This window comes from Ceratosolen solmsi, unplaced genomic scaffold (assembly GCF_000503995.2).
Source record: "Ceratosolen solmsi marchali unplaced genomic scaffold, CerSol_1.0 scaffold3, whole genome shotgun sequence".
Lineage (NCBI taxonomy): Eukaryota > Metazoa > Arthropoda > Insecta > Hymenoptera > Agaonidae > Ceratosolen > Ceratosolen solmsi.
The window spans coordinates 2,987,017-3,051,331 of record NW_011948428.1 but is presented as its reverse complement, the minus strand read 5'-3'; the positions used below and the strand labels follow the sequence as shown (position 1 = coordinate 3,051,331).

General features: G+C 31.9%; 4 protein-coding genes across 4 annotated transcripts; 2 read left to right on the top strand and 2 right to left on the bottom strand.

The window, feature by feature from the left end:
* Window positions 1–4,595: 4,595 nt before the first annotated feature.
* Window positions 4,596–10,914, bottom strand: LOC105363617 (TLR4 interactor with leucine rich repeats). The gene is made up of 6 exons (XM_011501362.1): window positions 10,702–10,914; window positions 9,596–9,867; window positions 8,274–8,533; window positions 7,220–7,511; window positions 5,744–5,905; window positions 4,596–5,240 (listed from the first exon to the last, which is right to left on the bottom strand). The coding sequence occupies exons 1-6, from the start codon at window positions 10,841–10,843 to the stop codon at window positions 4,908–4,910; spliced, it is 1,461 nt and encodes a 486-aa protein (XP_011499664.1). The 5' UTR covers window positions 10,844–10,914; the 3' UTR covers window positions 4,596–4,907.
* Window positions 10,915–14,116: 3,202 nt separating this feature from the next.
* LOC105363618 (homeobox protein PKNOX2) lies at window positions 14,117–44,125 on the top strand. The gene is made up of 9 exons (XM_011501363.1): window positions 14,117–14,410; window positions 30,591–30,823; window positions 30,855–31,035; window positions 33,591–33,800; window positions 38,802–39,282; window positions 41,197–41,334; window positions 42,495–42,673; window positions 43,230–43,578; window positions 43,740–44,125. The coding sequence occupies exons 2-9, from the start codon at window positions 30,681–30,683 to the stop codon at window positions 43,835–43,837; spliced, it is 1,779 nt and encodes a 592-aa protein (XP_011499665.1). The 5' UTR covers window positions 14,117–14,410; window positions 30,591–30,680; the 3' UTR covers window positions 43,838–44,125.
* A 7,413-nt stretch (window positions 44,126–51,538) lies between these two features.
* Nct (Nicastrin) lies at window positions 51,539–55,721 on the bottom strand. The gene is made up of 7 exons (XM_011501361.1): window positions 55,533–55,721; window positions 55,285–55,383; window positions 54,861–55,195; window positions 54,355–54,742; window positions 53,753–54,152; window positions 52,994–53,436; window positions 51,539–51,735 (listed from the first exon to the last, which is right to left on the bottom strand). The coding sequence occupies exons 1-7, from the start codon at window positions 55,588–55,590 to the stop codon at window positions 51,539–51,541; spliced, it is 1,920 nt and encodes a 639-aa protein (XP_011499663.1). The 5' UTR covers window positions 55,591–55,721.
* A 1,340-nt stretch (window positions 55,722–57,061) lies between these two features.
* On the top strand, window positions 57,062–59,452 carry LOC105363696 (uncharacterized). The gene is made up of 3 exons (XM_011501447.1): window positions 57,062–57,856; window positions 58,216–58,489; window positions 58,878–59,452. The coding sequence occupies exons 1-3, from the start codon at window positions 57,632–57,634 to the stop codon at window positions 59,450–59,452; spliced, it is 1,074 nt and encodes a 357-aa protein (XP_011499749.1). The 5' UTR covers window positions 57,062–57,631.
* The last annotated feature ends 4,863 nt before the right edge of the window (window positions 59,453–64,315 follow it).

The following is a 64,315-nucleotide window of genomic DNA, read 5'->3' as shown; positions in this document are numbered from 1 at the left end:
TAATTTAAAAAATTTATTCAATTTTTTTTCATACCCACAGCCATCAAATTCCCAAAAATTAGACCACTATTTTTATATTTATTCTGATATTGTAAAAATGTTTTTACTAAATGTGTCAAATTCTACATATTTTATATCAAAATTTCCCATCTATTACTTATAACATGATTATTCGTACATTATTATAATTATTAATAATTCATTATTAATTATTTTTATTATTATTATATTTATACATATATAAATATATATAATTATAATTAATTATTAATAATTCATAATGAAAATAATTTTTAAAGTTGACATTACGATTAGTGAAAATTATAAGATTCTCTTTGTTTTTTAAACTAGAATGAACATTGTGTTAACGAGGTGGAAATGCCACGCTATGTGCATTCATAAATCTAGTTAAATCAGTATTAAGATCATTTGAATGAATTAATCAATACGATAACATATTAGGATTTATGCTTGCTATTACCACACAATTGTTACAAAAATCATAGTTTTATGACTCGTCGTCGCTCAAACATATCTAAATAAATACTCGATAAGTATTGAAAGTTGAAGGGACTTGAACGATCGGATCTAGCGATATCATCCTTTGGGAGATTGATCCTAAAGTCGCTTGTACACAACGTCAGCCATGGAAGCTTCCGTAACTATTATACGGGTGAACTCGGGCAACCGGAGCGAGGAATTAGGGCTGCTACACGATCATTAAATAAATTAACGTCAAGACTAATTACGTTACGGTAGGTCATCACCGCAATCTAGGAAGCCTCCGATCCCTTGTTACGTACAACTAACTAAGAGGATTACAAAGTCTTCGCGTATAGACAGAAGATAGATGATATTTACTCGTCTGAAAAGGAAACCCAGTGAAAATTTGTGTATTACAAGTTAAAAAGTTGTGAGAAAAGTTTTTTTTTTATAAATGATTGCTTAAATTACCGGCAATCGTTATATTCGACATCACGATGCTGCTTTTTGTGCGCAATTACACTGTACAATCATAATCGATACTCAATACCTTAATAATGTCGTTAAAAGTACCCACTTAGGACAAATATGGAAGACTGCCAGTTTACAATATATATATATATATATATATATAACAGACAATACAAGTCTTTTGAAAGTACTCGATTAGATTGACGGTAAACAGTGGTAAACAGTGGTAAACAGTGGTAAACAGTGGTAAACAGTGATAAACAGTGGTAAACAGTGGTATATAGTGGTATATAGTGGTATACAGTGGTAAACAGTGGTATATAGTGGTATACAGTGGTAGTATCATGCGACAGTAACTGAAATGCATGGATAGAGCTGCCATCTCTGTGAGTAACTGGGAACATCTACAATATCTCCAAATAATTTCAATTATTGGTATTTGAATATAATTATTTGTCGTACTTTGTTTAAACTGGTAATCTAATTAAAGTGTATCGTTTATTTGTTTAAGCGTAAGCTTAACAAAAGCCGATTCAGAAATGTATAAAATATTAACAACAATACTAACAAAGTATTATCTCACTGGGATGTAATCTTGATTTTTCTAATAAATAAATAGGCATAGATTATAAAAATTTAAATTGATTCAAATAAATAAAATGACAGGTTATAGATATTCAAAAACTAATTTATAAGTGGACTAAATAGAGAAATTACTTTAAATGATTGAATAATACTGTCATTATAAATTATAGATTCGAAATTATAATAATATTATAAAGACTATAATTTCAATTGTTATGTCATGAAAGAAAACATTAAATTTTCATAGTAGTTGAATAGATAAAATTGTTTAACAGTAAATATTGATAACATCTAAGCGGATTGTTTTATGTGAATATAAAATAGCGTAAAAATAAATAACTTAATACAAAATAAATACCCAAGGAAGATATATTTAAAATTATTTTTTATAAATCCAATTTTTACATGTCAAGGACAAAATTTATCTTGTGTTTTCATTTTTTTTTTTTTTTTTTTTTTTTTTTTTTTTTTTTTTAATATTGAAATAACCTTCATACATAAGCTTACTTCTGTTATTAAATATTTTATATTAAATCTAGCATTACAAATGCTATATTTAGAATTATATAATTAAAGACACCAACGAACGAAATAATATATTGTTGAATTTCTTTTAATTAATTTTACTACGAGAATATATTTAATCTAATATCTAAAAATAATTAATATTCATGATTATAATGTAGTTGAGTGACCATTATATATTTGTCATTATTACCTTATCTTGAAATCATTACATAAAAGTTTGGATAGATTTTTAATAAAACATTATCATTTCGTTTGTTAGAAGATAGAAATAAAATGAAATTAAACACATATTATAAAATTAAAAATATTTATTTAATTAATATTTATGTTGTGGTAATTGTTTCACATGAAAATATATGGATATAAATAATAAAGTATATGAGTTATATAAATAAATTTTTCCGAAAGCTATTGTATTCATTAATTTAGCACAACTACATAAGATTAACTACATAATATTATTCTTCGTCATAATATTTATATTCTAATTTTATGACATGGTTACACAAAAATTTTGTTTACTTTTGTCAATCTCATAGTACAATATATCTCATATACTCAGAATTCCAATAATTTTATTGTACCATTGCTTCATTTTCTCCCACTCCCTTAATTTTCAACTACATCTATCGTCATTGATCTTAATTTTTTTTATAATTGTATACTTTGATAATGAATGTTATATTAATAAAGGAAAAATAATTTAACAGAAATTTAAGTGTTGCTTCCTTGCGTCTAATAGCTTCAATAAATTAGAAATTATAAATATCTATCATCCTTTTTATTTTACGAATGTTTTAAAAATATATTATTGTTGTAAAAATATAGTTTACAAAGAAAGTCGATTATAAGTTGTAATAAGCCGCTTTTTAACAATTCTACTAAGATTCTGTCACTAGTTTTTCAAGTAAATTTCTTCGGTCATCAAATTTTATATTACAGAATGCTTACGACGAGTCCCAAGCACTGTTCTAACTTCTAAGTTCAATGTCATTAGGACTTAGTTCAAATACTCTCAATAAATAAAAAATATGTAAATAATTAAAAATGAAAAATATAATGTAAAATATAATACAGCATTGACTGAATGATTTCAAAAGTTTTCATATCTACTATTTTCCAGTTAACTGCAGGTAGACAATAAATAATATCAAATATATTAAATTTCATATACTGTATAAAATATAAATAAAACTTACTTATGACGGTAATATTAAATAAACAATTCCTACATCGATTTTAATTAATGAAAGCAATGAACAAGTTCGTCCGAATTTATGAAATGAATTAATATCTGTTGTTGTATTTCAAATATACCGCTGCGTCCGCTTTCAATTTGTTCTATTTTAAATTTATTTTGATGTTGTTACGTAATATTTTCGTTAAATTTTTAGAATAATAAAATTAATTTTATTTACATATTATACTGTTCTGTAAAAATGTTATAATATGAAAGCGTCAGTTTCACTTAGTTTTGAGCAGTTACTTAATTGTGATTTATCATATATTAACGGCTTTAATTACTAGCATTTATATTAAAATTTTTTCATTGTTAACAAATTTAATTTGTAAAAAAAGGTGGTTAATATAAAAAAATGAAAAAACATTTCTGTTAATCTTAACTGTATTACAAGAAGTAGCATACAATAATATAAATTCTATAAATACCTTCTATAAATTACCTTCTGGCTATAGTTACAATTTACTATTTAACATCAGGAACAGTAATTATTCACGAAAATTATAACTAAAAAATTCTAATTATTAATATGATTATTAATTTGAACGTCTCGAAAGATAATTTATATTACCCTAATGAAACATTAACATCATTCAGATTAAACAAAAATTTAAAGAAGAGAAAAATGAACTCTTATTTAAAAACCTTATGAAATATCTGACATACGGTAACTAACAATTTTAATGACAGAAAGTAAATGAATCACAGAACTAAATCGGACTAAATACTAATTACGATTATTAATTGTAAATATGATGTCACTTATACAAATTGTTAGCTTTAGATAATCGATATTTATTCTTCATTGATTACTAACTCAAGTTTTAGTAAATACGTAAGTAAATAAATAAAAAAAACTCAAACTTCTGGATAGGAACTTATATAGGAAACAGTCATATCGAAAGACTTGTAATAAATAAAATTTTATAAAACAGAAGGAGATATTTATGTACTGAACTTATACATATATATATATATATATATATATATATATATATATATATATTTTTAAACTAAATATATATCTTTGAATATTAGAAATTAAGAATTTATTAGGATTAGAATAAAATTATACATTTTTAATTAATTGTAAATGTAATTAAAATTGATTGTTTTATTTAAACGAAATTTAAATAATTCTTAAAACATTGTTGTAAAATATGGGTTAATCTTATTCTGTAATGGAAATGAATAATTTTAATGAGACTTTTGGTTTGTACTTTGTCAATTGGGAATTAAAAAATTTTTTTATTAAAATTCTTATATACATAAGGTTGAATCCTTATTAATAATGAAATGTAAAATATTAAAAATGGCATTGAAACAAATTAGTTGGACTTCGGCAATTATAGACAATTCTTGTACATTTAAATATCAAATGAATTTATAAAATTATGAAATTGATGATGGAGAATTAAAATGCATTTCCGAACAGACTTTTGGAATATCGCAATATCGAGGCAATTTCAGTTTAACTAATTATCAATACCTACGTCATCTACCACTTAAAAGCTATCGAATTATCTCGTACAATGAATATTTAACCGCTAAACTCTTAAATATAAATTTTCGATGGGACGAGAAGTTGAGGCAATCGGGCTCACGTATCCTCGTTGTCGTAAGGTGAAGTGCGTTTGTAAAAGGCGCGCGAAAAAGTGGCCGGTCCTTGGGGACCGCAAAAGATAAATCCTCGTCTCCAAAGGACGAAGATGAGAAGGAGCAGGGGCAGGGCCAAAAGGAGACCCACGAGGATGCCGAGGAGGATAGCGGCGTCGCGCTCGGGTCTTGCCCCATACGCGTCCAGGCAGCGAAGTTTTCGACTCCCTAATGAAGCCAAGCTTCTACCTGCAAGCTCAGGCGGCCCCGAACATCGGAGCTTACCAATTTCCTCTCCCATCAACCTCTTTCCATGGTTTGACAATAGGGTGCCGATCTGAAAGCATCAATGTCCAAAGTCACATGGATTCCAATGCTTTGGAAATCTGTGCTGGTGGGTGTGGGGGAGAGGAAGAGAAAGCTTAAGTTCTTCATTATCTGATTGCGTAAGGCCTAACAATCGAGATTTCTTGTAACTTGCTCAACTTTAGAGCAAGAATAAATGTTAGATTTTTTTTTTAATTAGAGACGCATCTAGGAAAGCTAAAATTAACCTGCACTGTCATAATTCATAGTCTACAACATTATCTCTATTATAATTATAGTAAGACATTCGCCATCAAAATTGAAATTAAATGAAAATTTTAGAAAAATATTCATATGTAAATTACATGAATCATGTTTCATTTATTTTTACATTAAAGCTACGTCAAATGAAAATTCCTTTTTCATTAAAAAATTTTAATTAAAAAAATTTCTACATATGAATTTCTAGCTCAACTTCACTTATGAATCGACATCTTTATTAGCTTATGCATTTAAAAATTTCATTTAACTTACGAGATATTGATTATCGCAATCACAGTTCCAATTGTTGCTCATAATATGCAATTCTTGCAGTTTGTCCCATCGAGCGACTAAAGTAGCTGATAAATAATGAAGTGCATTATTGGATATATTGAGCACCTTTAATGGTGGCCACGTCGCTCCACCTCCTTTCCCCTGCGTTTTATTATATTTTTAATTTACGTAATTATAGCGCAAATTATTTTGAAACATATTCATACATTCTTATGAGAATTAGTGCATGCTCAATCATTCGCAATTTATAATTATACGATAATATCAAAGATCTTGTTTGACAAATGTTTCTTTTATTTTTTATTCAAAATAATTTATAATAAAAGATAAGGGTAAGATATTATAATCAATAATTACAATAAAAAATTGAATTTCTTCGTTAATTTGTATTTATAATAGCTTTCTTCTTATAAAAGTATTACATAGTTCTTTAAGTATTTAATAATTTAATTGAATAATAGATTTTAAAATAATTATTTATCAAGAAATATGTGACTCAATGTGAAAAGAGCACAGAATGTTTATAAAAAATATATCTATAAAAATGAATGTCGTCAGAAATTTTAAAGAAAATAATTAAATATATAGTCATTTATTTACATTTGTAATTTACTTATTTCAAATATTCTATAAAACATAACTATGTAATGATAAGAATCGCTATAATAAAAACTGCTCAAACTGATATTCTATAATTATGATTAAATATGAAGTTCTTTGATAATTAAAAATTCATTTAAATAATCACAAGTCGTTGAGAATTTTTTTTTAGCTATATTACTAAACAAAAAAATACCTAATCAGTTTCTATTTTCATAATATACTATTGATGTAATATTTAAAAAATTTTCAATCAATAAATATTCATTTATTTATAATAACTTTGCTACACATCTGTCGTCTAATCAAACAATTACCAAATTTTTTTGTAAATTGTTGCTGTAATTTTCCGTTAACTTTTTTTTACAAACTATTCTATATAAGTATTATATAATATAGAATTTGTAAATAAAAAAATCAAAAAGTAAAATAACAAATAATAACAAATTTTTTTAAATCAAGACATTATGAACAGATGAATGTACATGAATAATTATTGCGAATTCGCATTATATTTGATATGCTACAATTATTCCAATATAAACGTGTATTAAATATTAAATAATAATTCTAAATCGACTTAAGGAATAAAATATACATATGTATAATTTGAAGAAAAAAAATTTATATTTATCATACTTTTATTTAATAGAGGTTAATTTAATTTTCTGAAAATATCCTAATATAAAAACAGATTGACAACGTGTATTAAGGTTTTTTTTGAATTTGATTAACAAAATTTGATAGATCATAACAAAGACTTAATAAAGTAGAAATTATAAAACACTAGTATTTCCTAATTATATACAAATGTTATAATTTACGTAAACCTTAACGATGTATAATTATACTAACCTCTTTGGCGAGAGCATCATCGTTAATTTCCGATAATAATGTACAATTTTCAATCTTTAGAGTTTCCAGACCTTCTAAACTTGAAAGTGCACCTTTGCCAATTAGCAATAATTTTGGCATCTTACACATACTTAACATCCGTACATTTAATAATGGTGGAAATCCGTTATTATCGTTTAAAAACTCAATTGGATTTCCATCTAAAATAAGAATTTCTACAGATTTGGATTCCTGCAGTGCATCGGGTAAATTTGAAAATTCATTCCAGCTGAGATCTAATTTTTTTAAAAATCTGAAAATAATTTCATCTGGTTTTATAAGATAATTTACTTTATATTTCAGAATTTCTTGTATAATTATATGTTTTTTTTTTATTATTAAAAATACAATTATTAATCTTTAATTACTCTGCTTATAATGTGAATTTCTTTTATTGATTCGTAAATTACAAAAGGATTCATCAGTTAAAATTAGTTTAATATAACAATGATTGTGTCGATATAATTCTTAAATTATTTATTTGTAAGAAAACTGTGTCACTAAGTTTATCAAAATATTAATGCTATTTTTTTTATTATATAAAATAATTAGAGTTTACTGCTTATTTTTTCAAAGACACTAAAATCCGAAAATAGAACACCAAAATCATAAAATCTTAAACGCACTGTTAATAAGATCACATAATCATATTAATATAACACATTAATATCAATTTAGATAATAAATTCTAAGGCCACAAATAATTATAATTTGTTATTTTAATAAATGAAGGATATAATCTTGATGACACACAAGTTTCTGTTCTGTCAGATTTCTGTAGGCAAATACAAGTGATTAATTTTCTATAAATATTTTTATAAAATATTACATATATTAACATATAGGCTTATCAATATCTTTTATTTGCAGTGGTTTCTCGTAAATATATAATATAAAATCTTGGATTAAAAATAAAAGAAAAAAAAGATGATTTGTCTGGCAATAATATTTAAATAAAAGATATTACATATTCCTAATTGTTCTTAATTTCGGTTTCGTAAGGAAAAATAGTTACCTCAATGATTGGAATGACACTTTATCTAATTTTTTCAATTGACAATGACTCAAATCCAATTTCTCAAGATAGGGAATACTACTGATTGCAAGAATCGATGACTTATCGAGCTCTACAAACGGATTATCTGATAAAATTAGTGTTTTTAAGTATTGTACATGTTCAAAAAGATCGTGATTCAATGTATTAAATTTGTTTCCAGATAAATTTAATAGCTTCAATTTATCCAAAGGTTCATATGCTTCAGGTAGAAACTGCCCCTATTTATATGTATACGTATATATATATATATATATATATATATATATATATATATATATATATATATATATAAAATAATCGTATACATTTATAAGTTTTCAAGTCATAAAATTTGACATTAGAAACTCCCCCTATATATATGTATACGTATATATATATATATATATATATATATATATATATATATATATATATATATTTACAATAATCAATCATTTACTTAGTTTAATCATCTAAAATTAATAAGCAAAATTTTTAAATAATACAATTTCTTCAAGTGATCTTATACACAAGTTTTGAATTTACGGTTAATTGATTCAATTATAAAAATTGGATTGTATTATCAATTTAAATGTGGTATTTAAAATTTATAATTTTTTACTATTTTCTATCAGATCCAGATTAATTAATAATAGAAAATCTTAACAGAATAATATGATATTTTACAAATTTATTTTTAATCAGATATTAAATATTAATATCTACACGCATATACACCCCCCCACACACACACACACACACACACACGCGCGCGCGCGCGCGCGCGCACAGTTTTTTTGATAATAAAAAACTGATATTACAAAATCAATAAAATTAGCGGATGTATATGCAAACTATAAAATAAAATCTTACGACTAAATATTAATCGTATTGATAATATCTTAATAGTATTTAATTTATAATTATTATTTATATAATATATATTGGTGTAATACAAAACATTATAGTATACCTACAACTATTTATATATTCGTTCTTTATTGACAAATGTATTTCTCTTCTTTCTAATATTTCATTTAGTCAGTTCAACAGTTCAACATATAGATACGCGCGTTTCAATTCATACAATAAATTACTTTTATTCAAGGTACATGTATATAGATATAGATAAATACAAATAGAATCGGAAAATAGTAAAAAATAATTTCATCCAACAATCAACGTCTTAAAATAATAAGTATTACGAAATGTTAATTAAGAAACGATTAGATAATTAAACGATCGTAATAAGTAGATAGTGTAAAAGTAATAAGTGATTGAAAATAAATCAATTGTCTTACCTCCAGTGCGCCCGGCATAAAATTTTCATGAGTTAATAAATTTTCACTCAGATCTAATTCTGTTAAATTACTCAACATTTTAAAAGCCTTATTATCAATTGTTTTTATTTTATTGTTATAGAAAATCAGCTTATTAACAGTCAGATTAGGAAATGAATTTATATGTGTAATTCGGTTATTTTCGAAGGTAATCACTTTTATCGGCTGCTTTGGCCATTCATGATCGTTCAAATTATTATCAAGATTCCGGTTTGAGCAATCTATTTTATCAGCTACAAAATAAATATTATTATATTATTAATAGTATAATTACTCAATTATTATTCATTTGGAAAAGAGGTATTGTCAAAGGTTTTACAAAATATGGATTAGTAAGCCTTGGGATTACTTTATATAAGTATGTTGAATGGCGAAAGTAAATCATATTGATATATACACATTTGTACGCCGTTTACATACTTAATTCATTGTTTTAGTTTATTGTTTCAAATATATATTCGTAATATATAGAATATTAACACAATATATTATATTTTCAATTTTTATCTATAAATTTGATAAAATGCTAGCATTAAAAAAAAAAAAAACATTTTATATGTAATTTGCCCTGCTGGCGGTGTTTATGAGAAGTGAGATTATTTTCTTATAAAACGTTAACATTTTTATATATAAAATCTATGTTCTCTATCTCTCCATTTCTCTATCTTTGACAATTATACAAATATCTTAAAATAATGAAATAATAATGATAATAATTTAGAGGTTTTATAACATAAGTTTCAGGGTAAAATTGGAGAAATCGAAATATTTTCAAACCATTATGAAAAAGTTGAACTTATGAATTTGACCTTATTGAGCTAGAAATTTCGTCGCGCCTTAATTTCGAAATGAAATTGCCTTGATTAATAGTTTCATCGATTAGTTACTTATAAATCACTACTTATCCTAATACAATCCGAAGCATGCTGTATCACTTTAAAAAGCATATTCATTCACGGTGGTGTATGAGACTCCGCCCGTCGCTTCCAATCCTACGTTCGCTTCACTCTGATATTCGATTGGCTCGCTTCTCACTGGCAAGCAAATTTCCGCACGCTCTAGCTTACCTGTACACTCGCAAACATCGCACACTTTTGACACAACATTAACTGGGCCACTTGTCTTGGATATGCTGATCGTCGTAGTGTCCAGGCCCAACGCCGGAATGAGGACGCACGCGATGATGAGAGGAAGTTGACGCGGCGTCATGGCACTTCAACTTTCTTCGTACAACGAGCATTAAAGGCTGAGGCGAGAAAAAGCGTATTGTAAAACGTACGTTATCAGCAATTTGATAAGGTGTACCGATAAGATAGAGATCAGTGCGTCTGAGTGTGTGAGCGACGTCGCAACTTTTTCCGTTACTCATCGTAGAAGACGAGTTCGCAGACGAATGATGAACTATGGTAAAACTCTCTGACGAAACTAATAGTAACGAAACTATATGGATATTTCGTGCTTCTGGCTTGAGAAAATATTTGTTTATATAACGTCTGTAATTCAAATAGTTATACATTGATAGTAAAATGTATTCGAATGTCTGATATGATATTTTTTAATGAACGTTACAATTGTGAAATGAGGCTGATTTCATAAATCATATAATATACACTAAGTCACAATGATACATAAACATTATACAATTAAAATGTTTATGAATTAATTTTGTTAAAGTTTTTAATGAAATACATATTATCCTTACCTTATATGGAAGAAAAGTTTGTTTTTTAATGAAAATGTATTGTTATAGAAGCATTCCTAGATTATGACCGATATAATATTATACAATTAACGCAAACACTGAAAATTTATAAAAAATGTATATACATATACAATTGAAAAAAGTGATTAACTTGAAGAGAAGTAAAATATACAAAGACCCAATATTAGTCGTTTGTCGAAGAGAAATTTGATTCTAAAATAATTATAACTAACGGCTTTTCATCTTATCATAATATCCCCCGATTATTCAAATTTCCTTACACATTAATTCTTATCATATATATATATATATATATATATATATATATTATATGTAAAATTTATTTAATCTTCAATTTCAGATATTAATACAATTTTTCTTAAAAGAAAACTAGAAAACTAATAGGGAAAAAATTTTGATTCTAGTGAATTCATTTAAATCAAGTCTAAACAAAAGGGCTCCAGATTTTTAAATTGAACTATATTTATAATATATATATATATATATATATATAGGAAGATGATAAGAATTAATGTGTAAGGAAAGAGAGAGAGAGAGAAGAGAGAGAGAGAGGGAGAGAGAGAGAGAGAGAGAGAGAGAGAGAGAGAGAGAGAGAGAGAGAATAGGCACGAACGAACTTTAACAGAAAAATTTTCTGTATTATAATATATTAAATGTATTTATTAAATTAATTACAATCATTATGTTACATTCAAATACGAATATCTGAATTTTCTTGAACGAAATTCACAACCCAATCATATTTAATTACAGTAAAAATAGTATCACTCTTTCAATTTAGAAAAATACGAATAATAATCAAAATATCATTTAATTAATGATATTTTAGATTGAAACGAGAATAATATTTAATATGAAATAATTTTATTTAAGACGAATTGACGGAGCTTTTAAATCCTTTTTAAAAACCAAGCTCATGCTTATATTTAAAGTAGCGCGCTCTTTATAGCAACTGATAATATAAACGTGGCACCATCTACTGGCATTTTATTTCTTTTCTTCGTTACCTTACACCTGTAATTTCTGAACAATTGCAGCAGATACATAATTTGTAATCGATCGTAATTTGATTAAAATATACAATGAAAATATTAAGTAAAATAGTGTCACTGAAAGATTTTCTTTTTGAAGTAATCGATAAACGTAAATGAAACCGGTGAATTGGCTTTCGCACCTATTTGAAATTGAATAACAAAAAGTATCAAAATTAATTTGAGTCCAAAATCCACAACGAATTTTATGACATTAATATTGACATACGTGACCACTGTATAAATAAGCGCTAAAATTTAAATATATTCTTTTCCAAATTACTGCGTCAAATGCATTGGAAGATTAATATGTGATTGAGTTGAATGGATTGTAAGATTAATGAATAATTCAGTTGATTTGATTTGATTATAAGATTAATGTATAGAGTAGATGAAAATCTAACTTTTTAGTTTTTAGTTCTCGTGTTAACGCAAATTTGTACGAAACCTTATCGATATAGTTTATATTTTAAATGTAAAAATATATTATACAAAGAAAACGAGTCTATTAAGATGAAGAAAAAAACAATAAAAACATTACAATCGAAAAAATTTCAAGTCAATAATTATTAATATAATAATTGGACATGGAAAATTAATTTGGAAATTCGCTGAGTGAAAAATAGGTTAATGGTACATCCGTAGCACCCTGTTAAGACAGTTTCCATTTTTTTCTAAAAATTTGTACTAAAAACAAATTTAAGCCAAACACGGAGTTTTTTAAATGGCTTTGGAAATTCGAAGGGGATGACGGTCTCGTAACCATAAACAATCCCTATTATAAAACGAAGTAGAGCCGTCTTAACCTGCTGACAAAAAAGAAAAAGTGCTTTAAAAAAAGCGCGCCCTGGTGGTTCATCGGAGAAATTAGCCTCCGTTTATCTCTTCTCCATCTCTCTTTGTCGCTCCATCGCGAGCGCCGGTCTCTTACAGGCAAAGCGGCTCTCGATGAAAAGTATTGAATCGGTGACGTCACAAAAGGCGCCAGTTTTATATATATATATATATATATATATATATATATATATATATAGAGAGAGAGAGAGAGAGAGAGAGAGAGAGAGAGAGAGAGAGAGAGAAAGAGAGCGCGCGAGTGTGTGAGCGAGACAGGATAGACGTCCTCGCTCCTCGTCGTTGCCGAAGTTTGTCAGCACATCAAACGAACGGAGTCGGCTCGAGTCATCGAGCTGCCGATGTGACTCGCGAGTCTCTCGCCGGGATATCGAGCGCCGACAACGAGTTTCATGCGCGCGAGATTTCCGCCGATTGCGACAAGGAGTCCGACAGTCCACATTTCCTCCCCCCGCCGGCCAATTCGATAAAAGAATAAGAAGAAACACTTGGCGGTGGCTCGGTCGCCCCCTCCAGCCCCTAACCCAACCCCGACAGATCCTCCCCCTTCCATTAACCCTCCACTCGTCCGTCGTTCCCCCCACGAGTCCGACCGACGCGACTCGCGTACGCGCGCGCGCGAGCGCGCACTCATACACGGCCGAACGGCTCCTACCGCAACCCCCAACCCTCGATCACGATCCCGTGCACCCACCCACCCGCTCGTCCAGCCCCTCTCCTTGTCGGCGGTATCGGCGGCGGCGGTGGCGGAGCGAGAGAGACGATCAGTGTTTTCCAGCACGCACGCACGCGCCGCATCGCCGCATCTCCTCGTGTGTGCGCGCTTGTGTATATGTGTGCGCGCGCGCCCCCGTGTGCGTGTGCGCGCGGCGTACGACGAGTCGTCGGCGAAGTGGAGAGAAGGGACGTAGACGAGGATCGGCGACAGGTCAGGGGAGACGCGCGCTCCGGACTCTGGCTTTCACCCAGCCGTGCTTGGCCCCCGCAGTCCCCCACAGTCCGGAGACACGTGCGGCGGTGGCACTCGTCCTCGAGGGCACCTTCTGCCCCTCGTGTGGACGACCGGCCGCGCAGGTGCCGGGTGTTTTGTGCGCGGCGACGATCGCGCGCGCGTGTGTCCTGCCGAAGGAGAGCGAGAGGGAAGTTGGAGCTTGCCGGGCGACAGGAGAGGTGAGACGACAGGGCCCCCGGCACCCGCTCTTCTATCATTTCGCATCATTCCCGTTGATTTCTTCCTCCTCCTCCTATTCCTATTCCACTTCGTCATCGTCATCGTCCTCGTCCTCGTATCCGCGATAAGACCTCGTTCATCCTTATCGCAGCTCCTTCCCGGAGCCGCCACCGCTGCCGCCGCCGCCGCCGCCGTCGCCGCCGCTACCGCCGCTGCTTACCTCGAGCCCCTTGCTCATCAACTTCTTTCTACTTACCGCTGGCCCATAACCTCCAAACCAACTCCGCGCCCGCGGAGGGGCCATTCGAATCTCGTGCGCTACTTCGCTCAATCACCGACCTACGTCACACGTATATGCCTCCACCCAGTGTGCGTGACCCGTGTTTATTTGCGCGTTATCCATGAACGCAGAGGCACGGATCATCCAAGATGCCGAGCCGAATAAAGCCCGTGTGTGCTGAGCAAGGGAGCTAGGGAGTCAGAGATAAAGAAAGAATGCGTGCGTGCGTGCGTGCGTGCGTGCGTGCGTGCGTGCGTGCATGCATGCATGAGTACGCGTGTGCAAGAACGCAAGAGAGAGCAACGTAACAAAATTATTGGCATTTCTCCACTGCAACGGAATCGATACGTCCCTTTATTCCATTTTATTTCTTTGTTTCTTCCTTTTTTTTTCTTTCATTCGGGCTTGGCGCTTCGCGCCTCGTCGTACGTAAGCGCGCACGCACACGAGTGCACGCGGTGCGCGTGAGGCAAAATGAGAATTTTCGGTCGGTATGAAGAGACAAGAAGGATGAGAGAAGCCGGATAAACATCGGGTCCCTCCGAAAGTGAAAAAAAAAAGTAAAGGGACGAGGCGGCGAGAGAAAGATGGATAGACGAGCGTGTCAGCGCGTACGGGCGTATATGTATATGCGCGCGACTGTGTATACGAATAACGAACAGGAACGCGCGGCGGTCCGACGTACATTTCGAGGTTAGATCCCCTGCACCCCCGCTCCCTTTCTCGTGCAATCTCTCTCTCTCTCTCTCTCTCTCTCTCTCTCTCACACACACACACACACATGCACACATCTCCCAGATCTGTCTATCTTTTATCCGTTTGCCTGACTGCCGACTAACTCTCCAGCTATCCTTCTCTTACGTGCGCTACAACGTGCGAAAAAGTCATCGGGTACGCGCACTGTTCTCGGTTGAGCTACTCCGTGCCGGGTTAAAAGTATTGCTCGGAGGCGGCGGAGGCGGTGGTGGCAGCGGCAACAACAGCAACACCACCAGCACTAGCAGCAGCAGTAGTGAACGCCCATTTCTCGCTGGCACGGGCGTTTTGCTGCTGCTGCTGCTGCTGCTGCTGCTGCTTCTGATGCTGTGACTCTCGAAACTCATGACAGAATCGCAGATTGATGCGATCGATATTGTCACTGGCTCGCTTATTTTCTTTTCTCGGTGTTCCTGATGCACGGGACGACTACCCTCGCGAGATGTTCCAAGCGTCTCTACCGTATGGCCCCGTCGATCCATGCCTCCTTATCTAAGCTTTTCCGTTTTCGACTCTTTTCCCTTTATGACTCCGAGAGCTTCCCTCTAGCCCTACACGCTCGCACGCATTGCAAATTATTCGCTCGACCCTCACTTTTAAGATAGCAACGCGATATGAGCGATGTTCATATCGAGTCGGACATTATTGTATATTGGCGCGACCTAGGCATCGTTGTAATGTAGAGTAGTGGGAGGAGGAGGTGGTGCCTTCCCAATGCCTGCATTTCGAGATTTGCAGATTCGAATTTCAATGGACGCGGAGTATCTCGAGCTTTTTAACCATACCGTATACAAAAAGTCGGAAGGAAATTTCCATCATAAATTCTCGCGTGTGCTTTCGAAAGCACATTCGCTTTCTCCGGGGCTCTCCACACCTATTTCTTTAAAAGAGAGCAGCAACCTAACGACAAAGCTTAACGACGATCTTTCGTATTTCGCATTGCATGTTTGTTATTATCATTGTTGCTTTCCTTCATAATGCTCCTTCCCTTACTATTATTACCATTGTAATTATAAGACGTTTTATCTCGCTATGAGCCAGTTGAATTCATTAATACACTTGCAGTACCATGGCACAATGTATCCTTATAAATTATTTGCATGCTTACAGTGCAAAATGTCTAATTTATGCAAATGTATTAATAAAACATTCTTATTCTAAACTATGAAATTCTAAACTTGTGATACATATGAAATGAGTTTTGCAGTTTTCATGCTCTTTCGCGAAACATGTCGAGAATTCACATCTCCAGCCCCATCCTTTAAATCTTCGGTTTATCATTTTTTCTTCTTTACTTCTCTTTAAAATTTTAACTTTTTAATTATCCTTTGCCATCACTTATTATATAAATGCCAAATTCCCCAATTAACCAGCTTCGTAAAAGATTATAAAACGTAAATATACAAAGAGGCATATATAATGTCAGTGGGTGTGCGCGTGTGCGTGCTCTTTCAAGAATTAATATTTTTATGTCAATAAAAGTTTGAAAAGTGTTGGGCATTAATATAATTATGGCTGTATGTATATATATATATATATATATATATATATATGAATACATACTTTGGTGTATTGCTTTTTCGTGAAATAATTATTCATACGAATCTTTTAAAATATTACAAATTTTGATAATTTTAGCATTTTAAATATAAATTTGTACAAATGAAAACGTGTTTTTGTTAAAAATAAAAAAATTATATTATTTAAATTTTTACACTCCTCGTTACATAGTTTAGTTAAACAATGAGAAGTTTTAAGTACTTGGGCTAAGCATTTTACTAAGAAATTAAAACTTTCTATGGGCTTTGAAATAGCAAAAAAAGAGCACATTTCTAACTGCTTATTATATTATATATTTTATTCGTACAATTTGCACTAAATTCTTTCTTATAATATTATATATTATATTATATATATATATATATATATATATATATATATATATAAGAATTAAACAGGTAAATAATTTTGTTAAATATAGTAAAAAATTTGTGATAAAAATATCTTCGATAAAGTAAAAAATTAGAATCTTAAACGACACTCTTAAGCGATATGAATAAATATATACGGAAAATTCAAATTTTATCTCAAACTTCGGTCTCTTATATAGTTTAATTTTTTTTTAATTTTAAATATTAAAACAATTTGGAATTTATATATTTCTTTACTGATATATTACTAAGTTTTGTGAAGAAAATAATCTATTCTCTGTTCAATGTTAAAAAATCAATTTTAATTTAATAATCAGCCAATACATAGTACTTTTTCTAATTCGCTCAGTTATTTTATGTAAAAAGTATGAATGTCTACAAAATAATGTAACAAACAATATTTATTACAAAGTTATTTATAAAATTTGGACTTGTAATATCGAAATATAATATAAGTGCATTAATAATCAATCTTTGTAAAGTATTTTAAATTTGGAATGTTAATGTTTGAACATTAACTTTAAGCAATTCAACAACTTAACTAATACAAGTTTATGTAGTTCTGCAAATTTTCAAAGTAATCCTTATACGTATTTTCATATATGATTTGTTATTTTTAATTTCGAATTAAAATTTATTTCGGTATATTTCTGTTACATATTTATATATTTATTTTGACTTTTATTTATGAAAAAATAATTGGAAAATAGGAAACAAGATGGAAATAATAAGGTTGATTACATAGGCACTAATAGAAATTGCATGTGTGTATGGTCGAATGTTTTATCTCTCTTCTCTCTCCTTTTTTTTTTTTTTTTTTTTTTTTTTTTTATTATCGCACAAATCAATATTAATTTGGAATTAAACATTATGACATTGCACGACGATCGGGAACCAAATAAAGAATAAAAAATACTACAACAACAGCAACAAAATTAATCAGTCCGATGTTCTTTACTAAAGCATTCGAATGACGTAAAATTAAAACTATAACAAATTTAAATTACCTATATAAAAATTAAAAAAAAAAAAAAAAAAAACTCATAGTGCTTTATCACCAACACTTGATAATTTATTCGAGTGCGAAAGTCATAAACGTTATGAAATGACAAATCGTTATAGCAGTATTTGAAAATAATGCTTTTTCTTTCGTTTAAACTCTAGTTCTCTGCAATATATATACATGTATATACTCTTTATTGTTTTGAATCAATACTTAATTTGAAATAACAAACACCTATGTATTTAATAGCGATAAATATAATTGAATTAGATTTCAATATGAGCTATAAATCGTATTATAATTGATACTTTGAATTGTATTCAAACACGTAATACATTATATTTTTTACTGTAGACACTACATTTGATCGTATAATTATACATTCGATTATTAATATTTTCATCGTAGGTCTGAAGCTAACTACTATGTAGTAACATTGGCATTCGAATTAATATTAACAGTAAACAATTTTTACAATTTTTTAATATTTTAGATAAATGTAAACTAAAATATCTATTAATCCTAATGCCGATTTAAATTTTAGCTTAGAACTTATAACTTTTTTGTTATTTAATTGGACTTTCGCTTCTTGCTATCGTATAAAAAAACTATCCTTAATTTCTTGAAACATTAATGATTTTATGAGCATTGGTTGTTTTGTTATTTTAGAGTATTGTAAAAAAAAAAAAAAAATTAATAATTAACCTTAGAAACTTTATTGCGCTTTACAAGAAACAAAGCAATACAATCTCGTAATACGGCTTAGGATAATTATTTATTTTCTAAAGAATTATTTTTCTATTTTAGCTATGAATTGTTAAATAAATAACAAAACGTAAATATACATAAATTGTAGATTCGCGTTTTTTTTTGTTTTTTTGTTTTTTTTTTTTAACAAAAATAAGTTTATTTAGAAAACTTGAGCTCGAAACAATAGTATATTCGTACTCTATAGAAAGGCGGCATAATTGCACATTGTAAGTCTTTCATACGTACATGCAATTTTCATCTTTTCCATTTTTGTTTTACCTTTCTATATGTTCACTTCATTAGGCAATCTAATAATCGCAATTTTTGTCTTTATACATACAGTGAAAGAAATTCTATTACCATGCACGAACTGGCCATTAAATATATTACTGTGCTTGTATACAAAACATATTATGCTTGAAAGGGATTTAATTCCATCGCTAGTTTGAATTTGATAAAATATCCTTAATAACATAAAATATCAATTTAAAAATAATTTAAACACACTTTCGATTTAAATGTTATAAAGTTTTATTTCATGCAAAATTCATTGAACGATAGTAATAAATTGAAAGGGTTAAACAGATATACATTTTTATTACAGTTTAGCTTATAAATTGCTGGAATCGGAGCTTTATCGATCTCATCCTTTTTCTCTTTTTGTCTCGGGCGAAAATTTATTAAACATATAAGCAAACTAGTGTAACGGATATTCGATAATTACTTTACGTTCGAGATATGACACGTTTGTTATTAACAATCATAACTTTCCACCAAACATTGTAAAATTATTTTTACTTATAGATGTTGCACAGTCGGGTCTTAGCAGCATCGTGTCTCCAACTCCGAAATTTTCCACTCGCGGACGCGCGAAAATGCAGCGTGAAAATCGTCGGTTATTTCGCGCGCTTGAGCTCATTTATCTGCGTACATTGGGACAATAATCAGAGCATTGTACTCCCGCCATACGCTCACCATAAACTCGATTTTACGAGCGCGAGGGCAGAGAACCACGGGTTCCCTGGATCTGCAACGACCTCCCGGACCATCGTCGCTCACTTTCCCGTGAACAGCATCGAGGGCAAACGTGGCGATGGACTGTGCGTGCACGCCTACTCTTACTGCGATAAACATCACAACCACGAAATATAATTGTATTACGATAGACGGGAATTCCAATCTATATTGAAATAACTGGATTATAACGGATGGGCATTCCGCTCGATATTAAATGACACTACCTTACGTAGGGATTCCAAGAATAAAGTAATTGCGGTATAATAGGCATTCGCATTCCCTTTGATACGATTAATAATTTTCCTCCCCAAAATCGTTTCTCCGCTACGAGAGGTATCGTATCGATCTGTCTTCGCATATTTCAACGACTTTAGTGTAAAACAACATCCGTGTATGTTTATCCTAAAGATGACAAATATGAATTATCAGGGCTTGGAACTGAGCTAAAAGATTAATTTCGACAATTTATTATTACTTTAGTAATTTATCGTCAATATTATTTTCAATCGCGCGATCCATTAACAATCTATACGCTTACATCAATTGTAAAACGCTTTATAACAAAAAAAATAAATAAATAAATAAAATAAAATAAATAATAATAATTAATAACAAATTTAATGCTAATAATATTTATATAACTGCACTTTCATTAGATTCGATATAATCGATTAAGACCTAAAATAACGATGATTTTATTTGTACTTTTAATGCAAATTTATAATTGCTTAGACAAGACTGTGCATACGTTCTTGAGAAAATATAATAATATAATAAGAGAGAGTTGGTTGAAAATAGTAAAGTAAATCTATTTAATTTAAAAAGAAAAAAATATAACGACGTTGTAACACTGTAATTGACTTCTATGGAAAAAATAAAAAAATACTAATTTTTAAATGAAGAATAAAAAAAAGTGTTATCCGTAATATCAAAGATTGCTTTATTTATTAGCAAATTTCAAATGATTACATATCATGTTATATTGCAATTTTTATATGATAATATGCGAAGAGCGTAAAATTAAAAATAATTTAATTAAAAGTAATTGCTTCTTGTACTATAATAATTAAAGTTGAAAACTATATGAATCCCTATTTGTCGACGCATAATAATATATAAGTACACATATACGATATTTACACATTCGTTCCCCAACCTCTTAGCTAAGTTTATTTGCTTACGAGTTTCATTAATCGGATGAGTAACTTTATTCCACGGAAAAGTGTTAAATGCGGTCTTGAACGATAAGCTCCATACTTGTACTTATAACGTTACAAGATTGAACATTAAGCAAGACAACTAGGAATAAATCTATTTATCATTAAGCAAAAAAACACACGCACCTTTCAAAAAACATTTAAACATTATTATTGATTATGCTAATGAGGGTGAAAAAATGTGTCAATTTTTTAAGAATATAAAAAGTATTTTATGTATGTATTAAATACATGTATCTATCATGCATAAAAATATAATGCATTTTATTCAATGCTTTAAGTTTGTATAGACATAGTCGAAATTTTTAATAAAGCAATTTTATTCATTATTGCATTAATAAGTCTTGTAAAGCAGTAATAAGTCCTGTAATTAATAATAATGTATTTCTACATCAAATATTAAGTGTCTTTTAAACTGAATATATAAACTAAACGATCCTTTAAACAAAGCGTCATAATTTCAAGTACCTCGCAATAGATTATAATATTCATAAAATCAAATGGGGGAAAAACTTTTTTTCTTCTGGATTTTAATAAGCCAATAATAAATTAACGTTGTTAAGATAGAAAGAAATGAGAGCTAGCGTCAATAATTCATATCCCCTATCTTAAATAACGTTCATGGGAGTAATTAGCAAAGAGGCACGAAACAAGGTAAACAAGCGCACAAAGAAGCAAACGAAGGCAATTTCGCTAGCATCGCCCCTCTTTGCCATTAGCTCTGCACGCGGCAGCAAATCCAAAATGCAAACGCACGCTGCGCCCGCTGTTTATAACGCCCAAAAATCAACGCAAAAAGTGTAAAAAAAATAAAAATAAAAAAAATAAGGGGAGCGAAAGAAACGAAACGGCGTAAACAATATCCGCGCCGCCCCTCCTCCCCCATCCCACCACGATTTAGATGGGGAAAAAATGTCGGTAGATTACATTGTGTCCATTGGCATTCGTACATTAAGGGCAAAGTGGGACGATGGTTAATGCATGGGATATGAAGTTAATTGAACTTCAGATGCAATAATAGAGTATTTTATAGGATTAATAAAAAGAATGTCAAGAGTCTTATTTTTCGAGTTTTATTTTAATTATATTATTAGTAATAGTGAATTTCTAGCCAATATTCAAATTATATATATATCTTTTTTTTTTTTTTTTTAAATTACCATGAATCTTTAAACGAAATTACAAATTTCAGATAAATATGAAACTTTACTCCAATAATACATTTCAATTGGAATAGTGGCTTTTAATGATGTTACTTGTTTCGTAATAAGTTCATTTTATGATTACCGCTTTAAACTAAAAATAAAATGAAAATTTATATACACCCGTTTGAGATTTATCTCGCTACGTAATCACAATTTATTAACTAACTATTCGCATTCGTTGATACGCTGATAATATTTTCTTTGAATTTATCTCTGAAGAGTCGAGCACAAACGTTTTTAACATTATTCTTATATTCTTTAAGCCTCTGTTTATTTGACCTTTTAAGACATAATAAACCTTTCAAAATAATGGTGATCGTGGGTCGGACAAAAAATATGACTTATTTAAGTCGAATAGTAATTTCAAATGGAAGGTTAATTTCGCGGACGAATCGCTCAATCTATCAGTTGGACGTCGTCCACTCGGCTAGATTGGAGAACTAGTGTGCAAACATTCGGTCGAATTACCCGTTACCTCGGAGAAGTTACAGCAGGTTAATGAACGTGAATCACAAGCCAACCATTATTTTCTCGAGCTGCCTCACCGAGGATATTAATTATTATCCAAGTAACGAGCTTTCAAATTGCTCTTATTTCGAAATCAGATTAATTTATGAAGCCATAGGGTGTGGAACATTACGTTAAGGTGTCTATATGCATGGTCGCGGCAAACATCATTTCTTCGAGACGACTAATGCGCGAAATGGAGGATCGAGAATAATCTTCTGGGCTTCTTCGACCCCTGAAAAATCAATATCAGCGATCGGAATGACAAAGACAGACGGAAAAGGCTAGCGATAACAGCAGTCACTACTTTCTCTCTCCGCCCCCCTCTCACGCTCGCCGTGCGTACGTGTGTGCGCATAGAGGAGAGAGAGAGAGAGAGAGAGAGAGAGAGAGAGAGAGAGAGAATGAGTTGGACTCGGAACAATTACAAAGAAATGAAAAGCGCCGGAGAGCGGCTCGGTCGCTGGCCATCGGTGATAATACTTTTGAAATGAAAGCCCGCTGTCCTCACGGTTATCCGTGATAAATATTGTCGTAGATGTGCGCCTTGCAAGCGCCACTTGCGAGTAATGGTTCGAGTGCCTCGTTCCTCTTCCAGCCGTTGTCCGCCCTCCTAAAGAGACACACTCTCGATCGCATCCACTCCCTCCCGTCCTCGCGAACCAGTTTCAGCATCAAACTACGCAGCTGCTTACCCATCTTCTTTTTTTCCTCCTCTTCCTCGTCTTCCTCTGCTTCTTCGCGTTCGTCTTCGCGTATGCCTCGTCGTACCCGGCTCCTATGCTTCGCTCCTACCGCGCGAAGATTCTCGGATTCTCGCTTTATTGGGCCGCTTTCGTTTATTTCTCCATTCCTCTTTCTTTCCTCCTCCTCTTCCCCCTCCCCCCGTCTCACCACTCTTACGTCCTTTACCATAACTCGCCACCATCAGCACCACCACAACCCCCTCCCCCTCCCCCCGACCCTCTTAATTTCAGTGCCGCGCGTGCTTTATTGCGCGGCTTTTGATACTTATTTTTAGATAATTGATGAGGGACGATAGGCCGAGACGCGCGAGAGACTCTCTTCGCAAGCTTTGTATTGCGAGAGCTCTGAAAATGACAACCGACGCTCGCTGTTATTTAGATGTTGCTTTGATGAGAAATATTTACGTCAGATAAACCTCGAGGCAACGCTCACCATTTTACGTCACGCGTACGCGCTAACTTAACTTAACTTAACTTCGCGTCAAGTGTGGATATAATCCGCTGCACATTTATCCTTGTAACAAGTTAGATGCTCTTTTCGTCTCTTATATAGTGCTAAATAACAACGGTCTTAAAAGGAATTATTTTCAATAAATTCACGTCTCGTTACATCGCTGGCTAATGTATTGTTCAGTATCTAAGTTAACGTTTAATAAGAAAATATCCTTTTCATTCGTTAAAATGATATTATTATAATCCCGAATTTAACGAGTCTTCGATGCTCAGAATTACTCTAACGAACCTGGTTTTTTCCATAAAGGCATCCGATAAAACCTGGAACAACCGATTGACTAGTAAAATGCAGTCTATTAATAATGGAAAAGGATTTTCAAATATCGGAATATAATTTTCTCCTCCCAGTTCATTGCGCATCTTACGCCTTTTATATCGTCGCTATATCACGAATGGTATTTTAATGCCAGTACTTTAAGAATTAAACAAGCGTAAATGGTAATTAAATAAGTATGAGGAAGCAATTTTATACGATACTTGTTTTATTTTACTTTTAATCTCTGTCGTTGCAATCGACTTTTAAGCTATAAAAAAAATTTATCCTTTTCTTACGAAAAGAGCGTACGCGAAATTTCAATTAAACTAGACATAAAAATCGATGAATCCTCGTTGTCATTCATTAGGGCAATATTTATTATTATCAATTGTATAATAATAACAGTGTGATATTTATTCATATATCGTATTTCATTACCGTACGAATTACTTTAGTATTAAACTATTAATTATGGATTTTCGCTAAATGATTTTCAAATCATTTACTCATATATCCCTTATATAAATAATTATACCATTTTAATAAAACATTCAACATATTTTATCTGACATATCTTCTCGTTACTTGTACATATTATATTTTCTAACGTATTACAACTGCTGTAATCTACACGCGAGATGCTAGTTATATTTAAATAAAGCGAAACCTAGCAAATTTAAAATTCACAAAAACATGTGTATTACGCTATCATTTTAATACACTTTTACGTTTGTTTTTTTTATTTATTTTTTTATTTTATTTTTTTTTTTTTTTATCCTAGGAAAAACGTTCTTTACACATCTGGAATATTTTACTACCATATATGCAGGCTTTAACAGACGCGTGAGAAATAGATACGTAAAACGATAATATCAACTAATATTTTGCGTAGTGCGCAATTGTGACGCAGAGAGGAGACTAGTGTAACAAATTCACTTATTGATTTTATGCATAATCCTCGGAAAGTTGGCAAACAAAATCAGTCATGTAAAGATGGGACGAGTTAAGCCGTAAATGGATGCAACATTCTGCGGTGAGGGAATAAGAATTATTTTTTTTTACTGCTTAGTTTGTTAATTTTATTATTGATAGTCAGGGTAATTTACTCAACAAATTTATGCTCGATTTTCAAATATTTATTTAATTTTCACGCTAGTTTTGTGTTCATGCATCGTGGTTGTGATTTTCTAAGCTAAACTTATTACAATTATAAATACCGTTGGTAATGATAAACTATAATGAACGCTTCTATTACGTGGTGTTGCGCGATAACGGAAAACAGTGGATATTTTGCCATACAAATTTTTTCGTTAAAGTGTAATGCGACATCTGTAGGGCGCAAAAAAAGTAACATAATAATAAAATAAATCAATAATATTCAATTAATTTTTTTTTCTTCTTCAATTTATCTAATCGTAATTTTTAAATTTCGCTGAATACTTTGCTATTAAATGCTTATCGCGGTGTGTTTGATAAATTTACGATCACGCAACATGTGCATCGATAGGAGTTGACATTTGTGCGCGCTTAGGGAAATACTTGGAGAGGAGGTGCCCGATATTCGTTAAAATTAGAAACTTCCTAATCGTATCGAAGACCACGATTTCTCCTTTATATACCAAACCAATTTATGCATTTTTGAATGGAATAATTGTGCGGTGGCATAAATTTAATATAATTAATGCGGTTTAATAACTATCTACATTGCCTCAATGGCAGCAATACACAGTAATGGTATTAACACTATAAATATGCACTATAAATATGTTCGGTTATAATATATCATTCTTGAAAACGTGATGATAGCGAACGACGTTGACGACAATTTATACTTTGCCATCTTATCTACAAAGACATTCTATTAAAAAGAAAGTCCATCAAGGTAATTAATTACTCGGGATGCAATTACGAAAATGGTACGTGTAAACGGTGAACGGCCTGTTATATAAAAGCGAAATCAATTTTAACTGACAAAGTCGTCGGCGCCCCCTCCCCCCCTCCCCATCGTTAACACGCATTTACTTCGTCAGCATAAACCAAAAGAAATGACAAGTACCGATATAAATAAACCAAAACCATCCATCCCCGCGTCAAGAATGGGCCCACCTTATAATAGCGCAGTGATTCTAGTCATAAGGAAGTGCGAGCGAGACGGAACTCTAAAATTTTCCCGACGTCGTACCTGCCGCACTTATACGTGCGCCCGGGAAAACTCGAGGGGGAGAAAAGAAGCCGCGGAGGCAATGCATAAATGCCCACCGGCATCCGCGAGTTCGTCGTCGCTTTCGTCACGTGCCCCCCGCGCGTCGGCAAAGTGCCCCTGGTTTTATTTATTCACGCAGCGGAGACTCTCGGCTCGGAATTCCGCGGGCTTTGGGAGATTCGCATCGGAGACCGGGAGCTCTCCTCGCCTCCGCTCTCTCCATCTCGCTGCCGAGCAAATCCTCGCGGGGATGAAAACTCCTTGGCCCCTCGCTGCCACCACCACCCGCACGCCCCACCTCAACGACGTTGGCTCGACACTTCTTTTGCCTCACGTTTGTAAATGTGTGCACCTCACCTCGACTTAAAACATTGACGGCAGATACATGCGTATCACAAGCCAAAGGGAATAATACTTCTCCTTTCTTTTCTCGACGTGTCGGCGAGTTAAATATTTATCTCTCGTGTATACGTGCCGTGCAACAAACAGCATTGTTCCTGGGATTTTAATGTCTTTGTCGACTGTTGTCAAAAATTCGTAAATTCATTCTTTAGGCAAAGAGGACAAGCCGTTATGTTAACGAATAAGTAATTATTATTACCATGCTAATGAAAATGAGAAAATTTTTTTTCTAAGATGTAAATAAGTTGGCTCCGCTTTTTTATATTGATGCTTTTCTTTTTTAATATTGAAATGACGGCATTTTTATATGTAACTTATTGTCAGTTGGCTTACATAGCGTAATGATAAACTTACATTGTTTAAAAATTTTAACTTATAATATGGTTTATTTATATCTTTCTTCGACTTCCTCATAAATAACAATGCTTATTCTGACTTGAATGTATGAAAAAATTACTATTTAAACTCGTAAGATAAAGCAAAACGTATGATATTCTTGTAGACGTTTTGTCTTCTTTGTCCTTTTTTTTTTTTTTTTTTTTTTTTTTTTTTTTTTTTTTTTTTTTTTTTTGTAACAGCATTAAGAGATTATTGTTTAAAATAATTAAATAAGTTTAAAATGACTATCTACTATCGTATAATTGTCATTACAATTTCTATTAGAGAGCTAATAAAGGCACTATTTTATTGTTTTATTGAACGTCGTATGATGATGATACGTGCAAGCGGTAGTTAAAACGTTTTACGTAAAAATATTTTAATTGAAAACATTATGAATATGAATGTACACTTTGGTAATAATGTATGATAAAGAGGAAAATGTTGACAAAAAGTTAATTTTTAATATAAATTAATAGTAAAATAAAATACACAGTACTATGGAGTCTTTTAATTTAATATCGTGCCTTTTAATTAATGGTAAAGCTTACAACAATGCCCACCTTTCTATGAACAAAAAATAAAAAATAAAAACAAAAAAACAAACCAGACAGCCATAATAGACTGAGTTTAGCATAACTAATATTATGTAATGAATTAATAGAGAATAATGGACATAATTATAAATCTAGTACTACGTTATTTATGCAGAGGAAGTGAAATAAAATATCATGTACTCTTTAACAATAATATTACTGCCACGATGTTACATTTATTCATGGTTTTGTTAAAATATTCAAAATCCAGAAGGAATAGGGTAAAGCGTAAAAAAAGAAAAAAGAACAAAAAAAAAAAAAAAGATTCGTAAAGCACGCGCTCGAGTATCGGCTTGTTTAATTATTAAGGCATGAAAATCAAAGCACATTATCTACTTTCGAAATTTCTCTACTCTATCCTTTCAACTTCCTTTATGTATTATTAAAGCCAATGAGAAGCAACACGATTGTTCATTAAAACATAAATAGATAACGGTCCTCGAGAATTCCATAAATCACTTTTATTTTTTAAGCCACCAACAATGACAATTTTTTCTCCAGATCCCGCGCATTTAAATAACAATTTAATTAGCACAAAGGGACGCGCTCTGTTAGCGAGCAGCCAAATAATTTCTGGCCCGTCGCATCATAAAAGCCACCTGAATTTTGCTGAATCACTACATGCAATACCTTGGCTTGGCAGCTGTCAATAAAAACTAGCGCCCGCTACATTATTTTGTCCTCGCACCGAAACACATCCCTTAATATGAATTATTAAAAATTTCATAAGGGCATTTTCGCAAACGGCCTTGGAGTCTCTGTAGCTTTGTACGAAAGGAAAAAGCTAGAGGGAAAATTCGAATCTAGGAAGGAATTCCAGCGAAAGTAGAAGTTTCCTCGCCAAGTCAGGAGAGGGGGGGGGGGGGGGTGGGGGGCGTGGGGGGGGGGGGGGGGGGGTTGAGGTCGCGGGGCGAGTTGTAGAGAGTGGGAGGGAATCTGCGGCCGAGAGGAGGCTGCGCTCGTGTACAAGAGGAAGAGCGACAGCGACAGCCCCGTAATGATGACATTTAAATGCAGTGGGGCTCGTTCGACGCGTCGCCGCGGCCGCGTACGAAGGATAAAGGTGCGTTCGCGCCGCGAATCGAGATCGACGCCCTTTTTTGCAATGAATACTTAATCAAAAGTCGCCTCGTACTTTTTTCTTACGCTTTGCCCCCGGCTCCAACCAAACAAGGGGCATTATGCAAGGAAGATGGCGCGTATCGTGCGTTACTTACATCCGCGAGCGCCTTCGCGAAGATACTCGAGTTGCCATCTTGCGTGGTCGGATTTAATATTGATTTATAGTAACGCTGCCCGATATTTGTAGTACGTGATACAAATGACCCCGCCCACAGTATTTTTCACAAATCACAGCAGCAATTATAAAAGATAGATCAAGCGTTTCTATACGTATAGTATTTATCAAGGATTTGTGTCGCACGTTTGGGTTAGGCCAGTTTAAACGACAATTACGTATTTGCGAATTTTATGGAGATTCGAACCAATAAACGATGTAGATAAATTTTGTTAAGAGTAAAAAACTAGAGACCAAGGCATTTTTTTTTCTTTTTCTTTTTTTTTTTTTTTTTGTTTCTTTTTCTTAAGAGAGAATGAGCCCCGTACAATATAATAATTATTATTTAATTACTAAATATTGACAGGTAAAGAAACATGCTATAACGTTCGAAAGGCGCTTTACTCGAAATCTTTAATCGAAACTGTGTTTCGGTAATGACAATGCGATCCAGTTTAGGATATGAGTTTTGATGCTGTAGTAATATTGAAAATTACATTTTCAAATTTGATATTAGATCTTAATGCATTAATTAATAAAGCCCATATAATTAAGTAGAAAATGTTCTCAAATTCGATATTTCATTGGGCACGGTATTAAAATTTTCTATTTGTTCTTCCAAGTCGAGATATCACACAAACACGCGCGCGCATAAAAAAAAAATGCATAAAAATAATAAAACGCATGGGAAATGTTGCAAAATGGGTAACGAGTAATTAAACACGTAAGCGTGATGCGAGGTACTAAATTTACATTGTAATCCATCCGCAAATCACTCGGGCTTTATAAATACACGCTAGCGCTTACTGATAATTTCTCGCAATAAGGAAATATCAAACAACTCCGTACGAACGCTGCCTGTAATTCCCCTCCCCGCCCTTCTGTCCCACCATCAAACCAACCATCACTTAGTCAATCAAAGCTCATTTCTTACTAGGCAATTATAAAAATCGGACGTCGGAGTATAAAAAGCGCTACTCGGCAAGGAGCCGACCGGGTATTAAATTACTACGTAACCAAGCACCTAGGAAAAGGTTACTTGCCGACGGAGGCCTGCCATCGAGCCAACGGCCATTCAAGCCCATACGCGCAATGAATTTTAGCGAGCACCACGTCAACTGACCGTCTCAATTCTCATTCCAGGACGCGCGGTGCGTCGCGGTGAAGCGCTGCGGCGTCCAGTCGACCGCGCGAGCTTAGTCCCGACGATGCTGGAGGCTTCTGCCGCTCCCTATGAGGAATGATAGAATGCAAGAGGGCAGCACCGCGGTGGCGCTAGCGATGGTGACCCCTGGCTACGATCAGGACCCTGCCAGTGGGGTAGCCGATTACGCGAGTCACCAGGATCAGGCGCAGTTCGAGGCCGACAAGCGAGCAGTTTACAAGCATCCGGGCCGCAAACCAAGAAGTTTACAAGCATCCGCTCTCCCCCCTGCTGGCGCTACTCTTCGAGAGATGCGAGCAGGCGACCCAGAGCTCCGACAACTCTACCTCCGAGAGTTTCAACATGGACATACAGGCGTTCGTCCAGCACCAGGAGAGAGACCGCAAGCCCTTCCTCATCAATGACCCGGAGATTGACGGCCTGGTGGGTATGGAGATGGCGCGACCGATGATCTAACCCCACCCACCTACCCCCTCAATCTCGTTTCCCTCGATACTCGGGGTCGAAAAACCTCGTGGAGGTGGTCCGCGTTAAGACTCGCGGGATACCTCGGGATCTCATTCACGATTCGTTTAAGCATTCGACGATTGGACATACGACTGGCTTCGTGAATCGTGTGCGCTGCGACTCGCTCGAGATTTATCGCGATCAAGCCTTACCCGTAAAGAAGTAAAATTTATTTTATAACATACGCAATTAGTATCTTTGACAGATGGTATTTGAGAAGCAAAAATGTAAATGTGGAATAAAAGGCTTAAAAATGCGCATTTAATGATACGTTCGTTTAGCAAATTATCTCACCCTTCGTGACACGAAACCTTAACAAGCACAGATAATCTTTAAATTAATTATCCTTATTAACGTTCTTATGTAAAGATTTAAAATTAAAGGCATTATACGAAAATTTACAATAAAATACACCAAATGAAAAACCTTTGCTAAAAAATATTATCTATCTGCGTGCGCGCGCATGTATTTGTATAAATTTATATTAAAAAAAAAAAAAAAAAAAAAAAAAAAACTATAAAATGAATATTGGGAAAGGATAATATATCAAGAAGATATTTAATTTTAGTGAGATTTTTATTTTAATATCCATGTTAAAAAAAAAAAAAAAAAAGGAATAATGACAGGATAAAATTAACTGCGTTAAAATATAAATTTGTATTATCGGCAGTTGCTCGACCTGAATTTAACACGACAATTTGAAATCTTTGAATACTTATAAACAAAGCATATCTCATGAATATTCAATCCTTTTCAAATCATTATTGTTCATTACATAGATTTCAATATTTTGTACTTTTATTGCATCCTCCGCGTATTTATTAATATTTCATAAATAAAATTGTCGCCTCTGCGACGATTGCATATAAAGTCAAGTAATTACATAATCAAATGACATGAAACATTAATTAAACTGAAACAATGTTTATTAAGAAAGTAGTATTGTAATAGTTACAATTATTAACATATACTTCAAATATTTTAAGTACATGGTACTTCAATAAAATCATAAAGGTTGGCTCGAATTCACAAGGCAAATATGCTTTCGTGCATATTTAACGATAACTAATGCAAATTATGTAAAAACTAATATATTATATCATTGATACAGACTTTCATCAACGAGCTTAGAATTTAATTTAGCCATTTCAGTAATGAATAAAAATCATTTAATTAGCATTAACAAATGTAACAATGAATATTTACAAATTTATAAGCACAATCATGAAATAGAAGACTAAAACTTTATATTGCTCTTCCTTTTTATCTCAAAGAACTCTTATAAGATGGGAATTTCCTCTTTTAAAGTACCAAATTCCCTTACCATGGTTAATTTAATACAATTTTAATCCTGCATTGACTTTAATACTGGAAAGTTTTACAAATTCTCAAAAGAGCATACCGTTTTAATCCTTTAAATGTTCAACTTCAAATACAACTTTGCAGATTTAATGACTCCAGTCTATATTGCTAGGGATGCATACATAAGCATATAACTTTAAAATTATTTCGGCGACATTTGGCATAAATTTATATTTTCTTTTTTCAATGATTAAACTCCATTTCAATTATTAAACTAAATGCCTTATCATCTAATTATCGATATTATATTTTTTTTTATTCTTTGTTTTTATACTCCGAACATTAATTATGAGTACGTATATTACAATACTTTCATTCGAAAAATATATTCGTATTCTCGGTACGCGAGGCCGTAGAGAAATTTAAAAAAAGAAAAAAATTACTCCAGACTTAATGGTTGGGACGGCCTTTAACGCGTTCTAACAAGATAGCTGGAATTAACCAATGTTAAACAGAAATCAAAGCGTTACTCGTTAAACGTTCTTAATGGAAAGTTTTATATATTTATTGTATCCATAAAGCCAAAATGTCACGTAATACGTAATGTCATTACTGCTATGATACTTTTATATTACAATTTCAATGAAATTTCTATTCTATAATAAAATAAAGCCAGATTTCTGTAATTGCAATGAAACTTAATAGTCGCGCGATTAATACAAATAAGATTTAAACTAAAGAACTTAAGTGAGAGCGTAAGAATATCAAACAAAATGATAATATGAGATATAAGAAGAGCATTGGGATATTGACTCAGCAAAGGTTTATACACAGGTTTAATTAAAATCTATTTATCAAGGATGAAAAAAAAGGGAGCGAGCCAACCACGAATTACGCGCGAGAAAAAAGAGATAAAGCGAGAAGAGCAACTCGTACGGCCCCGGCGATTGCCATATTGCGTCAAGTCTGCGCACTCTACAACTTCGCCAATGAAAAAAGTTGGCGAGGTCGAGACAGATGCCGAGACACGAGAACTTCTCTATAAATAAAAATAAATAAGTAAATAAACGCAAAAATATAAACGCGAAAAGATGAGCGACGAGGGAGTGATCGTATTTTATTATCGCGGCAGCATTCGGATTAATTCGCTTAACGGCGTTTTCGCGCAGATGATCAAGGCCATCCAGGTCCTGCGCATCCATCTGCTCGAGCTGGAGAAGGTGCAGGAGCTCTGCAAGGACTTCTGCAACCGCTACATAACCTGTCTCAAGGGCAAAATGCAGAGCGAGAATCTGCTGCGCAGCGACTACAGCCACCACGGGGCCGGTCACGATGGCCTGGCGCCGTCGAGCGGCAGCAACGGCAGCAGTCCCCTGCAGGTTAGAATCTAATTGTCCAACCAGCCACTCACCACCACCATCACCACCGCCACAACTTCCTTGTTCACTTCACGATCCATCATTCAGCCAAGCAACCAACCGACCAACCAACCAACCAACCAACCAACCAACCAACCAACCGATCCACCCACTCATCATCCATTCGTCTATCCTATCAGCACCATCGTCTTGAATCACCGATGACTACATCTAAGAATGGCGCCCGTGATATTTGCGCGGGAGGCCCGACAGCCGCGATCTATTAAGCCAAAACTTTTCCAAACTACTTACGCGCGTCGCTCGAGAACGTCAATTTCAGCAGTAAGCGCAAGTGGCCATTCTCGCGCTTTTCATTGCAACGAATGAGCCTTCGACTATTCCAGGAGAGAAACGCGAATTCCTAATTCCTCTCTCTCTCTCTCTCTCTCTCTCTCTCTCTATCTATCTATCTATCTATCTATCTATCTATCTATCTATCTATCTATCTATCTATCTATCTATCTATCTATCTATCTATCTATCTATCTATCTATCTATCTATCTATCTATCTATCTATCTATCTATCTATCTATCTATCTATCTATCTATCTATCTATCTATCTATCTATCTATCTATCTATCTATCTATCTATCTATCTATCTATCTATCTATCTATCTATCTATCTATCTATCTATCTATCTATCTATCTATCTATCTATCTATCTATCTATCTATCTATCTATCTATCTATCTATCTATCTATCTATCTATCTATCTATCTATCTATCTATCTATCTATCTATCTATCTATCTATCTATCTATCTATCTATCTATCTATCTATCTATCTATCTATCTATCTATCTATCTATCTATCTATCTATCTATCTATCTATCTATCTATCTATCTATCTATCTATCTATCTATCTATCTATCTATCTATCTATCTATCTATCTATCTATCTATCTATCTATCTATCTATCTATCTATCTATCTATCTATCTATCTATCTATCTATCTATCTATCTATCTATCTATCTATCTATCTATCTATCTATCTATCTATCTATCTATCTATCTATCTATCTATCTATCTATCTATCTATCTATCTATCTATCTATCTATCTATCTATCTATCTATCTATCTATCTATCTATCTATCTATCTATCTATCTATCTATCTATCTATCTATCTATCTATCTATCTATCTATCTATCTATCTATATATCTATCTATCTCTTTTTTAATCTACATAAAGCTTATACATTCGAACAATGCAAAATAACAATTGCTCTCCATTACTTGAATTAATTAAAGGAAACTTTTAGTTTTAAATGACGCGGGCTTACTTTTTATGGGTGAAACTACTTTTTTTATTTTCAATAAGGCTCTCTTTAGTTAGCGTAGAAATGTAAATATCATGCCATTCTCGGTATAAATTCCACATTAACTTTGTCCGTGTTGAATCTTCATATATTATTATTCAAATATATGTTTATGTATATGTACATTTGTATGATATATGAGTGTGTATGCACGTATGTATGTATGTATGTATGTATTTACGTTTCTTTCCTTCTTTCATTCGTGTTTGTATGCGCGTATGTGTACACATGTGTTGTGTGCGCGTATGTGTTGTGTGCTTAATAGGTACCTCTGTACATACTTGTATACACATATAAATATATAAATTCTTGCGTTAGCACGCGCGCGCACGCACGTACTCACACACGCATACACACATGTATAAATTTGCACATGTATAAAAGCTTATTCTCCAGTGGCACGTTCCATAACGCACATACATGTAAATTCTTAATTTTGTGAAACAGGATTATGAAAGAATAATAGCAATAGTTATATTCGATCCTAGAAATCTTCATTTATCTTTCATATCCATTGTAGATAGTTTAATTTAATAGTTATTATTTCATGCTTCATTTTTATACTTTTTTTATGATTAATTTGTTTTCATAAAAAAAATATATATATATATTGTCTTGATAAAATATTTATTTATATCTTATGCTAATCAATATGTTTTCTGTACTTTTCTTGTCACATAAAGCGAACGTTCACGCAAACGAATATTTTAAATATAAACGCGAATGCTTCGATGCGAATATCGCAGTGTTTGAAAATAACATATAGAAAGGTTTATAGAAAGATTATATGCTACCAAGCATCTTAATTTGGATGACGAATGATATTTTTTTAATCCATCTATTTTTAATGTTCAATTGTATTGATCGTAAGATAAAAGTAAATAAAGTAAATGTCTTGGTAGTCGATATTGAATGTTCGCTTTGCATTGTAAAATTACGATATTCTCAATTACAATAAAATGATACAAAAGTAATGTATAAAGTCGAATTGGACTCGCGACAAAGAATGAGAAACAATTTGCCGAATCAATGCTGAGTAAATGTTCGTCTAATTTTATAATACATTTTTATTTTCAATGTGCTTGTCGAGTTAGTGCTTTCCTTTGTCCTCGATATTTTTCATGTACGTTATGTTTGTATTTTTGATCCTCCCCTTCCACGGCTTCCCCGAGTAGATATCCCGATGATGCGGAGAGGCGCGTCAAGAGGCTCTTTTATATCGTACACGCGAAACACACACTACCGCGGAAATGGGAAATGATTTTCTCTTAGCACTCCGTTACACGCATTGTGTCCATTGATGTATACGCGCGTATTTTATTGCGACAGTTACGTATTTTAGATAGACAGTGGCGACGTGGAGGGACGAGAATGGGTGAGGTAGTCAGAGTAGGGTGAGTGGGTGTGTATGTACGTGGGTAGATGTGTCTGAGAAGTCTCCGACAACGAGAAAAGTTTTGATAAGGGCTTCGGCAAGGGTTATCCCGTATAGAGGTTATGAATTTGCGTCTTCGAATTTTCAATTTGTCAATGTCTCTCCATTTCTTTTTCTTTCTTTTTTATTTTTTTACCCTCCCCCCTCCAGATCAATAACTATATATTACGTTCATCAATCATGTTTGAAGCCCGAAAGTTCATCGAAATCTATGATTTTTACTGTCTGTACTTATGGAACAGTAAATTAAATCATTTTCATTATAATCAAGTCAATTTAGTTGTGTAAATTGATGTTACATTAGATGGCTGATTTCTATGTTTCAAAGAGACTTATTCTACAATCTTTCCGCATATTGTCGAATTTATATATTCGAAATAAGTGTTAGTACGCGCCAAGTCATTTTCATCATGTCTTTATAGTTAAAATATTATTTTAATTATTAGTCACTATACTCTATATCTATATTAGAAGTAATAAAACATATCATATCGATTTGTAATAATCTATATAAAATACCGTATTAATGGATTGTATTCTTAATCTACAGGATTTTATGCTTTATTTACAAATAATAAAACAAATTACAGCAATAACACAAAATATCATGCTCTTTCCTTACAGTACAATAAACATATAGAATGTAGTAATTTCATTTTATAGCGTCTTAGGAGAGTAAATTAGTTTTAAATTGTATAAAAATGATAAAAGAATAAAAAAAATATATTCAATTTTCTTCGGTCGATAAGAAATGATTTTTACAGCGCTGTATTGTAACTGGTTTCCTATATCCTGTTTTATTGAGTCGTAAAATTTTCCAATCTATTGTAACAGATATTAATATTCGAATTATCTTACAAATAAATATAATAACTGTCGTTTGTGTAAGGAAAGAAATTAGAGCCTTCGCTTACACAATAATATAAAACTTAAAAATAATTTTATAAAATCTGTACGTATTATTAAAATATTATTGTCATCTTCTAAATTTTATAAAAATAATATCAAGTTAATGTAGTTTGTAAGATTTTCATTAGCCTTTCTTTGATATAAGACAAGTAAAAGCAAAAGCTTTCTCTGAAAACTCGGAAATATAAATCATTATAATATTCGCAGTTCGTTAATACGTAAAGTTTATTGAAAATTCATTGTTTTCTCAGCAGTAAATAATTAAATCAAAATGGTAAAATAAAATAATATTTTCTAATATGCCTAATTAAAATTGCATATTTATATATTTCTATTAAATTATTTGTTACGTTAAAACATTAACGCTAAATAACTGTATCGATTAATTTGTTTTTATTTTCAAAATATTGCTTTCATCTAAACTCTCAACATACCTAATAATAATGGCAATGGTTATTGTTCTGTTATGATTATTATTATTGTTCTCGTCGTCGTCGTCGTCGTCGTCGTCGTTATTGACGTTATTATTATTATTATTTTTAGTTGTTGTTCTTATTGTTGTAATAGAAATTGGTTCACTTTACGCGTAAATTTTTGTACATAATTATAAACGACAAGTTAATCAATTAATCAATAACGGCTGCTTTATGCAAACGCCCTTATCCTAAACAATTCGTACATTAAAGTCTTATCCGTTGCACTAGATTTAGAACAAGATGTAATCTCTTGCAAATGCAACATAATTAAAAAATGTTTTATTTACTAAAACTACACGCGTGCCTAAGTATATACGTATGCGTGCATTTGCCTATATATGCATTAGTTACGGTTAAATGTAAACCCGTAAAAGTAATACAACATAAACGTTTGAGAGCTTGACAGGGAAAAGAGAAAAAAAAACATCTGCATAACCACGTACTGGCGGCATCCGCTGAAAATCCATGAAATTTCAATACTTGGCGGAAGTTCTGTCGCGTCAGCGTGACCCGTTTGCCACTTCACTAGATTACCAAACACGCCTAGCTTTCGCTGGCTTAACAAAAAGGTAAATATCGCATCAACGCGAATAAACAAGCTCGCCCGTTATGCACGTGACGTATGAAATGGTATACAATTGAGTCCCCGGGACGTCTCGGAAAAATCGTATACAATATATGAATTAGCGCGCGAGGCACGTGGTTGGCGATTAGGCCGCGACGACGCGAAAAGCGCGCCTCTTGTAAGCTACGGCCAATTAGTACCCCGACCCCTGCTCTCTGACAGCTAGCTGCAACATATATTTGCCAGGTGCTGTCATCTACAGGCAATGATGTTGAGTCGGGAGCTAACGGACTCCGAGTGAGCAGAGCGTCCGAGGACCCCTCGGAGAACGGCAACGGCGGCGGTGACGGCTCTGGCGGCGGCGGTGGTGACGGCAGCGGAGGCGGCGGCGCAGGGTCGCATCAGCAGCAGCAGCAGCAGCGCCACCACCACCACCACCATCACCACCACCACCACCACCATCAACAGCACCATCCGCTGGACGATCAGCAGCAAATTTACGTCAGCCGTCCGTCCTCGGCGAGGTCCGCGTCCTCCGCAAGCGCTGCCCAGCGCCAACGCAGCGTCTCGGAGCGCAGCATTGGCCAGGATCTGGAGCAGCAGCAGCAGCAGCAACAACAGCCACCGTCACCGAGCACCGTTCACGGGAGCACGCCCTTGTCGCAGATTGGGAATCATGGATGCGCGACCGCCTGTGCCCCCGTCAACGACATGTACCTCGGCCAAGGTATAACGATGAGAGCCCGGGCCAATGGCCAGCCTTGGACCGGACGAAGTGACCCCCAAACCTGGCCTTTCTTTTCTTTTCTCCGATGCTCGCCGGCCGGGTGGGTCCGTCGACAGGTTGGGGGCAGCCGGTAGGGGGAGGGGTGACGATCGAGCCTTTGCATGGCCGGCGTGTTTCAGCGCCGTGATCGAAACTCTTGACGACGATAAGGAGATTATTTTCGAGGCCGGGCATGGCTTTTTACCTACAATTCGTCCCTGAATTCCAACGAAGAAGTTAATTGATATTTCGAGGTTTTTTTTTCTTTTTTTTTCCGTCTTTTTTTCGTCTTTTTTTTTCTTTTTTTCTTCTTTTTTTTTTTTTTTATCCAGTCGAGCTACCAACGGTACTCAAGTGTCGCGCTCAACATTCGGAATGTCGCGCCCGACCTGTGCCGCTTTTCCCCTTCATCCGAATATTTTATTCGCGCCGAGACTTTCGAGCCGAGTTTATCTTAAATTTCGTCCATTTGCTCGAGGCACGTTGTGCCGAACGAGTTGCGGAAGTCTGGACTTTGTTAACTTGATGAGTCGCATATAGCTTCGATAAATGATACCTCTCGTTTCGCATTGTATGGTAAAACGAGCGCTTAATTGGCGCAAAACTGGAAATTCGTCGTGTGGTTGAAATCGACATTTCGAGTGTCGAATGGAGTTTAAAAAAAAGAAGAAGAAGAAGAAGAAGAAAAAAAGAAAACGAATGTAGACGTAATTAACATAACGTCGTAACGCAAATTTAATGATGGGAATTTTTACTTCTTCGTTGAAATTACAAGTTCTCGAAAAGCACAGCCTAAACCTTCTTGAAATTAACGATAAACCGTTTGACGAAAATTGAAACGTATGTGATAATAGCTCAAGATTCTTCTTATAAGCAATTCAAGCTATTTTAATATTATATTAATCTGTATAATTCCGTTGATTTTAATTTCTCTATCATTCGATAATTATAATTTTACAAGGCATATTCCAGTGCTTTGAATATTTTTATTAATTAATTGAATTATATTTAAATTTTTTTTTTTTTTTTTTTTTTTTATCGTTCGATATTGTCAATTTTAGCAACATTAATGATGAATTATTGCTAAATTATTACATTAATTCGAATGAAAAAAGTTTAAAATATAATCGATAACACATTACCTTTGGCCAATGAAAGTTCCCTATCTCTTAAAGTCTCCTTTAAGTTCACCATTGAAATGTTTTATTTTGTTCTGCTCTACCACTCAAACCCCCTTCATTAATATTTATAGTATTAATAATAATAGTATCTAAGACGTATATATTAAATTAACATTTTTCAATTCATTTATTATCATCTCGATGAATAGGCGAACTTAAATTTATCGTTGGTTTCGCGCGTTTGACAACTTAAGCCGACGCGGTATTAAAATTAATTCAATGGCAACATAAATATGCTCCTTCGTCATTATAAAACCAATGTACTTCAACGTAAAAAATTCAAATGCAATATGAAATTTTTTTCCGTTGCTAGACTATATACCATAACGATGTCTCTCATGGATGAGCTCTCAATGTATGAAAAGTAGTAATAACATTACAATAAAAGCGTACGTGAGGATCGTAAGTAATAAAGGAAGACTTAACGAAGATCCACGGAGACAATGAAAATGCTAGCAACGTTATGTCATATGTTTATCGATTTCACGCGGTCGTAAATTCTACCTCTCAACCAACAAAATACTTAAACATTTCCCGCCAATAAACAACAAAAGGCCATTCCCGTTATCTCCGTGAGATTAAATAAAAGCAAAAGGAGAAGGCTTTATTCAATCTCCGGCGCATCGACTCAAATTACCCAGTGCACAGTATGCATATGGATGTTTCGTTTTATTATTATTATTCCCAATTATAGAAGTGGATCCATTGAGTAATACGTCCGACAGAGTTTATGTAGAAGAAGCTAGCTACTGGGGACTGTTCGCTATGCAAGATACAAAGAATGAATATGAATTTTTGGGAGTAGCGGCTATACATAACAAAAAAGGCTTTGGCGGTTAGAGTACAACATTTTCCTTGTTTATCTAGCTGGAAAATCAACGCTTACGGACTGATATAATATGACATGCTGTACATTTATTAACACGTCAATTTCACAATTAAACGTTATCTTCGTCTCATTCTTTCCATTTAATTTTACAATATACTGCCAGCTGCAATCAAGTTTAAGCTTCTTCGTCTACATATATATATATATATATATATAAACAAGATAAATGGGCTTTTCATTCAAATTCTCTTGATTGTCTATAGAAAATATTGTCCCATCTCTTTAATACAACAGCCCTCGTACGAGGGGCGCGTTTAATATTTTGTAGAATGTACAAAACAAATGCCCGAAAAAGTTCATTTGTCGAGGAGCCGACAGTTGATAAAGCAAATACTATTTTTATCAAGTAAACTACTATTTCCATGTGTCAGTCTGTAACTGTTGCGTTTCCACGTTCCTCCTCCTCCTCCTCCTCCTCTTCCCTTTAATTACCTCATTTCCACTTTCTATTATTTACGCTCAGAATACCACTACTCGAAATGCCCATACTTCACTTACTCATCGAGTACTTATTTAGTTTATTTAATAATTGTTCGTACAATCATTTTAAACATTAAATCGTATGATAAATTTTTACTTTCACAGGCCGATAAAAATATACATTAAATAATATATAATTTTATAAATAGAACAATTAAACGCGATGTAATAAATTGCTTGTGTCATTGTGTAGCGGAAAAGAAAACGTAGCTACAAATGAAAATTGCATAATTTTCCTGTATACTCGGACCTAAAGTAAAGGTAGAGTGGTCACGAGTCAGTGAAAATAATTAATTTAAATCAAATAACTTTGACTAAAAGATAAACGATAACGATAATTATGACATTGCTGTACAAATGAAATGGATCCGGCAAAACGAGCCCTTTCTGTCACGTGGTGGTCGAGGATCGGACACATCTAACAGTTAAAACTTCGATTTTTTAACAAAAATCCATTTATTACTATCCATCTTACCGCCCTGGTGAAATAACGTTGTATTGACAGAAAAAAAAAAACAAAAAAAAACAAAAAAAAAACAAAGTCCGGTAGCTATTTACCTCGCATGCCCTGAGCCTTCCTCGGTAATCCTAGGTCCCAATGAGTAATGGCGGATCTGTGTCAGATATTACTGTTGTAGGCTCGCCCTCGTCGATGCAGAGCGAAGACGACGAGGATGCCTGTGGCATCGCCGCGGCCGCTGGAGTCGGCTCACTCAGCGGACGAAAAACCAAGCCGAAGCGGGGTGTCCTTCCCAAACAGGCCACCAACATCATGCGAGCCTGGCTCTTCCAGCATTTAGTCGTTAGTATCCACGTAAAAGTTAAAATGGCGATAATTTCAGACTCGCGATCCGTCACTTTGTTAAGCCGAGCTCCCCGCGCCGCTATACCAACAACCTGCCATTACCGACTCTCCTTATCCTTATACGACTGCTAATGCATTTGCAGTTAGTACTGTTAATTATCTGTGCACGGCTAAGATCATTTACATTGTCCATTCAATGCGTAATGAAAGAGGCTGCCCTACGCCCTTACAAATCTACGTCCTAATGGTTGCGCGTCGTATCACGAATTTCCCTGCGCCTATGAATATACGACTCGCACGTCGTTGCCTACGCAAAAGTTCCAATGCTTAGCTGACTTAGTAGAGGCGATATGGTGCTTTGGGCTACGTCGGGCTACAGTGAACCAATGGGCGCAACTCGTGGAAAATTATTCCGCCAAAGTGTTCACCCAATTCGGTAGCTACTTGGGGTTGAATCGTCCTCGTTAGTTCGTTCCGATCCCAATGGACGCGCTCGGAGCTCGCAAAGCCGACTCGACTCGAGAAGGTCAATGACGCGAAAGTTCCGTTCCAGCATCCCTATCCGACGGAGGACGAGAAACGCCAGATCGCGAGCGAGACGAACCTGACGCTGCTGCAGGTCAACAACTGGTTCATAAACGCGCGCCGGCGCATACTCCAGCCGATGCTCGACGGGGCCGGCGCCACGGACGCTGGACTCCAGCAGCATCGCGCCACCGGCGGTCCCGGTAACAACAACAACAAGCAGCAGCAGCAGCAGCAGCAGCAGCAACAGCAGCGGTCCAAGAGCCGCGGCACCGCCGGACCCGGCACTGGCAAACTACAGCAGAAGCCGGACTGGCAGTCCGAGGACTCGGGCAGCGAATCCAACGGCTCGAGCGATGCCGAGGGTGTGTACTCCGGTTAGTCAGCATATCGTTACTCGTTACCAACAAAGGTCTCTCGACTAATTTACACCGTGCGAATCCAATATCCCGTCCGCTCGCTCACGCAACTCGTCCATCCATCTCCCCGTCACCTTTAAGCATATTCATTGAATTTTGGAAATAAATAATGTTCGCAGGCTTGATTGGCAGCGGCGATCGGCAAAGCAAAGCCGCCGGCGACGACGAAGACAGCGAGGACGGCGGCATCGAAATCGAGGACGTAAAACCCTACTGACCTCGACCGGCCACCTCGCGCGTACCTTCACAACCCACTGCTCATTACAGTATTAAGGTATTCGAGGGTAGATTTCGCTTTAACTGTCAGATACGTAAAAAAACTATTCTCGCGAAAATCATCAGGGATATTCTCGACTAGAAGTTATCACGCTCTTTTCGTGTCGTGTGTTTGTGCGCGTGCAAATTTATACTATCTGTCCCCGATAATTTTTCTTCCTGTACATTCTTCTTTCCTTTTATAACGACGGGAGATGATATTATCATATGCATACTTACATACATACATACATACATACGTACATAAGCACATAAGTACAGAAATACAGAAATACAGAAATACAGAAATACGTACATACATGGACACGCACACGCACACACACACACGTACGTACGTTTACGTACTCGCATTATAGGTACACTCGATACGCGCACAAACGTGCATGCGCATATGCACACGTTGTGTGCGCGCGTGCGTGTGTGTGCGTGTGTGTGTGCATACTCTTTGACTTTTTTAGACACAATGCGTATACGAGAGGTGTGATGTAGCGACTGTTAATAAATTTGTGCGCAATCGTCGACTGAAACGGCAGTATGTTAATTGCCAATCGTGGGGGATATAATTAAGTAATATCATAAACAGCATTATGTTTAATTTTGATAGTTTATCTTGACAATTTTACGATTAATTGCCATTATCTACTGAGACTTAATTTCCGATACATATTTAAAAATGTGCTATATAATGTGAAAAACTCAGTTTTATTCGTCGCGTAGAAATTTATTTTCCTTTACTTTTGTATAATTAATTCTGTCGTCGTGCTTTTTTTTTTTATTTATTTCTTTTTTTCTTCTTTTAATTAAAGTTTGAAATTTTTTTATTATTGCGATGTATCGATCCATCGATGATTTATTATGTGCCAATGTCACATTAATCTTCCATTTTATTTTCCTGCTTAAATAAATGATTTAAAACTACTTTACAATAAGCTTAAGAATGCATTAAATACGATTTTAAGCGATATTACTTAGTTATTGACTATGAGAAATGCATTAATCACATTTATTTACACGTAGAGAATTAAACGAAACTAATATTTTTTAAAAACAAAAACAAAAACAAAAAACAAAAAAAAAATCCAAAAAATGGAAAAAAAGGTAAAAAAACAAAAAAGAAGAAAAAAAATTAATTCTCCAAATTTGACGATGTATCGAGAGAAAAAATATACATATATTTAGGTTCTACGTATGAATATATATTATTAACATACTGCCGATTAATAATACTTCCTACTTTCCTCAAAAATATTCTATCAGAAGCGCCTTGTAATACGAGGGGGAAAAAAAAAAGAAAAAATGAAAATAAGTAATAATGATACGCTTTAAAATTGCTGATAAACTGACTCTTATAACTTTAATTCTTTTAACTGTGTTCAATATTAATATTTATACATCGAGATCGACACGATCATTTCCTTGTGTATCGATCATCCAAGACTTGTACAGTTTTTGTATTATCGACAATGCGATCGATTTTTGCGTAATAGTCATATAAACAAATACGGCTTTTTTACTTCCAAAATAATTAAAGATAAATTGTGTACAATAGTTACTCTCGGGATGTTTACTTACGATCATCGATTTCATTAATCGTTAATATATAAAGAAAAGGATGTGAAATCCATAAATTAGAAAAAAGGAAGAAAATCTCATAAGTTTTTAACCGTTTTAAGCTAGTTAAGGAAAATTTCTATGGCATTTAATATTTTAATTGCAAATTTTAAGCGCGATAACATTGATTATATAATAGAATTATAAAAAGTAACAGTATGAAAGTGGAATTTACGTCATTTATGTAGGAAAAGGGAACTTTGGTAAATTGATAAATAGATCATTGAATTTATGATGGGCTCCATTATAGATTCGTACAAAAGTTTATAAATTTGAATAACGAATATAGATTGTTTTTTTTAATTTGTTGATGTTGAATAATCAAGCCGTATCTTTTTAAAATTCATGTAACAGACGAACGATTTTAAAATCCATTTCTATGTTTACAAAATACTAGATTCCGGTGTGTGGCACGAAGTGCTCGTTATTGTTACACCTTGGGAAATTGCATGTGTTTATAATGGATTTCACGTCCTCTCCATTTTCGCGATTGATATTTCTCAAGCACGCAGTTTTTTCTCTCGGTTATATTTGAATAGAACAATTTTTATCAAACTTCAACAAGACTTTATTAAACAATAACGCGTAGCTTAAAAGAAAAGAGTGATTTTTATTTTTCAGCCGTATAACAATGGTAGTGCTAAATCTTTTATTACTATTGGGCTTTACGAAACGCTTAGCCTTACTTTTACTTCAACTTTAACAAACCTCTGATCGCCAAGTTTTATACAAGTTCCTACAGATTTATATTCCCAAACGATCCAAGTTTATATACGTAAATTATATACGAATTATATTGAAGTATATGCATGAACATATAACTGTTATGTCAATGGGAGTTATATAAATCATATAAATGTATAATTCTTGTACAATTTATGAGCAATATAGGCATCTTAATTTTTTGAATCTCTATGTATATATATATATATATATATTTTTTTTTTTTTTTTTTTTTTTTTTTTTTTAATTTTCGAATCGCGTATCTCCATAAGATCTATTATAGGGAAGTATCTCACTCTCATAAGTTATATTTGTCGATAAAACACCAAATATTATTGCAAAAAAAGAAAGAGAATATAGAGCAGCTAATTAAAAGCTGGAACACCATAATACAATATAAGTAACAAAAATAAAAACTAAAATAGATATCACTTTCATTGTGCCATGTAATTGTGAAGAGTGTGGTAACTTCCACGCCATAGTCTCTCTTTCTTCTTCCCTGTTTTTGTCCTAATTTCTCCCTATTCCGCTCTGCAGCTCATCGACGAGACGTAGCCAAAGTGCTGCCCCTCAATGATAATAAAATATTATCCAGAATTAAATAAAGACAACAACATGCTTTTATGATTGTGTGTAATTGCGGATACAAAATTGTCATTATATAATTGTGGATTAATTTTCTTTTAATTAATGCAAAATTCATCTAAAGATATTACGGATAAAGAAACTTACATAAATTTTTTCTTTCTTTCTATTTTTCTTTTTTTTTTTAATGATGATAATATATAATTGACATAATTATATATAATTAGTTGTTTACGTACTTATTACATGGCAATTTATTTGGCCTGTTTGGACATTAGCTTTTACATTTTATAGTGACAAAATTTGTGCCCAGATACAATAAGTATACACCATGATACATGACTTCTTTCCTCTGGATATAAAAGGATGATAGAAATAATAATAACAAACAAATTAATGAGAATATAAAACTAAAATTAACAAATATCGATACCGATAATATAAACGCTATTTGAAATATATATAAAAAAAAAAAATATATATATATATAATGATTATATTTTTAAACTCTAAGTGTCGTCTTTTGTGCATGTACCTGGAAGTTCTAATAGAGGGCAAGTAACAAAATAAACAAAAACAAAAAAAATAACAAAATTGTATCCCTCCGCTTCTTCGGTGCACTACTGTACATATTATACGATTAATATAATAATTAACTGCGATACCGAGAAGAAACTGTTGACTCAAAACGATATAAACAAATGGACAAATAACAAAAAAATGTATCCACGATTGAAGCAGAAATTTTTGAAAAATCGCACGGTACATATAACCAATTAAAGATCCCCAATTCTGTTAGTTCGATACATTTTGACGAATGATTTGTTGTTAAAATAGTCATTTATTTTCTACTGAAACGATCCTTCTCCATTTTGTTTTGTAAGTAAATATAGTTTGCTATGTAAACTATATAAAGTTCGTTCTGCTCTTAAAACTTCCTGCTTTTACATACAGGAATTTACTATGCTTAAACAAAATTCTAAACAATTAGCTTTTTCCGAATCTGATAACAGTTTACATTTAAAGAGCATATACTTTATTAAGCTTTGTATTGCTTATTTCATTGAAAGCCTATTAAATGATATAAATTATAAACTTATAATGAGATATAGAAATGGACATGAACATTTTTCGTATTTAATAAATTAGACGCTTGTATGAAAAAATGAGGATTTGATTGAAAAAGAAAGTAAAATGTAGAAAAAAGCAATGATGATCGAGAAAGAAGCAACACTGTTCCTCTTTTACCTAGTTATAATGCAGTAAAAGAATAATAATAATAATAATAATAATAATAATAATAATAATATTAAGAATAATAATAATATTAATATTAATAATAATAATAATAATAATAATAATAATAATAATAATAATAATGCGAACAATTCCTTTTTGTACAGATTCAATGAAGAAACGAAACTTTTTCTCTTTACTTTCTTTTAGCTGCACCTAGCGTGTCGTTTTCAAAAGTTAAAATTAACAAAGAAATTGTCGAATACCTTCGGCAAACAGCAATAAGTAAATATTGTGAAAACAAAACGAACGAATGAATGAAAGGTGGAAAATTGTGAGGTAGTGAGGGAATGAGGAAGGAGGGGGGGCGGCGCAAATAGGTGTCGTGTGTTACAATTAACTTGGACTCATTATTTCAATAATAAAGAAAAACAAAAAAGAATCTTAGTGTTTAAGGTTTAAACAATAGAAGTTAAGAGGTAGGTTTTAAGGCTGAACCACGTATACGTATGTGCTGCGGCACCAGACGACTGTGATAAACTCGGTGGGCGGTGCCCAGCCTCCTACTTCATAATACTAATTGTATACTTGAAAATGGAAAAGAAGTTAATCGCAAAAGAGCTACAACGTAATAATATGTAGAGCGAGAGCAAAGAGTAAGGAAAAAGCTATAAGAGGAGTTTTTGAAAAATGAAGATTTTATTTTTTTAATACGATGGATATGATTTTTAACTTAACTTTTCATGTTCGTGACGAATCATACGTAAGCCTGCGAAGATGTTTGGCTTCAGGTGATTTTAACAATATATATATGTGCAGTTTTGAAAATTAAAAATGATTTTAAATCTAAAATAACGTAATGTTTGTATTAGAAGCAACTGTGAAAAAAGCAATATTGTACAATATAGGTATAATAAGCTATCTTACTAATTTCTAATTTAATGAAACTATCTAACGAGTATTTTCTTGAATTCTGATAAGGGAATAAATTACTTATCATAAAATTATCAAGATTTTCAATAATTAATTTATCGGCTATATACAGATTTAACGTATGTTTGAATAAAATCAAGTTATTAAAGAATTTATTTTTGCAATAATATATAACAATAGAAAGTGAAACGTTATTTTCTTACTCAAATACTCCCATAAATTCACTAAAATTAATAATACTTCCTATGCAATACCGAATAGATAAAATAACACCTTTTATCTAAAACCTTCGTTTTATGTGTACGATATTAATTCCGTATAAAACTTATTCTTCAAAATATAAGCCAAATTGAATTGTATTTTCTAAAATAATATTAATCCTAAGCCGATATTTTATTTAGTTGAGGATATAAGTTTTTCAAAAACTCACAAAATTTAAAATAGTGAAAATATTAACCGAGACCTGTAACTCTCTCTCTCTGTCCATGCGCACATATGTAAGAAATCGATAATCGTTTCAAATACAAAACAAAACAAAACAAACAAAAAAAACGAAGAAAAAAAAGAGAAAAAAAAAAGAAAGAAAAATTTCGTCCTACAGAGCATGTGTGCGCGTAAGTATGGAAATGCGAATGTTATTTACTTCGAAAAAGACTCCTGCCTAAGATTTCGATTTAAATATTAAAAAGAAAAAACAAACTAAAAAAAAAATGGATTGTAAGAATGGTCCAGAAGAAAAAAAAACTGCTTAGAACGATTTTTTTTTGGATGCATGAGAGTTCTTTTTATTTATATTCGTCGTCGCTTTAATGGGTCTTTTTGTAAAAATAAACCATAAAGTACTTCGATGTATATTTGGTCTTCCGTTAAGTGTAATATATTCTGAAAATACAAAAATTTATGTGATTAGCTTTGATTATTACGAGTGGATCGTGACGATGGAAGAGAGAACGATAAAGTCTTCAGATTCTGGACCATTTCTAGTTCTGAATAAAGAGTTTTTAAGTCATAATCTACAAGTATACATAGACTTTTCATCGCATCTCATATTAAACAAGGCATAAGCGAATGAATTAATTCTCTCTCGTGTAAATCTACGCTCTGTTAATTAAGTTTATCGATAATAAATGCCATCACGCTTGCAGTATTGCGTCCTAATTATTTATCCCATGTCTTGATTTTTCACATTTAAATAAATAACCTTGACAAAAGAATTTAACAATCGATAATCACTTAATAATCACTTAACAATTAATAATCGATAATTTTTGCGTTAAAAATAAAACGATGAAATTAAAAAAATTATCTTATGTTATTAATTTCTTTTATTTTATGAAAATAGCACATAGATGCTTATTTTCATTATTTACATACTGAAAATGAAAGAATTCCCCAGCATAATTAATTAAACACACTTTTAATAAATAATATAATTACTTTCAATATTTTTATGATGTTTATACGAACAAATAAATAAATGAGTAAAAGTTTTAAATATTAAAATAACATTTATTCTCAGCATTTATCAATCAGAGAACTGTGTCAGTATTAACAATATCCTGGGACGAATAATTATTAACCTGTTATTATTAAAAAATTCTAATTAAATTCGTAATTAAATGCATAACTGCCACAGTGTAACATTCTTTTCGACGTATTAAGAGGTAAGTTTTTATATATATTTTTGTATTTTTTATTTATTAAAAATTCTAAACGCGACTTCTATATTGCATCAGAAATTTTGTTTTCGTCGCTAACACTGATACAATTTCAATTTATCGCAAATCAGAGTAATAATCTAAAAACCTGCTTTTCTAGATTCCGGTCCTTGATGTAAAACGGATCGATCCTATTATAAATATAATTAATGTAAAAAATTAATAACTTAATATTATAAAAAAACTTATTTAATTATTTTAATAGATCATTTAGTTGTGCTTCAAATAATAATGCCATTGTGTATTTAAATTAAACGAAATTTTCAATACTTCTCATAAATAAGTAAAGGGAAAAAAAATTGATTTTTATCATACAAAAATGCGCAAATTTAAAAGAAAAAATAATTTTTCAAAAAAAAAAAAAAAAAAAAAAAAAACTCCATGCGCCTTTTTATAAATTCTAAAGTAATTCTAACTTCAAACTTGTTTATAAAAAAAAGAAATCGCATTAAAATATTTTGATTACCAATGGAGTTTAAAATTAATTTTTTTTTTTTTAAATACTATGGTGGCATTAATTCCGTCCCCGTTCGATGTATGTTTGTATTTTCACCACTTTTGGACTAGTTTAAATAAAAGGCTCATTTTCTTCGTAATCCGGACTGGTTAATGATATATGATCGATCTCGTAGTCCTATAAATCCACCGACCTGTTAACAAAATGCACTTTTTATAATAATATCGATTATTTGGCATTAGGCAAAAGACAATTGATCGAATGAATAAAGGAAGGCATTTTATTTTTTATGACAATTTTATCATTTCGTTTGTAAGTTTGCTCGCCATTTTTCATTCGTCTTTTTAACAATGTACAATTCTAAGAAGACCATATCGAATTACCCTGTATTAAATAAAACATCTGCTCGGGATGTGACGAACCATACAAGAATGAACGACACACTTGCAACAACGGAACCAAGAATTAAACTGAATCTTTCTGTCGCCGCTGATGGTTTCAAAAGCATTCGCATGCCAAGGCTCTGCCACACAGATTCCGTCCAAGTTGAATAAACACCAGATTTCATGTCGTAATCTGCGGATAATAAAAATACGTACATTAATCAATAATGGAGAAGGATTCGATTGCCCTTCGAATACATAATATAGATTATTTTAAGCGAAGAAAATCTGAAGTGCTAAAAGATCGTACGAAAAGCCATCTGGCTTATACAAATAATTTGAACAATTATATCAATTAATAAGAGACATTATTACATTGAGTAATGTAGGAAAGTTTATTCTTAACTTTAAAAGAATACCGATAGCTTTGTTGTGCTTATCAGTCGATGAAAGATTTTTTATTTGTTATTGTAATCGTGCAATCTATATAATACCTATAAATTTGAGCTTTAAATCAATTATTTGATCGATCTTGCACTTAAAATATATAAAATATATCACTGATAAATTGGGAAGAAAAATTAAAAAAAAAAAAAAAAAAAAAAAATAATTAAATTATATTAAGTATAAACATTAAGTAGAAAAACGTGAGTTCATATTTCAAAAACAAATGTCTAACGTTTTAGTTTTTCAATTTTTTCCAATTATCAAGTAATTATTATTGCATATAAAACAGTTATATTAAATTGCTGAGTCATTTTATGTAAAAATTTCATTAGCCACGTATGTTTTACTCCAACTTGAATTTACGATATAACATTTATAATATTATTAACTATTGTAATTTAATGATAATTATGCAATATATATACGTATATAATCCTTGCTAAACCGTTTTTTCATGTAACAGTAATTCCTAATTTGTATTCAATATCGATTATCATGAAATTAAAGTGATAATAACTAATTTATTGCCTATAAAAATTGAGTTTAGAAATGCCTTTTCAATTTATAAAGCTTTTTTTAATTCGTACTAATTAGAAACAAATATTCTTTGCTAATGATGAATTAATATTCGATCTATAATAAATAATTTCCAAGGTAGAGACAGACATCTGTTGAACATATTTAACACAACGATTTACTCGACTCTATATTGTAAAATTTTGAAAATTTGAAGAGTTGCGAAGGATAACGATGGAGCTACAAAAGTCGAACGAAGTCAATAAATATCGTGGCAAATTCGATGGGCAATTAAATCCAATTTTATAATGTAATTTATAGCTCCAAACAGACGTCTCTCTCTCGTAGTATTTTCCTAAGTTGTCTGCTCTGCTGTTGATATGCAAATATAAATAATCGATTCATTGGCAGTGAATGGTCGAGCAGCGAACACAAGAACAAATGATTTAAAGTAAAGGAAATGGGTCCGGGCCCGTAGCAGTAGCTACCGTCGATCACGAAGGCCGGGCTGACAGCCGCGCTGTAATTGGCCGTGGCGTTGATGCAGACGCCGCTCGCGTTGAGCCCGGCCATCCAGAGGAGGTGTCGCTCCGAGCAGGCGGCGGCTCCGAGCTCGGGCTGGGGCTCGCCGGTGAGGAGGGCCAGCAACTGTCCGGTGAGAGTGGTCACTGGATTGTCCGAGCGCGCGACGCTCACGTACATTGGCAGCAGCTGGTCCGGTAGCTTGGTCCCGGGTGGCGAGGCAGCCGAGAACAAGGAACAGAGGGCGCTGGTGAGGTAGCAGGGCAACAATTCCGCGATGAGATCCTCGACGAAGCGGTGATTGGGCTGGGGCGGACCCGAGGTGCCGGTCACTACACTGTAAAGCTCCTCGGCCAGTGTGGCCGCCACCCGCGACAGACTCAACGTCAGGTCCTTCAACGAACTGTTACTGAAAAGGTCAAATGCACAAGCCAATACGAGAATTAATGTAAGGTGGTAAAATGCTTTCGGCCGGTCGGATTAGGCTTGATCCGAGCCCTTACCCTTACTATTAATGTTTTTAATATTGAATACAATAATTACGTTATTAATATTTCTTATCCAAGTTTCTATAAATGAAATATAAATGATTCTTCTCGACATTTAATATATCAACGACATGCACGAGCCTTTTAAATTTTTAAGCCCAAAGCTACAATAATGACGTAGTTTATTCCGTTGAACATAGATTTAGAATATAAATAAAGTAGAGTATAAACTTGTACCTTGAGTATCCTAGTCCTTCTAAATCGTCCAATAAGCTGTTATAGTATTTATTAACAAACTCTGTCCCATGATTTGCTATTACAATGACTGGTAAGCTTGAATTCTCTTTTAAAAAACTTTGTACAGATGCTGGTGGATTACTGTTTTCTAATAATTTAGCACTCAACTTACTTTGTAAATTACTTAACATTGCATCATCGGCATTAAAATTATTTGTATGCAAATACAGTGGCCCTTTTCCTAACTGACCAAGTTCAATCACAGAATTAATTTGATCAAGTTTTAGTAATTTGCCACCTAACGCACGAAAGTTTTCTTGTTTAAGATCGTAAACCAATCGGCTAGATCCTATATAGTCCAACGACTCTCCATTTAATAATGAAAAAACAATATTCTTATCTAAAATAAATAATAATAATTACCATATTATCATAATTGTATACATTTAATATTTAACATGATTTATTTATAATGCAAACACTCATAAATGTAGAATAATAATAAATGTACGTTAAAGCATTCTAATTGTAATATATAATTTTGAATCTCTTGGCAGTTATTAATTTTCAATCAAAATAATTAATGTCTCTAAAATTCTTACCGCTAACTGTAGCATTCAAATAATGCAGGTAAATGGCAGTTGCTAATAAAGTTACTAATCCAGTAACTGTACTGCCAGCTCCTGGCACTAATTTTTCATACAAAGAGTTGGCATCTAATTTAGCAATGACCATAATGACAGATTTTACATCATCGTTCATAGGTCCTACTGGCCAATGAATATTTCTATCACCGAGTGGATCACAAAAAACATCTGGATTAAAATTGATACTATATGTACTACGCCTAATACAAGACTCTGAATTGAGAGCAGCAAACATAAACGACTTCATTTCAAGTGCACACAAAGATCGTTCAGCCTGTTTTTCTCGATTATGGGCATTGTACTTTAGATAGCACAATTTTATTTTACTAAGAGCTTCTTCGTCCTAAAAAATTTTTTAAATTTCAACATATAATCAAATGATTAATTATAAATTAAATACCTATTTTTCCTATAATCACTATTTAAATAAAATTAATAAATAATTCTTTTAATATTATTACCTTCATATAAAACATAGGAAAAGGCCAGTCTTCCAAAAGTATCGAAGAACCATAGGGATTCCAAGGCTTATCACATAATTTAGATCCAGAATACCTGTTTGGGCAACTATCGTCTGGAGAATAACTTGATGGGTGCTCTGAATTTCTCGTACTATCAGTTAACAGAACACCATTTACATTATTTGAATTTTTAAATCGCTTCAAAATCTCCATATTAAACATATTAAAGGATAACACTATCGTATAAGGTCCCGCAGTACTATTTGTTTCCAACCACTGTACGTCCCCTTCATTTTCAACTATATGAATTACACCTATACTACCTGATTTACTTGCTGCAAAAACAAATAAAAATTTTCTTCAAATTACCATTTTAATAATATTAAGTTGAAATCATTAATTAGCTCAATTTCTATACTCTTACATGAACATCCAAACTGATGTGTTCCATTATGTCTGCGAAAACAAGCTGCAACTCCACTAATTGGCATGTATAACATGTCTTTGATTCTATTTGCAGCAACTGTAACAAATACATATTGACAGAGGTATAACGATTGACGTGTTAGTTAAAATTAATAACTAAATAATGCATAATAACATGTAATAAACAAAAACTTCTGTTATGATTTATGCTTTTATCTATTGTTAGGTTACATATGAACTACTTACCAAAACTCACTAATGTAAGTATATACAGACTTATTCGGCTACATTTTAGGTACTTCATTTTAATTAATTGTATGTAAAAAAGTTAAAATAACATCTACCCAAAAGCCTTCATATGAAATTGCATCCAAATAAACTTCTTACTTTATTAGAAATTACGGTTAGAGGCATAAGAAAGTCTGTCACCAGACAAATCGCGCTATCACTGTGACGTCATTATTGAGTCGTACATCGTCAGCTGTTTCGAATTAACTTACAATTAATTTCGAATCTTTGTTACAATTCAAGAAGTTCGTTATTTACACGAACGTTCTAAACGATTTTAAAAAGAGTTGTTTCGAACCATTTCATTGTCACTTGAAAATAAAATTGTTCAATAAAGTGATCGATTGTATTTAAGCATTTTATTAATATAAATAGTAAAATTAATATATTAGATGTGAGATTGCATTTAATGTTGTATTTAAATGATTTGATAATTATAGTAGAATTTAATTAGATTAGAAAAAAGATTTAAAAATAAATTTTTAATTTATTTAATACATACAATTGCTTGTTCAGTATAATAGGTGAAACCAGGTAATTAATTAATTTAAGTATATATTACAGACCAATATAAGTAGAAACATTAATTTAAATAATTAAAATTAAATATTTAAATTATTCAATTAAGTTAAGTTTATTTAAATATTTAAATAAATGCTATAACTATTTTATAGAATTATAATTTAAAATACATAGAAATATGTTTATCTATGCAAGCATATTGAAATATATATATATATATATATACATATATATATATATATATATATACATATATATACATATATACATAAAAGAAAGCAGAAATAATCGGTAATATATGTACGATCAGAAGCAAAAATACATAAAATAATTCTTATCTTTTTAAAAAATTTTTAATTTTCATAAATCTAATATATCGTGTTTAATATATTTTTTTACCTTTATATTTATAAAATATAATTCTGTTTTATATTATTCATGCATTTTGAGTAAGCTTTAGAAGTTTATTATCAATTTATTTAAAGTTACTTTATTATTATTATTATTATTATTATTATTATTATTATTATTATTATTATCATTATTATTATTATTATTATAAAGATTATATAACTGCGATTAGTCTAGTTAAATAGGCATTAATAAGTGCAATAACATTTTTTAAAACTTTTTAGTATAAAATATGAACTCTATTAAAAATTATTGATTTTATTAGAAATATTTTGACTGTTATAATATGATAAACTTCAATATTATTGAAAACATTAATGTAAGATATTTTATTGCTTAATTTTTATTCGAGTAGAAACTACATAAAATACTGACTTAACATTTAAAAATTCCTGCTTTTTATTATTATTTATTATCAATTTTAGCTCCAAATCTACAAAGGTTGGCATGCATACATAACTAGGGGAAATATATTTCATGACCGTCGTGTAATCTGACACGTCAATTCTCTGCAATGACGTGACATTATATACCAATTAAAACATGATAAATAAGTACATAGTAACGAGCAGATCAATCTCTGATATCACGATACTGTAGATTTATAGTTTTAATTATTAGCTGGACGTTATAAACATCTCGAAGAGAGTTTAGTGTCACATAGTCAAATAACGGTAGTTGAATATAAGTACTTTGTACATCGTATTATATTTCAAATGATGAATTTTACGAACAGCGCCAAAAATAATAGAAAAGATAAAGATATTTATACACAACATCAAGCAGAATAAGATTCAAGTCTATGAAGAACAACCTATTGGGATTGATGTAGAATGACCCTTATTAGAAACATTTGTTATAAAGTGTAAAACGTAATTTGTGCAAGGCCGTTGTGATCGTCATAAATCTTCCCTGCCTAAACCGAAGTAATAAAAAAATAACCCAGCAGAATTCATTTGCACCACATCTACATATATGTATACCTATATTGATATATACATTTCATATCAGCCGGTTAGAACTAGTGTTGTAACTCATGCAAAATTAACCTATGCGTTTTCCTAAAATCTATTAGGATTATTGATAATTTTAATAGGACAATTTTTATGTGAAAACTTATAAAAATGACGAATCGTAAATGCGTCGTTCCGTCCTGTTCATATCGCAATCGAAAAAATTATGAAGAGAAAAGATCCATGTTTCAGTGCCCGAAAGATGAGCAAAAAGCTCGCAGATGGGCATCGAATATACCAGGAATTGAAATTCTAACACCTTATCAATTAGTCTGTGAAAAGCATTTTGAATCGAAATTCATTAGGCGCTATTTTGAAAAAAATTCCAACGTGCCAGTAAGTTCATAAGTAATTTTATTTTATTTGAATTTTAAAATATATCTTATACGTACGATTTTATAAAAATAATCGTATTGTTCATTAATTTAAAATTAAATTTCAAATGAAAAGTTCAAATAAATTTTGACCGAGTGTAATTTTCTCATGAAACTTCTTATGAAAGTTCAATAATGCTTTTGAGTAATATAAATTTTATTAATTTATAATATAATCAATTTTTTTAATTTATATTAACATTATATAATTGCTTGTTGAATGATATATGCAATTTAAAATCATTCGTCTATGTGTTATTACAATTGTATTAATCTTTTGCAATATTTTACTCTAATAATAATATTACTTTTATTTTCTAGCGATCCCGTTTAGTTACCGATGCTGTACCAACTATATTTTCTGAAAACAATAATACCAGTAGTAATAATAGTAATAGTAATTACAAAATATTGACAGCCTATTTAGATAATAATAAAATTAATTATCAGACTAAATCGACAAATGTAGAGTCAACGTTACAAGATATAGTTAAAGATTTATCAGCCTCTGAACAACTTCTTTTAACTATAAAACAAGAAATGTTTCAATTCCCAGAAGATGAGCCTCAACGAATTAAGTCTGAAAATTTAGAGGGTAAAGTTCTATCTATTGTTTCAATTTACGTAAATGATTAAATTGCTTACAAAGCTAAATGTAGATTAACTTAGCGTAGCTAATGATATAAATATATAAATTAACATGCAGTAATTGTTTCTTTAAATGGTCAGTCTATAATAATCGGAATGGAAGTAAAATCTTGGTAAAAAATCATAATGTCATTTATTATGTTTTATATAAAAATATTAAATTGAGAAATATTTTTGTGAAAGTAATATTTTTAAATCACCACTTGTGATTACGTAATATTGTTTATTAAGATTTGCATTATAAATTCGTATTGTATGAAAATTATTGATTATTTTACGTAGAAAAGCATATAATGTTAATATTATTTTTTAAACGTACTTCATCTTTTTGTTAGATCACATTGAGCAAGTAAAAGAAGAAAATAGTTTTGAGACAAAAGAACTCACAGTCTATGAACAGTTGCAGAAAAATTTTAACTATTATGCCAAATTGCTGCCGGAATCTTGGAGTATATCTCAGTTGCCAATAGGGAACGATAAAGTATTTGCTTTTTCTAAAGAGTGTACCGTTAGTGAAAACGAAGCATTAGTCGTCATGTACGAAAAGAATATTGTTCTCAATAGCAGTGGCGATATACATTATTCCATTCACGGCAAGACATTAAATAAAAATCATCCTTACACACCTAATATTCTAAAGGATGTTGGATCACTTTTAGATATAATATCAAAGTTTGATGCCATAAAAGTTTGTCAAGGAATTCTAACTAGTGAATTTGAAGTGGACAAGGACTGTGTTGTTTATAAAGATGATTTGGGATACTGCCGTCATACTAATTGCATATTAATTACAGATAAAGAGCAGTGCAATTCATGTTATGAATATAGTCAGTATTTATTAACTATTATGATTAATAATATTCCAGTATTTAATAATGGACCGTTTTCGTTTTATGATCAAGTTTATTAATATCATAAAAAAAATAATATACTTTCAGTTTGCTGGTACTTTAAATTTTGTTTTTTAAAGTAATGTACTTTTTCTGATAATGAAAAAGCTTTATATAATTAGGAAATATTTATAAAAACTTTATCGTAAATATAAAAATATTCTAAAGTTTAAGGTATATAAATATTAAGTTATTAATGCAAAAAAGCATGAAATTGTTATTCCTAAAATATGATTATTAAAGAATAGTGATAAACAGACTGCAAATGCATTATTGTAATATGAAAAACTTATGTTTAAGAATAGAAATTGAAAGTATCAATAATGCTTTCGGTGTGATGTATTATTAAAAAATATATCAAGTTTTCCAAATAAATTTTTAATCCTTTATCAACATTGCAAAGATACTTTTCAAAGTAGCTAAATTTTATGTATAATACTTTATACATAATTTCATATGCATTAATAAAAACTTGTAGCATTAAATTTTGAAAACATTTTAAAAAATAAAATAAACTTGTAACTATTTAAATATTTCACGGCATATTCTATATGCTATGTTTATAACATATAGAATAAAATTCATAACTGACAAGTAAAAATCAGATGTCTGATAAAGGTTTAAGAAACACACACACACGCGCGCGCGCGCGCGCGCACACACACACACGCACACACACATATATATATATATATATATATATATATATATATTTAAATTACATTGATTATATTTTTAAATTAGTTTAATATAAGAAAATACTATTAGATATCAGAATTATGGTATTGAGGCTTTCGTTTGATGTTAAACATCAAAAGATATATCGATTTTATGAACAGAAATTAAAAACGATTTTGACCAAACAGTGAATTTTTGACCGATTACAAGTTTAGTTTATGAGTAAAAGTGTAGTCAAATTCGAAGTACAAAGATTTTAATCTAGATAACAATGCTATTAAATCAAAGAATGTATGCAAAGAAATACATAAACTTAATTGAGTATTTTTTCATTTTTCGAAAAACCATAATTAATGGTGTGCAAAGTTATTAAAGAATGTATGAAGAATATATTGAATAGAAAAATTTAATTATTAACCTAATTTATGTTCATTTAATAAGATGTAGAATTTTTGCTATTTTAATTATCGAATGAAAATAAGATGTTATACATTATTTAGTAAACATTGCACACCAATTTTGTTATAAAATCTAAATCTTTGAATATATATATATATATATATATATATATAGATATTTGTATTTTTTAATGTGTGTAAATACAGAAAACTTTGTATTTTTAACTTTAATTTTACAGATGAAATTTCTATATATTTTTAATATTACATGAGTTTTATTTATAGAAATTCAATATTTTAGTTCATTTTGTATATTAAAGTAATATATGTAAAATATAAATAATTAAATAAGTTATCTGTATTTGATAAAGAATATTTTATTTTGAATCCGAAAATTCTTATTACACACACTCTTAGAAAAGTATATAATTTGTTAATTAGTTACGCTATAAATACAAAAATATGTTTCTTAATATAATTATTAAATATTTATAATAAAATGAGATTTTAAAAAATTGTCTGTTTATATAAATTTATTTCAAAGTTTTACAAATTCGCATTAGGAAATATTATAAGCGAAAATTTTCCGGATATTTATTATCAAACATTCTTAATTCAAAATGTTTTCATAACTTATTTATCAAAATTAATATGTTATTTAAGAGTATTGAGAACATTGAAAACAATAAGCCTAAATGAAGCATAGTGATATTTAATTTTCTTTCTATTAATTGAAAAAAATATATTTATGTTCAATTAGCATTAATTATTTTGAAAAATAATTATATTTACGTAGTAATTTGAATATAGCAAATCATGAGAATGCTAAAACAAATTTGTATGGAATAACGATGTATAATAAAACATTAAAAAAAAAAAAAAAAAAATTATTTGAATTTCTAAATTACTTATAGAAATAGAAAGAAAATTATAAATTATCAATTAATTAAAATAGACATTTTACTTTCCGATACGTTGAAATAAAAAATTATACTACAATTTATTTAATAGATAATTCTTAAGTTAATGAGATATTTCTTACTTAAGCGCTATACGAAACCGTTAAAACTTCAAGGGCAAATGTATGTTTTAGGAATGACTTATTGTGCTAGTTTACACAAAAAAAAAAAAAAAAAAAAAAAAAAAAAAAAAGTGTGTAAACGTCAATGATAAAAGCCACTAAATCGAGTGATTTTCCTCGATGGCGGAAGAATTGAACGAAAGAAAAATGAAAATTTAAGAAGAATTATATATAGAATAGTACAAGGGCAACATAAAACAGGCGAGCTTACATTAATCTTATCCTTAATCATCATTCCTGAGGCAATAAGACTACAATATAAACATATAAATTTCATGTAATTTCTGATGTAATTATTTATTAATTTCTTACAGCATTTCGCTGATAATTTTGAAGTACATAGAAATTTATTATAATTATAATAAAATTGATTATAATCTTGATATAAATAGTCAAATTCGTCTAGGAATAATAATATTAAAATACTTTTTACATGTATATTAATTGATAAGGCCACGTCATATTAAATATTTTCATTGTTATAATAACGAGTATAAACAACTATCGAACAACTAACTACATTGATTTCTAATAAAAATATTATTTTTGCTCAATAATGTGCATTATCGTGAAAAATTCGATTAAAAATGCAATTGTTGAAATATATATATACAAAATAATATTATTTGATATTCGGCGAGAAATTTCGACGTTAACTATTACATATATTAACTTTTATGTCAAATTTATCGACAGCATTTTCTTTTTCTACTTTAGCATTTAACGTTCATTTTGTAGAAATAATCTAAAAATTTTATATTTATGTGTGTGTGTGTGTGTGCGCGCGCGCGCGCGCGCATGTGCGTGTGTATTATATACATTAATTTGATTTACAATAATTACTTATCGAGCAAGTAATACAAATTCGAGTAAGCAAAAGATTAGCACAAACTCTCATTATTATCCAACATAAGCAACAAATTATTGTTGTTGTTTTTCAACTTTAATCCAATAGAAATACGATAATAGTAACAAAGAATATGCATGTAAAGATATTGTAATATATATTGTTTATTGCAGAAATTGAGAACGGGGCGTTGGATTTACATACAATAAAATAAATGCTTTTTGTGTTTTTTTTTTTTTTTTAAATAGTGTTTCTTTTTTAATAATTCTTCTCAAAAACTTATTACATTGAACAAATACAAAAATTATCCTACGTATTAATCGTTGGTATATTCTTTGAAGATTTTCAAATTTCCAAGTATTTCGAAGTATAAAACTATCGAGATTATTTTCTCACGGTATAACTCGACGTAAACTTTCAAAGACCAAATATTTTTGCAAACATAAAAGGTCTCCTCATATTATAAAAATTATCATCGCTTCATGTTCATGCGTGTAATTATTTTACTCTACTTTTCCATTATCTATCGGGGTAAGCGAGGCTTTATTTAATAAAATCAAATCCAAAATGATAATACTTATCATACACTGTTTGCTATGTATTAATCACATACTTTTTATTATTTACTTAAATCGTCAAAAATATAAGAACTCGTGATCTTATTTACCATAATGAATAATTAATCGAAGAACTTGCAAGCAACGCTGATACTTCATTATTCATTTTGTTTTTCAGCAATTTATTTACATTTTTCCCCGTGAGTTTTCGTATTTGAATATTTAAACAAAAATGCTCTTGTTTTTTCAAGATATTAAGTACAATTTAATAATAATAATTAACATGACAGTCCCTTCCTTTAATAAACGTATTGCCGGTTTTTTCAAGAAAGTTACGTATAAATTTCACTATTTGCATATAACATCAAGTCTTAAATAATTTTGTTAAACAAAATTTATTCAGAGAGTATGAAGGAGTCGAGAGCATTTCGTTATTTATCATATTATTTTAAAGAACAATTGAAATAAAAATTTTACAACAACAAAAAAAAAAAAAAAAAAAAAAAAAAAAAAAAAACAAAAAAAACATCTACATTCAATATATTTAGCATTTTTCATTGAAACTCATTATTAAACATAATTAATAAATGAAAAACTTTGAGTAAACTACTATGTTAATTACCGATAAAAGTGTAAGTGACAAAACGTAGCAAAAATTTATAGAACATGTAATGCATTGTATAAAACAAGTAAAATAAAATTGTATAAAATTATTAGATAAAATATAAGTAAATAGTACAATGATCTACACACACACGCACACGCACGCGCGCATATATATATTTATTTATTTATTTACAAGATATTTTTAGCTATCCATTTGTTTAAGAAAGGACTGGAAAATAACAAAATGTAGTTATCAGACAGATACACGTCGATGGTAATATAATAAATAATCCATAAATTCCTCAAAGCATATGCGTTATCAGTGTCCCACGACACAAATATACTTAATTAGCTACTTATACAGCTACGGTGTACCAAACGACCATATGGCGCAATTCAACGCATAGCGCATGGGAAATCAGCTGATAAACGATCCATTTAAACTCCTTGCTTGTCAATCAATAAAACAGCTACACGCGACATTTCATAATCAAATTAAAGATAATAAGAGCAAACGAATGCCTTTGACAGCATTTGTCCGTCTTAAAAAAAGACCGCAACACATATCGCTCGTGTGGCTATATATAGATGCGCGTATGCATGCGAGGGCGCGTGAGCGAGTGTATGCGAGCGCGGATGGGTGGGTGCGTTGGTGTGCGCGAATCGTTGAAGCTAGCGACAGTGGGGCTACGCCTCCCTCTCCCTTTTCCGTACTG

What these genes read in the sequence shown, in the direction of transcription:
- LOC105363617 (XM_011501362.1), bottom strand. Translation starts at nt 10,843, where the DNA reads ATGACGCCGCGTCAACTTCCTCTCATCATCGCGTGCGTCCTCATTCCG. An exon ending in ATGATGCTCTCGCCAAAGAG is followed by an intron (nt 5,906 to 7,219) that starts GTTAGTATAATT and finishes AATAAAACGCAG; the next exon opens with GGGAAAGGAGGTGGAGCGAC. An exon ending in ATTGCGATAATCAATATCTC is followed by an intron (nt 5,241 to 5,743) that starts GTAAGTTAAATG and finishes TGATGCTTTCAG; the next exon opens with ATCGGCACCCTATTGTCAAA.
- LOC105363618 (XM_011501363.1), top strand. Translation starts at nt 30,681, where the DNA reads ATGAGGAATGATAGAATGCAAGAGGGCAGCACCGCGGTGGCGCTAGCG. An exon ending in ACCCGGAGATTGACGGCCTG is followed by an intron (nt 31,036 to 33,590) that starts GTGGGTATGGAG and finishes GTTTTCGCGCAG; the next exon opens with ATGATCAAGGCCATCCAGGT. An exon ending in TGCCGAGGGTGTGTACTCCG is followed by an intron (nt 43,579 to 43,739) that starts GTTAGTCAGCAT and finishes TAATGTTCGCAG; the next exon opens with GCTTGATTGGCAGCGGCGAT.
- Nct (XM_011501361.1), bottom strand. Translation starts at nt 55,590, where the DNA reads ATGAAGTACCTAAAATGTAGCCGAATAAGTCTGTATATACTTACATTA. An exon ending in ACTTACATTAGTGAGTTTTG is followed by an intron (nt 55,384 to 55,532) that starts GTAAGTAGTTCA and finishes TATTTGTTACAG; the next exon opens with TTGCTGCAAATAGAATCAAA. An exon ending in CCCGGCCTTCGTGATCGACG is followed by an intron (nt 51,736 to 52,993) that starts GTAGCTACTGCT and finishes TATTATCCGCAG; the next exon opens with ATTACGACATGAAATCTGGT.
- LOC105363696 (XM_011501447.1), top strand. Translation starts at nt 57,632, where the DNA reads ATGACGAATCGTAAATGCGTCGTTCCGTCCTGTTCATATCGCAATCGA. An exon ending in AAAAAAATTCCAACGTGCCA is followed by an intron (nt 57,857 to 58,215) that starts GTAAGTTCATAA and finishes TTTATTTTCTAG; the next exon opens with CGATCCCGTTTAGTTACCGA. An exon ending in TAAGTCTGAAAATTTAGAGG is followed by an intron (nt 58,490 to 58,877) that starts GTAAAGTTCTAT and finishes TCTTTTTGTTAG; the next exon opens with ATCACATTGAGCAAGTAAAA.